Source organism: Cyprinus carpio, chromosome B18, assembly GCF_018340385.1.
Source record: "Cyprinus carpio isolate SPL01 chromosome B18, ASM1834038v1, whole genome shotgun sequence".
Classification (NCBI taxonomy): domain Eukaryota; kingdom Metazoa; phylum Chordata; class Actinopteri; order Cypriniformes; family Cyprinidae; genus Cyprinus; species Cyprinus carpio.
Genome location: NC_056614.1, coordinates 5,583,164 through 5,655,252, shown reverse-complemented (window position 1 = coordinate 5,655,252; position 72,089 = coordinate 5,583,164). Strand labels below are relative to the sequence as shown.

The window sequence follows — 72,089 nt, the reverse complement described above, 5'->3', positions numbered from 1 at the left end:
TCGAGGAGATCAGTCAGATAAAAATCTCTCGGCTAAACAGACACTGGAGGACCAACCCTCAGCCAGGGCAACCTGCACTTCCTGTTTCCACTCTATTAGTCTAACATACAGTACACCTCCATATTTTCCAGTGGTGTGTGGTGAGGCTCTTCTCTGCTTTAGGCTTTTCTAATAATGTAAATTCAGGCTCAATTAGATGTTGGGTTTCAACATCCAATATCAACGTGAAAAAAATAAAAATAAATAAATAAAATACGTTTTGTACTTCTAGTCAAAGTGGTTGGTAAAAAGTGCCTCACTCATAGGTCTTATATATATATATATATATATATATATATATATATATATATATATATATATATATATATATATATATATATATATATATATATATATATATTTAAATTCAGACATGACTGAAAGTGGTGACATCAAAGTGGCTAAGATGTTTAATTTGCAAATAGTCTGCACGTTTCCATTGGTTTGTTCATATAAGCCAGTTTTCAAAGCGGTTGGCACTGGTTTCTCTCACATGAATTTTCACCTAATTTTGAGCTTTGAATATGTTGAAATTATTCAACTGCTAGAAAGCATGTGACAGTAAAAAAGGAGATGATGTATTTCAATCAACACTATATATGCAAAGTGTGATTTATCAACAATTACAAAACTTTATCATAACATCTACTACCTATGCAGATTTATACTGTATGTGGCTATATATATGTAAATATGTTCATTTTGCACAAGTGGTTCACTTTTTTTTCTTCTTTCAGCAGAACCACTTCACTTGAAATACTTGAAATTGATAAGAAAATATAATATTTTAATAATTTAATGTCACATTCACATATTCACAGGTTTATAACTTCAAGTAATCATCATGTGACATGCAATTAACAGATTAAATATGTATTTTTTTTACTAAGTGTATTATTTTGATTGTTTTTATTTAAAATAATTCATATATTACACATCTCTTCCATCTTTATTTGACCTTCTAACTCTAGCAATCTCTATTCTAATTATATTCTTAAAAAAAGCCTTTTAGACTTGCTTATACTCAGACCCGATTTATACTAACTTCTAGTTTTCTTAAAAAAAAAAAACAACATCTAACACTAGCTTCTCTAATTTGTTTTCTTTGTATTTATTATACAATTAACAAAAGCAAAAAAGCCTCCAACACTATAGTGTGCTCTATTCTATACAGGTCCTTCTCAAAAAATTAGCATATTGTGAAAAAGTTCATTATTTTCCATAATGTAATGATAAAAATTAAACTTTCATATATTTTAGATTCATTGCACACCAACTGAAATATTTCAGGTCTTTTATTGTTTTAAAAACTGATGATTTTGGCATGCAGCTCATGAAAACCCAAAATTCCTATCTCAAAAAATTAGCATATCATGAAAAGGTTCTCTAAACGAGCTATTAACCTAATCATCTGAATCAACTAATTAACTCTAAACACCTGCAAAAGATTCCTGAGGCTTTTAAAAACTCCCAGCCAGGTTCATTACTCAAAACCGCAATCATGGGTAAGACTGCCGACCTGACACCCTCAAGCGAGAGGGTAAGACACAGAAAGAAATTTCTGAACGAATAGGCCGTTCCCAGAGTGCTGTATCAAGGCACCTCAGTGGGAAGTCTGTGGGAAGGAAAAAGTGTGGCAAAAAACGCTGCACAACGAGAAGAGGTGACCGGACCCTGAGGAAGATTGTGGAGAAGGACCGATTCCAGACCTTGGGGGACCTGCGGAAGCAGTGGACTGAGTCTGGAGTAGAAACATCCAGAGCCACCATGCACAGGCGTGTGCTTTTGAACCAGAAACAGCGGCAGAAGCGCCTGACCTGGGCTACAGACGAAGCAGCACTGGACTGTTGCTCAGTGGTCCAAAGTACTTTTTCGGATGAAAGCAAATTTTGCATGTCATTCGGAAATCAAGGTGCCAGAGTCTGGAGGAAGACTGGGGAGAAGGAAATGCCAAAATGCCTGAAGTCCAGTGTCAAGTACCCACAGTCAGTGATGGTCTGGGGTGCCATGTCAGCTGACCCTGGTGTTGGTCCCACTGTGTTTTATCAAGGGCAGGGTCAATGCAGCTAGCTATCAGGAGATTTTGGAGCACTTCATGCTTCCATCTGCTGAAAAGCTTTATGGAGATGAAGATTTTAGTTTTTCAGCACGACCTGGCACCTGCTCACAGTGCCAAAACCACTGGTAAATGGTTTACTGACCATGGTATTACTGTGCTCAATTGGCCTGCCAACTCTCCTGACCTGAACCCCATAGAGAATCTGTGGGATATTGTGAAGAGAAAGTTGAGAGACGCAAGACCCAACACTCTGGATGAAACTTAAGGCCGCTATCGAAGCATCCTGGGCCTCCATAACACCTCAGCAGTGCCACATGCCTGATTGCCTCCATGCCACGCCGCATTGAAGCAGTCATTTCTGCAAAAGGATTCCTGACCAAGTATTGAGTGCATAACTGAACATAATTATCTGAAGGTTGACTTTTTTTTGTATTAAAAACACTTTTCTTTTATTGGTCGGATGAAATATGCTAATTTTTTGAGATAGGAATTTTGGGTTTTCATGAGCTGCATGCCAAAATCATCAGTTTTAAAACAATAAAAGACCTGAAATATTTCAAGTTGGTGTGCAACTGAATCTAAAATATATGAAAGGTTTTAATTTTTATCATTACATTATGGAAAAATAATGAACTTTTTTCACAATATGCTAATTTTTTTGAGATGGACCTGTATAGAATAGAGCACACTATAGTGTTGGAGGCTTTTTGCTTTTGTTAATTGTATAATAAATACAAAGAAAACAAATTAGAGAAGCTAGTGTTAGATGTTGTTTTTTTTGCTGTATAGGGCTGCATGTACACTGGGCTTACAATACTAATATTTACGTCTTAAATTCTTTACTTTTAAACACTCAAATCTTTAGGATTTTATTTTTCTGGTGAAATGCTGTAATCTTCTGTTCATGGACATTGTGTGAATGTGTAAATAAAGTGTAAATTTATCACACTGTCATGCTACTGCTGTTAGGGAGACAGGCACAACGAAGATTATAACAACAAATCCTTTTAATGGTAATCCACATGAAGAAGAGGATTTAATACACTGGGTAACATAAACAATACCAGACAAAGGAAGGCAGAACAGACTACACATTAAGGCCTATGTCCACACGAAGCCAGAGCTTTCCCTATCTGATCTTTTATTTTCCTCGTCTCAAGAAATATCTGCGTCCACACAAAACCACAAAAAAATGATGTAGTATATATAGCGGACCAGTATGTGGTGCTGTAATTCTGCCACAGAGATACACTATCAATGGAGAAGAAGAGCACTAACCACACAAACAAAGCCCTCAGCACACAAACAAACAAAAAAAAAATTAAAAAACTTATTAAAATGTTATAATGAAAGAAAATAAAAATACAATTGTTCAGTGTTTGTTCATGTTTTTGTTTCTGTAACATGATGTAGCTGTGTCTGACTAGGGGCGTGACATCATCATTTCAGAAAATATACATATTCGCTGTCCACACGAAAACAAAAGGCAGCGTTTTCAAATTTATCCACTCTGGGACCCGGTTTAAAAAAATATCGGTTTCACTCTCCCCAAACGCCGGATACGTGTGGGCGAAACGCGTATGCGTATACAGCAAAACGTGTCTCCATGTGGACGGGGCCTAAATATGGGAGCAAATGAAGATAATTAATGACACACACCTGAACTAAATGACACAATCAAACATGAGGACAACTAGGTCACAAAGAGTACATGAGGGATGATAACAGAACAAAACTCCACTGGGGTGTTTAATTTTGCATCTGGGTTAATTATTGGCTTTTCAACAGGCAAACCCTCTGCAGTTCTCCTATTTGCCCCCAGAACATTTAAATTATTAGATATCACATAATTAATAGTATAAACATATTGAATAAACATGTTAAGCAAATTATGACAGCCCAACATTTTGAAAGGTCTGTGGCTATCTTGTGTAATTATGGTATGGATGGTTACCAACTAGTAGTCCAAATTGTGATATTTTAAACGTGTGACATTTTTTAACATTGGCATCAGCCTCAGTATCTCACAACCAACAAACACTGTTCAAAACACACACACACACACACACACACACACACACAACACACACACCACACCACACACATATATACATTATATACATATATATATATATATATACATACATTAACACACTTGCATTTGGAGGAATCAGACAGTGAAAAAGCTGTTTTAGACTTGATCTGCATATTTTCTGCTCTTTAAGAAAACAAACCACTCAAATGAACCTGGTTGTTAGGGAGGGTACTTGCGTGCAGAACTCCACTTCTAAATACATCAGTCAGACACCATGAATGATTCATTAATGGTTTGAACCTTATTTCTTCCCACTGTGTTGTCTCTTGACCTGCTAGCTGAAAGCTGAGCTCCCGCTTTGTCTAGGTCTCTATTTCCAGAGAGAATATTGGCATTTTAAATGGACTAATCACACACGAGGTGTGTGTATGGCAGCTGTGAGCTGTAGAGATTCGTGCAAATTATTATCAGGACACTCAGAATCCTGCAATTTGATGCATATCAAACCTCGAGTCTTGATCTGGGAGTTTTGACCTGTTGCCTCCCACAACTGTTCAGTTTGTCAGCTGTGCCTCTAAAAAATACACATTCGCTCTCAAAGTGATATACAGATCTTTAAAAACATTTTATTTCAAATGAACTGAGACAAGGATAATATATATATATATATACACACACACACACACGCACCACACACATACACATATTATATATTATATATATATATATATATATAATAATATTATATATATATATTATATATATATATATATATATATATATATATAAGGGGTGCCCGATAAATATCGGCTGATAATTAATGCGCATCTTGCATTTCACATAGAGCAGCTGTTACTACACAGATACATAGTCAAACTACAAACCGAACAAATCCAAGCTCAACTAAGGGAAGTCGTGGCCTAATGGTTAGAGAGTCGGACTCCCAATCGAAGGGTTGTGAGTTCGAGTCTCGGGCCGGCAGGAATTGTGGGTGGGGGGAGTGCATGTACATTTCTCTCTCCACCATATTAGACTTAGGTGCCCTTGAGCAAGGCATCGAACCCCAACTGCTCCCCGGGCGCCGCAGCATAAAATGGCTGCCCACTGCTCCTGGTGTGTGTTCACAGTGTGTGTGTGTGTTCACTGCTCTGTGGTGTGTGCACTTCGGATGGGTTAAATGCAGAGCACGAATTCTGAGTATGGGTTCACCATACTGGCTGAATGTCACGTCACTTTCACTTTATTTTTTTTTTTTTTTAACAACGGCTCTGTGTAGTAACAGCTGCTCTATGTGCAGTCACGCACCTGATGGAATTTACCTCTGATTAGAGAACTGGCTTTACTGACGAGATGCGCATAATTATCGGCCGATATTTATCGTGCACCCCTAATATATATTTTCTATTCTAATATGCTCACAATTTAATTGAAAAATATGCATAGATGTGTACCCACTATTCATGATTAGAAAACATATTACAGATCGATACAGCAGGTAACTAACTAATAAATTATATAATTTCACAAAACTGTAAATTATAACTCAGACATACAGCATTATTATGCTACTGCTGATCTCAATTTTGTGTTTTGTTGAGAAAAGATTACCATGATGTTCATATATGAAACACAATGATGGTGATGTGCAAGCTGATTCATGAAGGTCACAGACAACTGTGTTATACAAAGTCTAATTTAAACATGGAAATAAAGAAACGTTTAGGATTCTTAAGTTAAAAAAAAAAATGCTTCAGAAATACTGAAGAATCTGCTCTGTATGTTACGTTCTTTGTACATTTCCCATTTTGAAAAACCAACAAAAACACAAATACCATCTCGATCAAATCAAACCAAACCAAAAACAACAACAATTCCAGAGAAGTTGGGACATTTTGTAAAATGCAATAAAATCAAGAAACTGTGCATTGTTCATTCTCTTTACCATTTATTTAATTAACAAACGTACAAAGAAAAAATGTCCAAAGTTTTCACTGACCAATGTAAGTGTATTTTGTAAATATGAACAAATTTTGGTTTTGATGGCTGCAAAGCACTCCAAAGAAATTGTGACAGAGGCACGTGTCATATCAATGGTCCGTTTAATTACAATGTTTAATTGTTTAGAAATTTAGGATACTAATTGTTTAAGTTCTGCAAGCAAAATTTTTGTCCAATCTCACTTGATACAAGACTTCAGATGCTCAGCAGTCTGTGATTGTTGTTGTCCAATTCTCTTTTTCATGATGAGCCATACATTTTCAATAGGAGACAGGCCAGTCTAGGACATTAAGTCTGTCGCTACAAAACCACGCTGTTGTAGCACATGCAGAATGAGACCTGCCATTGTCTTGATATAATTACCATGGGCTTCCCATGAAAGACATCATCTTGATGGCAGTATATATGTCTCTGTACATTCCCAGTATTTAGCTCCATGTGGTACCTTTGCACATATGCCAGTCACCCAAGCTGTTTGATCTGCTGAACCCCCATACCATGACAGACGCTTGCTTTTGCTTCTGTCGCTAATGAAATCTGGATGGTTCCTTTGGTCTATAGGACTGAGAACTCAAAATCCATTTTCCCAGAAACAAGTTGAAATGTGGACTTATCTGAGTACAGCACACCTTTTCACTGTCTTTTTGACTATCTGAGATGAGCTCTGGCCCAGAGAACTCAGCAGCATTGCTACATAGAATTGATGTACAGCTTTCTCCTATAGTACCAGGTATTCAAAATCGTACTTCTTTATTCAGAAGCACACCTTAGCCCACTTAACTACTACTTAACACAACAAAAAAATTATATATAACACATCAGCATTACATTTTCCACATGCAATGCCATCTGAGGGGTCAAAAGGGCATTTCTTTGTACTTTTGTCAATTATATAAAAGCTAAAGAGAATGAACAAATTATAGATTATTGATTTTATTGCATTTTCCAAAATGTCCCAACTTCTCTGGAATTGGTGTTGTAAAAAGGAGTATTTACGAACACTTCTCTATGAAGCAGAAGTCTGTTACTTAAGGTCTAATTTGAAAGTGAAAATCAAGAAAATTTTAGGAAATATAATTTAGAATTATAAAAAATAAAAAATATATGTAATGAAAACTGTGTCAGAAATATTTAAGATTCTGCTGTATATGTTATTCATCAAATAATCACATTTGTGGTTGACCATGTTATGATGGGATAACATGGCTCACCAAGATTCAACTGAAGTTTCAAAAGTAAAATTTTAATGGACTTTTAAAAATGGTTATATATGAATATATAAATGCAATTGTATGTTTTAAAACAATATATGCATGCACGTATTCATATATATAATGTATAAAATTAAGGATGGATCTGGTATGGCACATAATTTACACACATATGAATATGTACTGTAAATTGATATAAACCACACATTTGTTGTACATTTACATGCAAAAAAAAAAAAATAATTAAAATAAAAAATAAAAAAAACCTCCAAAAACAATTACCATTTGAGCTCTTGTAATATTTACTATAGCTTTCAAGCAATGTAGTTTTTGTGAATGACCCCATATGGAGCAGAAATCTGTTACTCAAAGTTGGATTAAAATGGACAAAAATAGAGAAACTTTGGTGATTTTATGAAAACTACATAAGAAATATTTAAGATTCTGCTGTATTTATATGTTATTAATCAAATAAGAAAATCTTTGCTTGATCATATTATGCTAGGACAACATATCACTAAGTTTCAACTTATTATTATTATTTTTTTCATTAATGATTTATGAACTTGCTTATATATAATACTTATATATGGCTATATAAATCCAATTAGTATTCATACAATTATATGTATGGATGTATGCAAATATAATATAAAAATCTGAGAGTGGTTTTGCTGTATAAAAAAAACTGAATAACTTTTAAATTAAAAATGGCATAACAAAAAGATTACAGACCCCTGATTTACTCAAGTATGAATATGTATGGTAAATAAATTTAAACTACACATTCATTGTACATTTTCATCTAAAAACCTCTGAAAACCTAACTACCCTTTGAGTTATTTTAATATTCACTAGCTTTCAATCAAACCATATAACAAGGAATGACGTATTTATGAACGATCCCCTATGGAGCAGAAATCTATGCCTCTCAGTGCCTTTGTTTCGGTCTGATCTGATCTCTGGCCACTGATTTGCAGGTTAAATCCCCTGCGGTCTGGCTGCAGCCAGCTTGAAATGTGTCCTAAGTGCTGCCACATGCTTCTCTGGTCAGCAGCCCTAATTTATCCTGACAGCATGTACAAGCTCAGACTGAACCTTAGATAAAGTCCACACAACCCAAGGAGCAACTTTAATTGAAGGAGATGACACGGTCGCTTTCCACTGCCTTGTCACTTGGTAGCGTATATCGGGGCCATTTATCAAAAAACTGTTTACATGGATAAACTCTCACCTGGAGCTGCAGAGTTGCGATTGTGTCTTCTGATACGTCTCAGAGCAAAACTACTTTCGGTTTCTTGTCGAGTTCTTGGCATGCTGGCTTTTTGGATAAGGCAGGTTTGCGATAGTTTCCGTTTCTATGAGAAGTTTCACAGCAACAGCAGATCGTTTAGCGCCTTTATAAATGGAAGCAAAAACAGGTGCGAGTTTAGTAACCGAAAGGCCTAATTATCCATTTTCATTACCATGTGCAAACAGAAGCTAGCATGAAGATTGCAGAGAAAGGCTGTCTCTTTCATAGGCATAGTCACCTGTTTGTCTGATTGTAGCTATTATGAGTGCAGTCTGCTGTTCAAATTTGATTTCTCATCACCTGCGGTGCAGGGGCGGCTTGTCGGCTATGCATTAGTCCCATCAGAAGCGGCCTTATCACAGAGCCTTGGGCATTCTGGGAAAAAGGTGATATGACAGCCCGTGGGAACCATACAATGCGGTGTGGAAAATCATCTGTGTGACATCCCAGGGGGGGCCTGTATTTACCACGCCTGCTGGGCAGAAACAAATTGCTAACTTTTTTTCTTAAGGTTCCCAACAGACTTTACTGCCGTGCCAGCGATGCCGGAGAAAATGAAATGGGTACAGAGGAACGCTGAGTATCTCCAGTGCCGCAGGTGCTAACAAAACCGCGCAGGTGGTGTGGACACCTGGATTACAGCGCTCCCTCTCCTCCACGCTGAAGGACGAAGAGGCGTACGAGTGGGCATGTAATCACAGTCGTGATGTGAAGCTCCGTGGCAATTGCGTTCTCCTACAAAGGATGAACTATCTTCTGACCTCAAAATGGAGGAAGTCGTTCACTTTGATGTCTACTGATCTATTTTCTCTTTGTTCTTTGCCTTAGGGTTGTGCGTTGCGCTGGGTATTGCACTCTACAATAAGGCAACTGTTTGAACTGCAGATGACGGATTTATAAAACTTAAAAATATAACTATCACAAGGGTCAATGACAAATAAGGGTTTCCATTACAAAGGATAAATCTGTAACCTTCTTTTTAAATCTTCTTTTAAAACATGCCAACTTTGTAGAAATGTACTTGTCGTGGTCATTATGGTTTCATATGCTTTTGAAAGGTTCACACCATTTACCAACATTATATTACTATATTTTCTTTTTTTTTCTGCATGTTGCCCAAAAAAGTTTTTTTTTTTTACTTTTTGTGTGTCATCTTCTGCCACAGTGGGAAAAAAATTAAATAACAAAATAAAAATAATCATGTCACTGCTTAAAAATGTCATACAGTAGCTTAAACAAAATGGTATGCACTGCTAATATTGATACTGCAATTTCTTTGTGAAAACCGGTTAAAATAATTGCAGACATCGCACTTCAGACTTCAAAAATCCATATTCTCCTTGATGTAACTCAGACAGGAGTGTCAGTTCATATGAACCCTCATCAATTAATCTGTAGCGACTGCAGTCTGTCATCCGAGAGGATGTATGCTAGAATCCACTCCCAAGGGTGCTTGAGTAACCTCTCTCAACCTTTTCAAAGGACTAAATAAGTCATTGGCAGACCCAGCATGAAGACGAAGGTAAATTAGGTTTTGGGACAAGGGTACACTGCAGATTTCATTAGAATCCCAGAAGTAACCTGATACACCTGTTCCTGCCGCTCGACGGGAGACGTCGGCAACATGACCACAAGATTAATCAAGATTGACAAGCAGTGTCTTGGCCAAGGTGATGATTTCCCAGGCAGCAAAGCCCTGACATGACTAATCTATATTGAGCCAATGAGATTTATGACAGGGGATCCTGGGATAAGGCAGCATCGAACTGAACAAAAGGTGCGATCATTAAGTCTCACACTAAATCACTGGCAAATGTACAATCATGTGATCAGACCAGTGTGAGGGAATGTTTTATTAACATTAGTGGACAAAACCATGACATATGATTCATGTGATTGGCTATCAACTTCGCAAAACAACTCCTCATATAAACATTTTATTCATTTTAGTTTTTTTAGGATTATTTCATATTTTAATACATTTTTACAATGTAATTTATTCCTGTGATGGCAAAGCTGAATTTTCAGCATAATTTCTCCAGTCTTCAGTGTCACATGATCCTTCAGAAATAATACTTTCATGCTGATTTGGTGCTTACAAATCATTTCTCATTGCTATCAATATTGAAAACTATTTTTGCTGCTTAATTTTTTTGTGAAAAATGTGATGCACCACCATGTTGGGGTAAGTAAAATAAATAAATAAATAAATTAAAAAAAGAGAGAGAGAGAGAGATTCAAATAAAAAAATGTTGCCACTTGTAGTTAGTTCTGCAGGCCAAGAAAAAAATTAAAATAAAAGTTTGCACACATCAAGCACAGCTAAATTCAGAATAGCTCAAGCCAAACCTCTATCATAATGAATCCCAGGTGGGTTTAAACTATGAATAACAGGTATTAACATTTCAGAGCGCTGCCGAATATACAGAGATGGGCTGTGAAACCTTCAGAGTGCTTTTCTGAGACCTGCCACTTCTAAACATTCCTCCGTGCACAATTTGAGCTCAAAGCACCTTTGTGCAAAGAGAGAGTGACAGGTTGACTTTAACTCTGCACTGCCGGACCATGCCTGAGGAGCTGACAGCATTTCAGCGCTAAACAAACTACAAAGTAATCACTCACAAGAATAAACAAAGATGGTCACTGCTAAACTAACCCTGCCCACACAAACTCATATATTTAAAAGCATTCATATATTTAAAAGTACTTACAGTTAAGTTCAGGATGAAATACAATACTGTGCAGTATAATCTGCAAACTATCTTTGTAAAAATGGTATCATGCATTATGCATCTATACATTTTTCAAGCATTGTTGTTATATGACCTCATTACAATTTTAAGTTTAATGAGGGATGTTGAAGTCGTGCTGTATTTTAATCCTTTTTTTATTTTATTTTATTTAATTTTATTTTTTTTGGAAAAGGATATAATAAGAAAACATCTCACTGCATTTTGGCATATAATTCACATACTCTTTATGGTCATCTGGGTATTCAAAGCATGCAAAAAAAAATGCATGCAAGCACACATACTGTAGTATAGAAGTGTTGTAGCATTTACATTAAAAACACAAAAGACAGGAAGTAAATTAAAAGACCTTACATAAGACAAGCACATTATCAAATAAAGAAATTTAATTTATATTTCTTTTAAAATATCTGTTGCAAAAAATGTAACTTTAAATGACCAAAATACCCCGGACAACATGCTCATCAAAACTGTATCCATTAAATACTTTTCTTACTTCTATATTCTCATCAATATTTGTCTTATTTCCAGCCTGGATATCTAACAATTTTTAAAAAGTAAAAAATATTGTCTTATTTTCAGATAAAACAAGTCAAAATTATTTTTATTTTTTTTGCTTGAAACAAGCAAAATAATCTGCCAATGGAATAAGCAAAATAATCTTGTTTTCTGTTTGAAATAAGATTATTTTTCTTACCCCATTGGCAGATTTTGCTTGTTCTAAGCAAAAACTCACTTAATTTTGACTCAAGTACGAAGTAAGAGAAGCATTTTTGCAGTGCCATTAGGCCTAGCAAGTTATTGGTTTAGCTGAAAAGCAGTAATATTTAGTACCAGAAAAAAATACCACAAAAAAAAATGCAAAAAAATGTTAAAGCCAAAAAAATTAACCCCAAAACCTAAAATTCCAGAGTGCAGTCACTGGTCTTTAACAGAAAACAAAAAAGCCATTTCTGACTCAGTATTCACAATGCAGCCATAACATACGGAAACCTGTAGGCCTATGCTATTCTAAACATAACCGTAGAAAATGTACAGACATATTCATGGCTGATGTAAGGCTCCTGTCATTCCTTTTGCATTATATGATTATGCATTTTACCTTGGATCCTGGATCCTAGACCAGAATAATTAATTACCAAAATATGTCTGCTAAGAGTCTATAATTATACTGACGCATGTTAAATGAACCACGGACAAAAGAAAATAAACCCAGGGCCTGAAAAAATCGTAAACACGTTAAGCGTGACAGTCTTCGAAATGACAGCTAAAAATGATGTACGCTGCTGTAAACGGCTCTCTCATGTCTGTAAGTCTCAAACGCCACCCCCTCACAAGGATCAATATGAGGAAGGAACCACAGGGAACAAATGAAATAGCGAGCAGCGGGAGAGAAGCTTCAGTTGCCGTGGTGATCGATACATGTATCAGTGGCTTTGAATTGTGGGCAGACATCAAAGGGAAGGCTCTGTGGGGTGCTCCTTGTCCCGGCAAAGCAAGCGGCTGAAGTTCAATCCCCTGCAAGCCAGGAGAACGTATGAGAAACAGCGGCCCTGCCTCTTGTCTTCAAAATGACGCTGTGTATGTGAGCTTTGCTTCATTTGATGTAGCGTTCGTGCATTTCTTTGTGTCTGTATGTGCCCTTGCAAGTGGAGCGGTGGGATATCGCAGAGACAAGGGCAAGTTTTTGAGTTGCCTCGTACTTTATTTGTCTCAGATCTGTGGAAATCTAAAATCTTATTGCTCCGTTGATCATGAAAATCAATACTGCGAAACAGTATAAACTAGATAGCCAATAAAAATGCTCACATCATTTCAAAGTATGCTCTTATATTAAAGCAAAAATGCAAGTGAAGTCAAAAATGCTAAATATTTATATGACATTTATTTAAATAAGGAAAGAAATTTGGATGCAAACACAGGATAAACACAAATGATTTTGTTGTATTTTTATTGTCCTTTCTGGAGCCTGATATCCATCTTACTTAAGCTAAATTGACGGCCTCCATGTTAATCCACTTTATTTTAGCTGCAAAACAACTTGTTATGCTACTTCATATTGCAAGAATTTCTTATATTATTTTAATGTGTCATTGAAATTATTATAACTATCTGTCTTTTTTATTATGTTTAGCGGCTAATGAATTGGAAGTCTCACACATTCACAGAAAATAGCTTACTTCTCCACTGCAAAATTAAGTGGATAGGCCTATGTGCTAGAGTGATTATTAAAAAAGTAATGAGTGATGACAAAATGTTAAATTTTTAGGTGAATAGCATTCTGTTAATACCTACATAGGTCTTAAAGGCAATAGGTCTTACACACACTGTCATTTAAAAACAACAACAACAACAAAAAATAAATAAATAAAAAAATAAAAAGAAAAAAAAAAAAGATCACAGTAAGTTGCTAACCATAGGGAAAAATCACCAGTCTGTCTCAGCATGAAGTCTTTTATTAAACAATAAATTTAAAGCCATAATGAACCTTTACTTTACAGCTCTGAGTGCCTCTGTCCAACCAAGGTACCTTTTTGTACTGTTTATGTTAGCAATTATCTCGGCCTGGAAGCCACACTTTATAAGTTGCCAGGGCCTACCCTCCTGATAGCACTTACTCAGAGCAGAATCACAAAGCACATTAAAATGCATTTGGTTTAATCAGGTTTCATTGCATATGCAAATTTGGTTGCTGATGGTGTTTTTATTTTTATTTATTTTTTTATTTTTTTATGATAGCAGAAATTTTAAGGAATACTTCCCCACCACAATAAAATTATATCCTTCCTCACCTTTACCCGGCTCCAACTCTGCTTGTGTAGTGTTTCCAGAAATGCCAGATACGTTGGATCAAACAGGAGATACATATTGTTTGATATCTTCAAAATATGCTAAATAAGGCAATTAATCCCTGACAATCACTCAGGATGCAAACTTCACACATGGTCTCACTTTGTTCAAAATAAATGAATGAATGAATGAATGAATAAATAAATAAATAAAATGCAACAACAACAACAACAACAACAAGAACAACAATAATAATAATAATACAATTACAAATTAAAATACATAACAATAAATAATAGTTGAACTTTTTTTTTTGTGATAGATTATATGAACTTTCATTGCCCATGAAAAATATTTTAATATGTTCAAACAAGTTTTGTAGGGTAAGAAATGTGTTTAATAAGGGCTCAATGAAAAGATGCTAAATTAAAGAGCCACTGAATTAACAGAAATAAAGAAGAGATTCCTCCCTAAGATCAGCTAAAGGGGTGATGGATGCTATGTGTTAAGTGTTTATTTAATATGTGAAATAATACACAAACTTGTTGGTGTTTAAATAATATTAATAAATATTATCATAAATTTGGAACTAAATAAATTATTACTTGACAACATTGCATGTACAGTCAATTTTTATTTCTCATGATAGCACAACAAAATCTTGAAGAACTTTGTGTTTAATTGGATTGCATTGCATATGCAAATTCAGTTGTTGTTTGAAAGTCCTAACAGCGTTGGTGTTTTTAGATGGCCGCACACAGAAAATTACATTGATGAGTGCTTCCTGTCCATCTCCTGTTGAGCCGATCAAACAACGTCCCATTTGGAACTGTCATAAAACTCAGTTTTATAGTGAAGCATCTCTGAATAATTCATTTGTCAACAATATATGCATGGAAATGCTCAAGCACCCTCATAACTTATTTAAATGGTAGCATCCATCAGCCACACAGAGGGAAAAAAAAGGTCTACAATGTTAATAAACAACAACAATAATAATAATAATAATAATAATAATAATACAATCTTATAATGTTGGTATAATGAGATAATGAGAAAAAAACAAACAAACAAACAATTATCTCCTACTTTGAAATCTATATGTCTCATTATGACATTATGACTTTCTATAATGTTTTTGTTTTTTTATTTTTTTTATTTGGTTGTTTTCATAATTTGTTTGATATACAAGTTTAATTTCAAAGATGTAAATTATACACCATCAATAGCAGTTCACATCTGCTTTGCTTTTATGCCAACTATGAACCGTACTGAAATTCACACAAACTGTACCCAAGACCATCTTTTCACTTTCAAATTAAACAAAGGAACTGAACGTACAGTAGGGTGCAAGCGCCCCTTAAACCACCTGTCAATGATTTCAGCAATGCTATAGACAACAATAAAACCTCCTTCATAGCTATGGCTTCTCCCTCAAGGCACATTTTTCTTTCCTTCGTTCCTCACCCTCCATGATTACGCTCCTCTCACACATCCCTGATTTACAGCAGCACTCCCTCCTGTCAGCCTGCTACTGCAGCTACACCCAAATCACAGAGTCTGATTTACTACAGCGGCTGCAAAGAGACTGCAAGAACAAAATGCTTTTAGGAGCACAAAAATAGCAAGTCCAGACAAAGATTGCATTTGCAAATAGCATTAATTGCCTGCTAACAACTTTGTAAAATGGGGTTTATGGAGAAGTTGTTAGCTGTTGCTGCCAATGAAGTGGTCTAGTGCTGCCTTCAAGACAAGTGCATGTGGGAAGCTCAAGTCTTTGAGTTGGACATTCATTATTAGCCTACGATATGTCACAAATCTAAGTTGGAAACACAACACAGATCCTGAGTAAAACAAAATAATTATATTGTGAATGGTAAACCCAATAATGTGCATCTAAATTCAAAAAGATTTAAACAAAAATAATAATTAAAAATATGTCACATATTTATACGATATCTCAACTACAGGTATTTGTTACATAAAGCAAACTGTGAAAGTTGAATGATTACATTTACACTATTTACAGACTTGCTCTCCTCACTAATCTCTATTGTTTATGGATATGTTAAATGACTGCATCTGTATTATAGATCACTGTTTCAAATTGGCACACCCCTTCTAATGTCTCAACTCGGCAGCTCGTGTGTCTTCCAGATTTCCAAGTTTCACTTGTAAATACAACTTGACTTTGTTATTCATGTGCTAAGAACTCGTAGTTGGGATATTTCTGACTCTACTTCAAGGGCACACAGCTCAATGTCTCCTTCTATGAAGATATTTAAGTATTGCTCAGTCTAAAGGGACATTCACAATGACAGAAATTTTCAGATATACATCAACTGGAAGTCATTCATTTTCAAATAGTTTTCAGGGTTTCAGGGGGTGCTGGCGATTTTTCTTTATACTGTATTAAAGGGTTAGTTCACCCAAAAATAAAAATTAGACCATGTTTTACTCACCCTCAAAGCATTCTAGGTGTATGTGACTTCAGTACCGTTTCTAAGCATAGGCAAGCTAGGCAGTTGCCTAGGGCGCCACCAACTGGAGGGGGCGCCAATGAGAGCAGATTTGTTTAGCAAGAATTTGTGGCAGCTGAGAAATCATGTTTCCAAAAGGTGTGCATTTTTTGGCCCAATGCATTGTTAAAGGATCGGGCTTGTCAAGTAATACTTCCATAAAAAAAAAAAAATAAAAAAAAAAAATAACATCCAGTTTAAAAATATTGGTAAAATTTGCTAATTCACACGATCAATGCATCCTTTATTAAACCGCTTTGTCAAAGTTAACGCATCCTTACAGAAGTGTCAAAATGCTGTATCAATTAATTTGCTTCCAACAGTACTTAATGGGAGCAGCATCATACACATAAATTGCAGAGCGTTGCATTATTTAAAGGGGAAGTTCACACGTCAGTGAGTAACAAAGGAAGTAGCTGTATTCTGATTAGTTTTATGCTACTGATCAGGATTTTATATGTACAGTAGTTTGGGCTAACAAAGGGTTTTATAGGTTTGACTGAAATAATAATGCAATAACTGACACTTTAAATCAATGTTTCAAACAACAACAAAACAATTAAACAAAAAACAGATAAAGACAAAAAGTAGCCACTGATAATATCTAAAAATATATCCAAATCCAAATGTCATAAAATTAATTTACTCTATGTGTGATGACAATTTCTTGTCATCACATATACAGTAAATTGTTACATAGGGATCATTACATAGGGTTAACACAGGCATCTAGTGGCAACACAATGGTGTTACAGATAAATGTACAACATTTTTATCTTAACAGTCAATTTACAAATAATGTGTTCAAATTTGTGGAACATATAGAGCACTGAGTTACCACAAATTAGTGTCATTACTATGATAACCAATTTGAAAGTGACAATAAAATAAATTCTGTCGCAAATAATGCCGCAAAATTGTTGGACATTTTAAGCACAGCCCTGCTAAAACAGAGGAACTACATACTGTAAGCAACAGCAATCGGACAACAAAGAGAGAAAAACATACACAATATTTCAAAAAGATGGAACAAATCACCACATAATATCATCACACACGTCTCTTACGGAATGAAGAGGCTGTTAAGGCTACTTTAGCCCAACAGAAACACAAGTTAGTCATGCTGACTGCTGCTGAATGGGAAAAACTGCACAAGTTGCAGACGCTTCTTGAACCATGCAAGTAAGTCTGCCACACACCCATCCCGTTTGTGGTTCCAACTATATTTGTTACATAGCTAAAATGTCTTAGAGCTCTTACTGAGCAAGACAAACATGCTTGTTACAAGAAAAAAGCCTTTAAAAATCCATAAAATGAACTCGTTGTTAAGGATGTTAAAATGTTAAGGATTTTAAAATCACCTTTTATATTCATGTTAAATATGCTTATCTTAGCCTAAAACAAATGAGAATTATTTATTGACCTTATTATCTTCCACCTCAGGTATGTGACTGAACTCCTTGGGGGTGAAACTTATGTCTCATGTTCTGTAGTGCTGCCTTCATTCTGGCACCTTAACCATGTAATGAGGGTCTCTGATGAAGATCCAGCATATGTGGCAAGGTTCAAGACTGCCTTCAAGAAAGACCTTGCTGAACGCCAAACTGACATGAACAATGAATGCCTGAAACTTTCATCAGCTCTTGACCCACGTTTTAAGGACTTGAAGTGCCTAGCAAGAGGAGAGAGAGAACAGGTGTGGTCCAGCCTTGAGAAAATACTGCAAGAGGCAGGACCCAGCACACATACTCCACAACCCAGTGAAGAACATGAGCTAGCTAAGAAAAGGAGAATCCTTCTACTGGGTTCAGACTCAGAATCAGAGGAACAAAATCATGTTAGCAATGCGCTACAAAACTACAGAGCTCAGCCCACTATTGAGATGGATAAATGTCCTTTAGAGTGGTGGTCAGTTAATGCAGAGGCCCAAGTTAAACTGTCTTCCTTAGCTCGCAAATATTTGGCCACGCCTGCAACCACTGTACCATGCGAAAGACTTTTCTCACTGGCAGGCAACATTGTGCAAAAGAAGAGGGCATCTTTAAACTCAGAAAACATAAAAAAAAAACAAATTATTAACAACTAAAAAAAGAAATACCATTGTCGCCTAAGTGATAGGCTTGTGTTTAATAATAATAAAAAAAAAATGTTATGGCCATTCAATGGTCACGAAATAGAAACACAAAGGATTTTCGATATAACCCAAGAGGAGACTTGTTTTCCAGGATTTTCGATATAACCCAAGAGGAGACTTGTTTTCCTTTGGTATAGAACACTTTGCTTCATTTGCTCCTGTAAACAAACTTTGCATATCTCACATACATCCTAACAAACCATCCCGGAACGGCTTGCATGTATTACAGTCAGTGGAAGTGAGAAAAAAGTATTTATAACATTTTAAGACGTTTTGTTCAACAGTCCAAAAGTAGTCAAATCAAGCAGGCACAATTTATTATGAATGTGCATGTTTGATTTGACTACTTTTGGACTGTTGAACAAAACGTCTCGAGGTTACGTATGTATCCATGGTGAAATGCTGCGTTGAATGCTTTGGGAATGCCCCCAGAGAGACCCCGTACTAAAGCATGTGTGAAAACAGTCCAATAAAGGACTGAGACGTCACTAGCAGGGTCATGTGAGCAACCAGTAAGCATTAAGGTGCATCCGGCAAACGCACATGTCAGCTTCTCCGGAAGCGAACGCTTGCAGGGATGCAGGGAGTATGAGTACGACAAGGAGCCCCCAGCGACGGGCCTTGAGACAGGAACCAAGGTTTCTTCCACATGTCTAAGGCACATAAGCATCGCTGCGTGACCTTGATCGTGCAAAGCGGGTTCCCCCTCGGGGAAAACCCCTTGTTTCTGAGCCACCACTGCAAGGGTCTAATGTACAACAGGCCAAAAGGTATCACGTTGGACACAGCTGCCATCAGTCCCAACAGTCTCTGAAACTGTTTGACAGTGAGTGACTGGCCTTCTCTCACTCCCCTCACGGCTGTGAGAATCGGTTCGATACGAGCAGGAGACAACTGTGCCTGTATCGTTGTCGAATCCCACACCCAGATAAGTGGTTCTCTGTAGCGGAGAAAGCTCACTTTTCTTGGCGTTTAGCCATAACCCCAGATCTTTCATATGAGGCCGCCATCACGATGCCAATCCAGCATTTGCCCTGACTGAGCTAATATCAACCAATTGTCGATGTAATTCAGTATGCTGATGCCCTGGAGTCGCAGTGGAGCCAGGGCAGCATCTGCACACTTCATGAAAGTGCAGGGTGAGAGTGACAGGCTGAATGGAAGAACCCAATACTTGTATGCTTCGCACCCGAAAGCAAATCTCAGGAACTTCCTGTGTTGAGGAAGGATGGATACATGGAAGTATACATCTTTGAGATCTAATGTGACCAACCAGTCCTCTGGCCTGATTTGAGAAACAATCTGTTTGATAGTCAGCATCTTCAGCGCGGTTCAGTAGATGCAGATCTATGATTGGATGCAACCCCCCATCCTTTTTCGGAATGATGAAGTAATGGCTGTAGAACCCTGGTTCTCTCTTGAGAGGAGGAACACGCTCTATGGCCTCCTTCCTCAAGAGAGTTTCTACTTCTTGTTCCAATACTAGAGCCTGCTCGGGGCCCACTAATGTAGGACTAACCCTGTTGAAGCAAGGTGGATGAGAACCGAACTGGATTCTGTAACCTCTCTCTTTCTTCCTCTTAGAGATAATAACGGTCAGCAGATTTGTTTTCGGCTTCGAGCACACTGTCCGAGAGCACCGCCCCTCCACCTGGTCTTTCTTTTGGGGGGGCTCTGTTTCTGGGTCTGGTGACATAAGGAGCTGGAAGGCTGGGACTACTCCCGCTCAGCAGTCCCAAAGACCTTGGAACGGTGAGGGAGGAAGTGCTAGAATGCTGCGGCCTGCATCTTCACCTCCTAAAACCTCTCGCAACAGTGTCTACTGCACCGCCAAAGGCTAGAAGGCCAGAAGGCTATAGCAGGGCATCCAGCAGCAAGAATCTGTTCTTGTCTTGTAATTCGGACAGATTTAACCACAGGTGTCACTCCATAGCCACGAGAGCTGCCATGGAACAGCTGATGGCTCTGGCCGTTTCCTTGGTGGACCAACACAGTTCAGCAAACTGCATCCTATCATCCAGGTCTTTTAGCAGATCGGCCTGGTACGACTGCAACATCGCCATAGTGTGCGGACATGCACTGGCCTGACCTGCCGCCATATAAGCTTTCCCAACCAGGCTGGATGTCATTTTTACTGGTCTGGTGGGAAGCTTCGGGGCCTTTAGGGATGATGCTGAGGACGGGGAGAGATAGCTCGTGAGCGTCTGCTCCAATGAGTCAATGAGTAATATTGTTTTTCAATGAGTCTGTTGGATTTATGCTGTGTTCCAAAATAAACACTATACACCAAATCCAAAATATTGCATATTACATAATTTGACTCACACACGCTTCAGTATATCCCTACTTTTATATATAGACTGTGAAGGAGCCAAAGTTTTGCAGAGATCTAATTTATGTAAATATGCAATGACAATGCAATGACTACTAATGTGAGTGTAGACAGCTAAACTCCACCTACAGTTGGATACAGCAGTCGACTAGAAGCACCTAGCAACCAACATTATAGTGACCTCCAGAGATTTATGTCAGCGTGAATAGTTTCAGAGCTAGACATAGCAAATCTGAACCCCAAGAATGTAATTTTAACCTGTAACAGTGTGAGCAGAGCAACAAATATAGTTGTTAAATTTAGATATGTTATGTTCTGGCAGTCCCAGGAAGTCACAAGAAATCTGGGAGCTCAACCAAGAGAGTCCAAAAAGGAGTAATTTTCTCAGTCACTTTCCATTCAAATGCAATTAATTCTAAATAATTATTTAAAAAATAATATTGCGATACAAAAATATTTGGTACACTACTTCCATTTTGAATTAGTTTTAAAAATGTTATTTATTCTTAACATTGTTCGTTAGCATGGCTGCCTAGAGCTGTGTCTTCTAAACAGGTATTGGGTTACTTTCTGGCACATGGACATGCAATTTGCATTTTATAATTGCTTGTGTTTTGTCTTGTCATTCTGTTTCAAATTATTATACACAAACTTTCAGTTTGTGAAGTAAACCCAAACGAACATTACAGTATTTTTCAACTTGGGTACACACTTTGATGTATACACAATGCAATTGCATGAGTAAACCCAAACGAACATTACAGTATTTTTCAACTTGGGTACACACTTTGATGTATACACAATGCAATTGCTCATGCTAATGTGGCAGAAACATACATCAAACTGGTAACACATTCTTGCTTCCACAGAATTGTCAGATCTGGTGCACTTTTCAACACATTCTTAGTGCTCTAGCACATTTCTTATTATGAGCACAGAATATTTTCTCTCTTTATACACAGGGACATATCTCATATTTTATCTTTTTTATTTATTTATTATTATTATTTAAATATGTCAAATAAGACAAATAACATTTTATGTATGTAATCCCATTTTATTAACCTATGTTTTTGCTACTGACCTTCAATGATCCAGTTCAACCATACTAATAAGCAAAAATGACACATTTGTTTAATTTTTGTTATTGCTGAATAGTGTTGAACTTTCTTCTGCATCATATTCTTCCTGCAATTTGTTTGAGCTGCACCCTCTTCTGTACAGACATGAATTTACATGTCCTTCAGTCTGAGGCGTATTCATTTAACTTTTGGTGTGAAAGGGCTTTTACATTTGTAAAAGAACAACTTTTTTTATATTAAAAACAAACAAGCAAGCCCTGCCCAGATTTTAAAAGTAACTCAAAATTAATGCATTACTTTCCATAAAAAGTAATTAAGTAACGGAATTAGTCTGAAAGCAGAAAGTCGTTTACACCTAGAATGGTTTGAGGGTGAGTTTTTCTCATTGTGCTTACGATTTTGACATTGTGATATTTGGCAATTAAAACACTATATATTTTTAATGATAACTGGTATATTATTTTTGTAAAATGTGTTAATCCAACTGAAAAAAATACAGTGATATCCAGTTACAGAGCAGTGCCATAAAAACGTGGCACTGACATTTTCTTTGTTATTTTTGCCACTGCTCAATTACTGATTAGTTTCATATCTTTTGCTCAGACTCATGTCAGTACAAATGACATTTCATTTTACGAAATGGAAATGCAATATTTGCAAAAAAGGCCTAATAGGCTAATGTGGTTCCTTTTATGATCATCTTATTGATGTTTCTGCTTCAACCCTTCCCCTTTTAAGTATCTGTACCAAATGAAATCAAACAAACCAGTGTTTCCTGTATTAAGCCCTGTACCAATTATGAGACTTGATCAATAACACCCTCCCTCTAGATACCACTCAGACACAGGGCCGGAAAACCTTCTGTGGCCACTCTTGGTGGAGTGCTCTCCATAGTGAAACCCTAATGAGATACATCGCCATGACATCTAAATCAATATCCATGTTAAATATAAATATGTACATAGTTTGGTAGCTCACGCTTGCTGGAGTCTGGTGGAAAACTGCAAATAAATCAATGACTCTGCCCGTAATGTAATATAACACCCCTCTTTCTCTCCGTCTGTTCTGGGATCTAAGAGTAGTGCAGCACAAATTTAATTTCTTTGCAGGCAAATTCATATCTGATATCTAATTATAGTTTAGATATGATACGGATAATACATTTGTATCTACATATGGAAATAAAGATCTGATATAGATCTGTCATTTCCACTTAGAGGTCAATACAGGCACTTTAATGTCTTTTATTTTTTTTTTTTCATTTTATTTTTTTCTTCTCGTTTTTACTTACCTTTTCCAAGGTCTCAGAAACATTTAAAATTGCCCAGAAAGGTCTCAAAAACTTTTATTTAATTTTACATTTATTTTTGCTACTTTTCAAATGCATTTTATGTGAATACTTATCTTAAAGGAATAATTCATCCAAAAATTAACATTTGCAGACAATATAAATAAACTCACCCACAGGCTAGCCAAGATGGGTAGTAGTATGATGTAGTAGTAGATGGGTTTGTTTCTTTACATCACTTGCTCACCAATGGACCCTCTGCAGTGAATGGGAGCCATCAGAATGTTTTTTATTATTATTATTATTATTTTTTTTTTTTGTTAACTGACGGTACCCATCGGCTGCAGAAGAATAATTGTTGAGCAAATTATATCATGCAAATCTCTCCAAATCTGTTGTGAAGAAGTTACAAACTCATCTACATTTTGGATTGCCTTTATGTATGGGGGGTGGGGGGTCTGGTGTGCCCGCCTGTAAAGGGGGCACAAACGCAGACCTCCCTGGTAGTTGTTGTAAGAGACCACCGCTGTGTTGTCAGTGAGCACCAACACATAGCGATCTCTTGCGGAAGTGTTTCAATACTACAAAACATGGCCAGCATCTCCAGGCAGTTGATGTGCCAAGTGAGATTGGCTACCAGCACTGGGCTCTGAGACAAGAACCAAGGTTTCCTCCACATGTCTAAGGCACGAAGGCATTGCCGCGTGACCTTGAGCATGCAGAGTTGGTTTCCCCTCGGGGAGAACCGCTTGGTCTTGAGCCACCACTGTAGGAGTCTCATGTACAGCAGGCTAAAAAGGTATCACGTTGGAAACAGCTGCCATCAGACCCAGCAATTTTTTAAACTGCTTGACAGTGAGTGACCGGCCTTCTCACACTCTTGCGACTGCAGTGAGGATTGACTCAATCCAAGCAGGAGACAGACATGGCCGGCCTTCAGAAGGTGCTATAGGCGTCAGGACGTTTTAGCTGAAGACTATCCAGTGGAAGAGAGGTAAACACCAGGCTTTCACACGAGAATTTATCCCAAGAGCCACCAGGCTTTCACATGAGAATTTATCCCAAGAGCTTGCTATATAGAGAGGGAGGGAGGAGAAAGGGGAGGCCCATCTCCAGTCCCTGATGAATAATATAACACACACACACGCACACACACACAATCATCCAAAATATCTTAAATTGTGTTCCAAAGACGAACGAAACTTTTACGGGTTTGGAACGACATGGGGGTAAGTGATTAATGACAAAAAAATTATTTTGGGGTGTAGTATCCCTTTCGGTAATGTCGGTAATAATTTCACCACCACCACCAACGCATCTGACTTAATATTCTAGTTTCCATGACTTAAAATGTATTATATAAAACAACGTGGCAATTGGTTAATTAATAATACAATAATACAATAATACAAAATAAACAATTAACATTATTACAAATGCCTGCAAAGGGCACCAAAGGCCTGATAATTGCTGTTATTGCACTTACATCCTTGTTTAATATTGACCAAACATTCAAATATCCACTTAATTTAAAATTTTTGGCCACCTTTTTTGGATAGAAATGCTACAGCCTCTTTAATTTCTCCAACAAAAACATGTGGACATCACAACCCTTACCAAAATTGACCATGGTTATCGTAGTAAAACAGACTACACATAATAAATCGCGTGCATCCCCACCCCTTATTTACAGAGGGCAGGGAGAACGAGTGACCCAAAAGCAGTCTGCTCATATGCAAACAATATCAATCTCCTTGGCGAAAGATAGCTACAACGATCAAGCTCTCACTCAAAGTGGGGAGAGGCCGCAGCGCCGAACCCCAAAAGAGAGAGCGCTATTTCTAGGGAGTGCAGGCGGAGAAAGGGCCTGTCTCCAACCCATCCGCCAAATCCATGTGCGATCCCCGTGACCTCAATCACCGCGTTTAACCAGAGCGTTTTCTATCCCTCATTTGCATGTCAGATAAATGATATCATTCCACCATAAGGGTCTGTTAACCTTGCTGAAGTATTTGAAACTATCAAAAGCCATTTGTGTAAATGCATCATTCTCAAACTGTAACACATTCTAAAAGTATAAAGTTATTCAGTTTCAGACTGAAATGGCTAAATTCATAATATCAGTCTGACTACGTTTATCTCTGTTGTTGTTATAGCCATATTTAGATCATACAGATAGCCCACTGTCCATCACATCCAGCATGACTTGAGGTGAGTCCAGGATCAATACCACAGGCGATGAGGATAAGGAGCCCTCAACAGCCTTAATATGAATGAATCCATACTGCAGCACTTTTCCATACAGCACCAATACTGGATTTAGCTGTTCTTGCTCTGCAAACTCATTGTTGTATTGATTGTGAATATCTAAATGTCCCATCTGTGTTGATCCTCTGCCTCTGGAGAGGGATATTAATGAGACACTCCAGATATCTCATGCATCATCACAATCCAGACTGCCGCTGACTGGAGCATGTGTAGGTAGATATTTTGCACTTCATAAATGCTGCAACCTGGAGTGGATACATAATTCTAATAAATATTCTGTATAATAACTTGGCATACTGTAGCTATCACAAAACAAACATCAAAAATCTCAGTGTTAGCTACTGCTAAAGCGGTGTAAAATTATTTTCTTGAACCTTGACCTTGTCAGAACAGTTTACAAGACTGTGTATACAGGGGCAGGTTTATATTGCATAGGTAAGTAATGTACAGTAGACTAGCATGGAAAAACTGAATTCAGATAATGGCACAACAGTCTCTGTGAATTACTGTATATATTAAAATAGTGTTTTGTTTTTTTGTTTTTGTGACTCAAATTAACCCTCGCATGTTTTGGTCATTTTGAAGAAATTGCTAGACAATGTTATTACACTAAAACATATTGACTTTATACTTTATTTTAAGGTGTCTTATTTTACATCGGTTACATATACTTACACTTATAATAACAATTAATTATGCATAATTACATGCAAGTAACCCTAAAACAAACCCTATTCCTAACCCCAACCGTATACAGTATATAGTTAATTAATATTACACAGTACTTAAATGTATAATTATTATATTGTAACTGTGACACCTTAAAATAAAATGTAAACCTACATTTTTAGGATTTTTGTCCCACCTTGTTACACTTTTGGGTTTCAAGGTCAAAAATATACCCATGCAAATATTTTTTGTAAATCTCTCATTATGCTTTATTATTATCAAATCTTGGATTCAATCTTCTTGTCAACTTGTTGCCCCAACCCCCCCAACACCCACCCACACACACACACACACTCTAAAAATAAGATTTACATGCAATTTTTTTTTATTATTATTATTATATATATTTTTTTAAGCTAGTCATTTTTAAACACCAACTTTGGTAAAGAATGTGAATTTTCACCCAATTTGGTAACTGATTGGAGCTTATGCACCTCGGTTTTCATTTGCTTTAATTATTTCTTAGTACTGAATAAAAATATTCAAATATTTAATGCTGATATCTTTCTTTGCTGAATCTGCCATGTTCTCAGTGTGCATTATGACATTGGTCTTATATACATGTGTTGCCATAAAGTTTGACTAAAATTAAATATTTTAGAAGGCAGCATAATTTGAGACTGCCTTCACATCATGAACGATGCCTCAAAGACGTGCAGGGCAGCTTAGAGGGTTTTGAGTCACAGAAAATTTTGGAGACTGTAAAGCCTCCTTGATTTAGCCTAGATGTATGATTTTCAAGGATAAGTGAAAATTTGAAAATAAATTGCCCACTTAACAATGTATTCACGAAATCAAACACTATTTTTGTTGTATATGAATGCTATTATTGAGATGTGATGTAAGATATGTGGAGGAGGTTTGATTTTTCCACATTTAGACATACAATAACCAAACAACACCTCAATTCGCACACTGAACTGCTCATAGCATGGAGGTGTTTGACTACAAAATGAAGAGCTACTGCGTGGGGTGACCTGGCACCATCAATGACTGTTATTTAACGTATGCTTCTCATTAAGAAAACATTGTTTTATATTTGTGGAGGAGGATTTTGGGGGAAATCAATTAGTTTTCACACTGAAAAAGCTGCATGAAGAATCATCAAATAAATCTGCTTTAGTTTTTCTTCTATTTACTTTAAGAGTAAAGCATTACAGTACAATTTTAACTTGAAAAAAGGACTTTTATCAGCACCTGAATTTGCATATGGAATACAAACCATTTAAAACACTTCTTTTGTGAAAATCTAGATAAAACTAATAAATTTGCTTAGAAAATTCCACTGTGAGTTTCCTCTGTCTTGTAACTGAAGATTGTGTCCACATTGTGAAACCAATGAAAATGTTCTTCTTGTGTCAGATTATAAGGAAGTACACTGGTTTCTAAAAACGTTGCTGGGAATAGTGAATACAATCTCTTCCAGCTGTGGCTCGGACCATTTTAAATTAAGCTAACCTCTGGTCTCGCTCTCCTGCCTTTAACTGTTGGCACACACAGGTTTTTTTCACCTCTCTGTGGCCCAATCAGAATGTAAGAAATTACATCTTGGAAGCACAGAACAGTATGTACCAAGTTCAAGTGTCCTTCACAAAACTGCAGCCATGTTTTAAGTCTTTGCAGTTAAATGTAGCTTGAAATTGGCATGTACTTTTTTTTTTTTTTCAGTGGGAAGAAGTGTTTGTCTACAAGCAACAGTAAAAACAGCCATTCCGAAACATTTGGTTGCTTTAACCTGAAATTGTATATGTACTTTAATCCAAAATTAAGTTTCAGTGCAAACAATGCTGTGAACTAATAACAAATTAATAAATGTGGATAAAATGTTAACAAATAGCTAAAAAGTGATGATACAACTGTAGATTATTACTCCATTTTAAACCTCAGAAGAAGTCCCCGTAAAATGTAAACTTTTTGTGACTTTTTGTGGAATTTATATATGTTAACCTTAATCTATATGCAACAGTGCTCCAAAACAATGACACATTTCATATTTACAAGAAATATGAATTTAAAATGAATTCAAAATGTACAGTCTCATACTACCAACACGATATGAGTCCAAGTGTTTTGGTAACATCAGTCTGCACTTTAGCTTCAGATTTTTCCCCCCAATCAAAATCTCTAGAATCTGAAGCACCCTGCCCCTACATTAAAAAAAAAAAAAAAAAAAAAAGACAAATAACTAAAGCTGCAACTAAAAATGGTCACTTCCTTATATACTTACTTTTGTTTTTTTAAACTTGAAACCTGCAACACTATAGACTAGAGGATAGTGCACTACTCATACAGTGTTAATATTTCTAACATTTATTTTAAGAAAAATTAAGTCTGGTCTACAACTGTGGCTCTCAGTGCAGTTTGTAACAAAACCAAAGGGTCTTTTATATTACTTAAAGGTATAGTTCACCCCAAAATGAAAATTCTCTCATCATTAACTCATGTCATTCCAAATATGTGTGACTTTCTTGCTTCTGTGAAACGCTAGAGATTATATTTTGAGGAAGGTTGGTAACAAAACAGTTTAGGTACCTGTTGACTTCCATTGTATATAACTAAATTTCTTATAATATATTCTTTTACATTTCACAAAAGAAAGAAAGTCATACAGGTTTGGAATGACATAAAGGTGAGTAAATGACAGAATTCATCATTTTGAGAGAAAAAAAAAAAGTAGATTTAGGAAAAAAAAAAATCTCTGAAAAATGTCTTTGATAATGGGCACAGAACACAGTCCCCTCTATTTTAACTAAGCCAATTCACATCGCCGCTGGTGCATAATCCATCAATTTACACATTTGCCCACCTTATATCCACAAAAGAAAGACTTCCCTGTTGTATGTATGTTCTGCAAGCTAAATCGGATGAGGCCTCCATCTATTATTGAGGGCTAAGGTGTCAATTTCCTCTCATTTTGTACATAATCTCACAGGTTATTACTTTGCTGTGGGACTTTCAGATGAAGCATTATTTCTGCAGTAAGGCCACTGGAGAGGTGTGGTACTCCACATGGACAGCAAGTCAATAGGAAGCCATTAGCACTCAGAGGGAAGCTACTGTATGAGGACATTATAGTGATGACATTTCACATATAATCCTTTCCTGTCACTTCCTGATTATTTGTATGCAGCTTTCTAACTCTAAAAGCAAAGGTCACTTACAGGGAGTTGTTAAAAGCTTTTTACACTATTATTCCTTTCACTGAGGCTCTGTGCAATCATCCATTTCATTTCTATACTTCATTACTAAATATATATATATCAAATAAAGGCCTAAAATGTGGTGCATATTTCAATATTTTTGCCTTTTATGCAAATATGTTTAACCCCATTAATAAATTGTATGGAATGCAATTTTGTGATGCATCTTCAATATTCCACTTGGAATTACATGAACAAATGTTTCATGCTATGTAACCTCATTAGTATTCATACAGTACAATACAGTGTTTCTAATATACATACAGTATATTTTACAGTATATTTAGATAGAAGTGCAATATTGTGTTGATCTAAAACATATAAACAACTATGAACTATAGAGATGCACAAAGATGCTTTGAATGCAGTGCTGTTTTATTTTCTATTCAAACATACAAAATGTATGTGGATACCTTACGTACAAATTCTTAAAGGAATAGTCAAAATTGTCAGAAAATTTACTCACACTTGGGCCATTTGTTTCTTAATCGGAAGAGATTTGGAAAAATGTTGCATTATATTACCTGCTCATCAATGGATCCTCTGCACTTAATGGGTGCCGTCAGAATGAGACTCCAAACAGCTGATAAAAACATCACAATAATCTACAAATAATCCACATCGCATTATTCAGACATTTTTAAATGCAAACCTTTTCTTCAAATGTGAGTGCTCAATCCATAATAGTGCTTTTGCCAGTAGAAAAGTAAATTCATCTGAATCAGGAGTGACATATGCATAGATAAAGCACCATTTACAAGCAAACAAGGGATGTTTTTATCTGAAAGAAGCAATATTATGGGTTACGGACTGACTTTGGGATTAAAATTCCCTGATGGACTTGTCTTTTACAAACATGAAATTTTCACTTCACAATATGTTCATGGATGGACTGGAGTTGTGTGGATTAAGCTGTTTGGTCTCTCATTCTGATGGCACCCATTTACTGGTTCCACTGATGAGCAAATTATGTAATTTAAAATTTCTCCTAATCTATTCTGTTGAATAAACACAGTCATCTATATCTTGAATAGCCTGTGAGTGCATAAATTTTATTAATTTTTTAAGCTAATTAATTTTTTTTGGTTGAACCATTCCTTCAAAAGTAATTAGTGCAATATACATTACATAATGTGTATTTGCTAAAAACATAGTAATTAGATCACAGTGGTTTAACAATACCAGTGAGTTTAATGAATCGAACTGAGACCTTTTTCTTTCATCCATTACAATGAAAAAAAAAAACCTGTAATTTTGCCACCACAAGTGACTTTCCACAAATTTGCTATGTCGATTAAACATACATGACCACTGACAATTGAAACATCAAACCCATAAAAACAACAATTGTTTATTTTGTGCATATTTGAAGCAGAGACCAAACTCCAGCTAAACACAAGAGACTATCATGACAGCATGCAAATTACATTTCAAACCGTTGTTTCTTTTTCATCTGACAGGCAAGAAACCTGAGTTAGAAACAGGCAATAATTCATCCATCCCAAAGGACTGTAATTGCATTGGCCGTGCATCGGAAATATTGAGGTAATCCATAAGAATATCATTTATAGAGATAAGGCATGCACATGAAAGGCTGTTGGGAACATGGATGAGACGAAAGGAAATGATATGCCCTCGAAGATATCTTATTTTTACACAGACAGCACAGTAATGTACTATGATTAACCAAGCTAGTAAAAAATCTGCTCAAGATTGTACTTTAATAACAAAGCCTATCTTAGGGGCTTGTTTGCACTTCAATGTTAGTGTTTTACATTTGTATATCTGAGAGGTCTGTTGTGTGGGCAATATATGTATTTATTTGTCATGTATATGCATACCAAGAATTTAAGAACGGGAAAAAAAGCCCAAGGAGATTTGGAGCAATTGCATCTGGCCGTCAGAGTATAGCTCAAGGCTGCGCTGTGATTCAAGAGTCGAGGTTTCAGACATTCAAGGTCTTTATATTGTGGATGAGAGCACATTTGAAAGAATATTTTACACAAATTCTCTGCTGTTTTGCAGCTTAACAGAAATGTACGTGGCATACAGTGTCAGATTGAATTTCTTTTACAAATAGGCGTTATATTTCTTATAGAATTGACTTCTGCCACTTTGTGAACCTCTACTAGCTTCAATAATAGAATAATAATAGAATAAAAGTATTTCCTTTGTGCAGATGAAGAATGCTTGATTGTATTAAATGTGCACTTGTAGTGTTTTTCATATTAAAAACAAACTACAGTATATACTTGCAGATACCAAATTTGCATACCAACTTTATCATTACAAACGTGATCATAAATATATGTCAATATATGGCATAGACGTTTCAATAGCAATGACATTATAGCATTCAATAAATTATTGTCAACAATTTGACAGTACACTGTATGCATATTTCAAAGATAATAGAGATAATTCTGAAATTACAGCTAAAAAAAATGTGCTTAAGTCCTACTTAAGTGACTCAAAAAAGCACTCCACTAACTAAGTTCAAGTAACTGCATATAAAATTTAAAAGACATGCAACAAGCTATAGCATCTGAAAACATAACATTCAATTTGCACTTAAGTATATCATTTTAAAGTATACTGTATCATTTTCATAATATTATTAATATATATATATATATATATATATATATATATATATATATATATATATATATATATATATATATGCTAAAGTTGGCCTGTTTTTATGTTCAAAAACCAAATGCAGGTAGATTAATTTAAATAATAATGATAATAATAATAATAATAATAATAATAAATATAGTACATTTGTATAAAATTACAGTAGTTTATTTATGATTGCAAAGCAAGGTAGCAATTGGAACAAAGGTATCGCACACATCTTTTCGAAATTTGAATTACCGAATAAGTTAAATTATTACCATAATTACTAAATGACACCTCTGAGATTTTTACTTTGAGCTATAAATGTAAATTAATTAATTAGTTAATTAATTAATTTGGATCCTGCTAAATACTGAAGAACTAAGAGAACACTATCAAAAATAAAAATATGTATAAATATAACCTTCAACTGTAAAGATGATGCAATTTTGTGTACATGATGCCAGTCAAGTCAAATAAGTTCAAACTTCTATAAAATTAGTCAAACTGTATATTTGGCATGACTTGGTAGAATGAATTTCAAATATACTTGGATTGCATATTAATAGCAATATACAAATCAATGTATGTGTTGGACTATCAACTATTTTTTTTCTACAGAATCCACAAAACAATTTAAACCTGCATCATGGCCAACAGTACATTATCCTTTGCTTATAACACGGCTTATACAAATTCAAACATTAGCTGACTGTCTAAAAAGCAGCTCCAGGTTTGAGGTGTTTACAGACTCTATAAATCAACAGCTGTTGAGCGTCCAACCAATCAATCAATCAGATCCACACAGCTGCATGTTAGGAATCAATAGTAAAGACTACCACCTGCACAGAGCAGACCAAATCATCTGTGAGTGTGAGTATGTGCATGTGTGAGAGTGTGTATATCAAGAGACAGTGAGCAGGAGGAAGATGAAAGAAAGAGAATTAGAACAATAACAAAAGGTATATTAGTGACTAGTGATGTGTGTGACAGCCATATGTGTTTTAGAACCGATATTTCAAGAAGGAAGTGTTAATCTTCAAGTTCGTGAAGTGATAAAGTAAATACTTAATATTTCCCAAGACTGAAAAGAAGTGTGCTTAATTGTATTGGATGTGAACTTGCAATCATTATTAACATGCATGTTACTAGCATATCGTCTGTTTGTACTTATAAAGTGCATATTAATGCATTATGCATAACCATATTCTAGATCCCTTAAACAGATCCAAAACATAAACAGCAGTAGTTAGGAGTTTGTTTAGGGAAAACTCTTTAAATATGTTCCTTAATCTTAAAAAAAAAAAAAAAAAAAAAAAAAAAACTTGCACTATGAAATGGTGTTATGGTATCATTAAAATATAATTGGTTTAACCTCTTTAACTGTCACCCGTCCCCTCTGTGGGACGCCTTCTTTTACTTCACTATATTACAATTAAATCCTAATCTAATCATGACAAACTATATATCGTTGGAAAGGTCTAAGACTCCTAAATAGATATTTTACCAATGTTTTCTGTTGAAAATGATGTAGGAAAATTAATTTATGACAAGAGTGCACCCTCAAAAATCTATATCATAACAGGAGTTCTGACCTTTGTCAAAAAGTCTTCTTCATTGCCTTTTTCTCTATCACATTTTAACATTTAACATTTGGAACAAGATAGAAAAAAAGTCAGAATTCTGTGATACAAAGACACAGTTACCTTTTTTAATTGCACAGCGGAAATGGACTTTCATAGTTGCATCCATTAATGGCAGCACTGACAGTCAATATAACAGTTTCACTGTTAGCAACTGAGGTAATCCTAAATCACAGACACAGCTTTTGTGTTTAAATTATGCATACTGGCATTACTAGGCCTGATGCTGTGGGCTGTACATGCTATAGTCTAGTCTTGACTCTCTTCTCGTGTCCTCTTGGGAGTCCTCTACAGCCCAATGCCACTCTCAAGAGCACGTGAAGAGCAGATGCCGCCCACAGCATGTATAATGACCCCCATCAAAGTCATCAATAACCGTAATGGCCAAACAGACAGTTACGTTACATTTACCAGAATGAAGAATGAGGCTTTTGTGGCCCTGGACAGCCTTTTACACACTCAGTTTAACTTCCTGTTTATGTCTGCTCTTGTGGCCAGAGCTGCATTTTCTTAGAAGTGTCTTAGATGTTGTGCATGTTGACACTTGTGGGATCCGGCACTGATGGACAGCTTGCAGACTGATTATGCACAAACATCTCCACTTAATTATATATTAATATCAAAATAAAAGTTTTATTTAATTGTAACTATGTGCACACCACCCTCACAATGTCAGTCTGTAGCAATAAGAGTAGATATATTTAACATCGGTGCTGCCAGAGGTAACTGTAATGAAAGGCTTTTAAAATATAAAGCTAATCCATCACATACATTCCATAATTGCACATCAGACCTCATTAGCCAACCACTTAATTTATCGTCAGAGGTTTCCAAGGATACTGAAACAAGCTTCACACTAGACAAATAACAAGTTCCTGGCAAAGATTTTCTAGAATACCACTAGTTAATTTTTTTTTTTTTTTTTTCTGAAATAATGAGGACATTCCATAGACTTTTTTCACTTTCATAATAAGTTAATCATATTTCTACCCCATGCCTTAAACCTAAGACTCTTGGGTTAGTTAAAAAATCTTTCTCAATTTTTTTTAAACTTTAAGAGATGATTTAAAGTAATTTTCCTCTTTCCTCTTAGCTGGTCCTCGTTATATAACTGATTTCAGATTTTACTCTTCTGATAAATAATAGCACTTACTTATTTACTCACTTACTACCTTATATACATTTTTTATTGAATATGTTTTGCTAGATTTTTTATTTGTACTTAATGTAAAGCTAGCAAATCCATAATCACAGTTTATTTGTCTGTTTGTCTGTTCGTTCATTCATTCATTCATTCATTCATTCATTCATTCATTCATTCATTCATTCACATAAACTTTTTTTCATCACACACAATGTTACTATTTTACTGGCCAGCTTTCTTTACTGTAAGAAAAAGAATAGAGAGTGCTAGAGTTAGAGGGCAATTTTATTTCTACATTATCTTTGTTGTTGATGTTTGGCATGTTTTTTTTTTGTATAGCTATGCCAATCGATACATGCAAATACACAGGACTTTCCTCGGATCAAGCTGAGATATTAGTCTAGTAAGTTCTCTTAAAAGTTGACAAATGACCACATCACTAGCTTAACCTTATTTGAAAGGCACAGTTTCGACAGCAGTTTTGACCGTCTGTCCTCTTTGGGCTGCCTTGGAGTATTTGCGTATATGTGGGCCCGTATGTCCACAGTATCTATTTATCTGTGTGTAGTTTTGAAGGGGTCATTCAGAAGTGGGAGCAGGTGAGCAGCTCGTGGGCCGGCAGCAGGGCCTCTGGAGAAGTCGTGTGAGATCGGTCTTAACTCTGCCTGCTCAGGGTGATGGATAGAACCCAACTCAACTCTCACACCAACATCCACACCTGCTGCCCCGGCAGTGCTTATTGGGCACATTAATCAATTTAATGAGAGATGGAAAGGTTCAGGACTTCAATAAACACCCAGTTGAATCCCCTTCAATACATGTCCCATAAACTGAGTTTGGGCGCAGACACCACTGGGGCAAATTAGATCACTTTCTCTTTTGTCAAGAGAACGCTGTCGTTCATTCGATTGTTGTCTTGCACCCTGGGCCCAACTGCATCTAGTGTTTAAGTCAGCATGATATCACAATCAAATACTTTTTATGGCTTTAATGCTTTTGTGCACTTTATTTAAAAAATAAAAAAAAAGATTAAAATCTTGTACCTGTCAACTGTTTTGATTTGGTTCTCAAAAAATATTCTTCTTATTAAACAATTATATACTACTATTTAAAAGTTTGTGTTAAAGGGTTAGTTCACCCAAAAAATGAAAATTAGCCTGTGTTTTACTCATCCCTCAAGCCACCCTCGAGCTACCTTCCTGGGTGTATACGAATTTCTTCTTTCAGACAAATCCAATCAGAGTTACAGTATATTAAAAACTGTCCTGGCTCTTCCAAGCGTTATTATTGCAGTGGGTGGGTGTTTCTCTTTAACAGTTCAAAACACAGCGATTCCATGCATTTTTGTAAGAAAAATATCCATATTTCAAATGTAATAAACAATTTTCTCTCACTTCTGTTATCTGTCATACACGGAAGCCGTTCTGGCGGATGACTTGGGATGTATACGTCACATGCGCACCTCTGATATATGCTAGTCTCATGAGTTTGTTTACAGGAGCAAAAGTCTCCTCTTGGTTTATATTGAAATCCTCCAACATTTTTCTTTACAAATCCTCGGGTTGTACTTCTAATTCATGACCGGCGTTTTGTTTTGTTCTCTCGCCGCATTCGTCACTAATCACTCAACGCTTCCGTGTATGACAGATGGCAGAAGTGATAGAAAAGTGTTTATTATGTTTGAAATATGGATATTTTACATAAACACATGGATTTGCTACAGTAGGCCTTTATTCACCCAACCAAGGCGTGGTTGAGTCTTAACATTTAGAAACAATAGGTGCATTTGACTTGAAGCACGGCTGCGGACGGCAGTCAACGAGAGAAGTCACTTGCTGTCGGGGGACACATCAAACCTGACACTTTCTGCATTCTGTTAGTGACACTCATGCGGTGTTTGCATACTCTATCACAGATAAAGTGAATTAAATGCAATATTTGTCAAATATGCAAACGTTTCAGAAACCTAATAGGTGACTTCATGCAGTGCTGCGCAGACCGATCGGTGGGTGACTTGAACCAGTGCGTGGCAGTTAGAAATATTGTCCGACTTGAAGCAGCGTCGACGCCACGTCACTGTCACGTGTGGCATCAAAGTACCACGATAGTGTTTCGAGAACAGCCGACTGACTCAGCTGGAACAGCTATTTCAGAGCGACTGCAGGAGCAAGGAAAATGACACAGCAGTTTTACGATTGGCCAAATTCACCCCATGACAACAATGGCGTGTGTTTCTAACATCTTCAATTCCAATACTGCTCACAAATCTGTGTTTTTAGAACAGTAAAAAGCAGCTACTCTTGCCGATTGGTCTGTGCAATGCTGCATATCTCTTTGGGTTTGAGACTTTAATCTTCATGACTTTATGGATCTTATCTATGAACGAACAGCTTGTAACACTCCAAAGAGATAGGAAAACATGAAATCGCGTCATATGACCCCTTTAAACCTTTTTTCTACAGAAGTAGGTACTAGGTACTGTAGGTAGTTTTACGCAAGTAGAAAAATTAAACGAGTACTTTTAATGGAGTAATATTTCATCAGGTACAGGATTTGTGTAATTCATCCAGCACTGCTTGTCACAGATGCCTCTCTCTATCAAAACACACCATATTTTTAAGACCAAGCATCACTTCACGGTTAACTGACACCGCAATGCTTCTTCAGTCTAAAGGATCCAATTCTGCTTGATGTCAAAGCCTCACTTAACAAGTGACTCAAAACAAACATTCGTTTTTCTGCAGTTTTTGACGTCTCGTCCTCGGTTTGTTTTTGTTTGTCTGCATTTGTGTCTGAGAAGGAGTTATGAAGACAAACTAGGGAGAGGTGAGAGTGATGGACAGAGTGTTTTGAGAAAGAGAGAGCAGGAGAAAGAGATAGAGGTTGAGACCGATAGCAGGGTGCCATAGGTAATCAATACCACAGCGGTGACCTAAGTGTTTGCTCTCTCGTTTATCTCATTTGAAGCTGCAGGTTGGGACCATCTGACCGCGTAAACAAGAGCACACCTTCAAAATTTAACCCTGCTGTAGAAGGTCCTTTTGGCCTAATCTAAAAGTTAAACTAATTTAAAACATACTGTTTTCAAAATTAATTGGTTATTAATATACATTTTATATTTCATATTTTAATGACAGACTTTTTAGTTGGTTAGTATGTTTCAGCTGGTAGATTTTACTGTAGATTTACTGTAGATTATATGGTAGAATTTTATTTTTTTTATATTATTAATAAATATTAACATTCTATAAAAAACATCAAAAATCTTTTTTTTTAAAACCAATAAATTCTAATTTATAAATGTGAAAGTTTGTAAAAAAACATATATATATATATATATATATATATATATATATATATATATATATATATATATATATATATATATATATATTATAAGTTAAACAAGCTTTCACATTTATAAATTATAATTTATAGGTAAAATAATAATAATAATAATAATACTAATAATAATAATAATAATAATAATAATAATTGTTTAACAGATTTTTTAGAGAATGTAAATATTATTAATTAAAAACATTTCTTTTTACCATATAATCTACAGGAAATGAATGGACTTTGAGAAATCCCCCTTTTTATAAATAAGAGCAAATCTTGCTTCATGTGGGTCAGGTATACTTCTGGGGAAGCAGTTGTCATTGAATGGGAATCCTAACAAATACTGCTCTTTTCTTAGTGCAGAGATGCTACATAATGAACAGCCATCATAGCCACCGCATTTTTGCTCCGGAACATTTTATGTGCTCCGATCTTTTCAGATGGAAGCACCGCTCTTGGCCCGTGGCACTTGCTATTTCCTCTTTTCTGTTTCATTGTGTGCTATGGAACTATCTTTGTGGGCTGCAGTCACTTTTTGCAAGTTTCCAACTTGAGATGACTTTGAAATAAGTTGATTTTGGAATAAAATAACCTACAGCTGAGCCCAGAAGGGCTCGATACCTCACAGCACTGGAGTGCAATCCTCTTTATCTACAGCAACTCAAGAGTTCCTATTTTAAAACACATCTAAATTCAAGGAAACCGTTGCAAGGTGAAACACAGCTCATTTGAATTGTGGATGCATCACTTTCAATATGCCTCTCCAGGTCTGGTTTAGCTGTAGTTTGTGGAAAGATCAGCAAACCAGGAAACCATTTGTGTCGGCCTGATAAAGTGTCACAGGCACTTATGCTGAGGGTGGCTGATGTAGGCTGTGTACTCGCTCATTACCGTGGCAGATGCCCTTGGACCACAGGTTGTTGAAATTAAGCATGGCATCCCATAGAACTAAAATCTATCATCCATTTTTCTCTTCTGTAGTTTTTTGTGCTATCTGAGGTGAACCCAAACCTGCGGACTCCCATCCAGTAGATCCCGCTCTGCACAGGCGAAGGTGCAACAGGTAATTGAAGCAGCATCCATGCTGTGGTTGCTCAGTGAATACGTTTCTCTTCATTGCAGGAGACTCTGAGAGTAATGGAACATGGTGCAGTCACGGCCCCATGGTGCCACAATGGAGGGGGGTCTTCAACTTGGAATAGAAAATATGGGCCTTCTGTTACTAAAGAAAGAGAGTGACCTTATTGAGCTACTGCTCCTTGTTGGTGTCTTCATCAGCAGCTACTTTTTAAGGAGGCACCCTAATATAAATGGCACCAACCATGCTGAAACATCCATCTTAGAAATCCTAGACTAGTTTATGCTGGTTTTGGTTCATAGCTGAGTAAGCCTATACTGACCAGAATTACCAAAGCTTTGTGTATCAAAGTCTTATTTGGTTACACTTTATTTTAAGGTGTACTTGTTGCAGTGCAATTATATATTTAAGTACTGAGTAATATTATTATTATTATTTTTTTTTTTTTTTTGCTAAAGCAAATACTTCTTTGAAAACTATATTGTCTTCTAAAAATATATACACAAACATACAATAATTAGCCACATACACGCCAACATACACACAAATGCGAAAAATGTAAAACACTACTCTTGTGTGACTTTTGCTTGTTCAGACTGCAGTGGAGCACAGGAGTTTGCCATAGCACTTGCACATACTGTACATCCATGCACAAAAACACTGAATATACAGTATGTATGACTGATGAAGTTTACAGTTATGCAACTGAACTGAATCAATACTGAACTGACTTGAGCTGTAGAATGACACTATTGACTTGTTAAAGCTGTTTTACAGCAGAATGTGAATTTGATACTATTGTGAAGCTGCTGTGAAACAACCTATATTGTATAAAGCACTTTAGAAATAGATAGATAGATAGATAGATAGATAGATAGATAGATAGATAGATAGATTGATTCAGTATATATATTCGTTTCAAATGATGTGTGTAATGTAGAAACCTGTTTAGAGTTATGCAAAAAAGTATATTTTACAATATCAAACAGAGTTTAAAGCATGCAATGTGCTTGTAGTCTTGCAGATTTGGTCCAAACATTGTGGTATATGAGTGAATGGTTCCAGTAAGTGGGCCCCAAGAATCACTTTTAGTGTCTAAGCAATTAAAAAAAAAAACACCTGTAATTACTTACATGCACTTACTATATGGTTAGGGTTATGATAATGGTTTTACTTAAGGTTACTTGCATGTAATTATGCACAATTTAGGCCTATTGTTAATATAGTAAGTACATGTAACGTGTAACAAGGGCACGTTAAAATAAAGTGTTGCCTATTATTTCATTCAAAAATCTAAATTCTGTAATCAATTACTCACGTTCATGTCATTCCAAACCAAGACTTTCATTCAGCTTCTTTAGCACATATTATGGTATTTGTAATGCAGCCTGAAAGATTTCTGTCCCTCCACTGAAAGTCCATTCTACCAAAAATGTGAAAAATGTGATGCTTCAAAGTTAGTGGTCTCCTATCAGTTTTACCATCAGTTCAAGCCCGAAAGGGGTGACAGACGTGTGACAGACACAGTCATGATGCTCGTATGTGTTTGCAGTACACAAGCCACGGATGGTTAAGACAGCTGACTCCACTGTGTGACCCTGTCTCTCTCTCACACACACGCGTGAGCACACACGACTTGCAAAACTCTGCATTTGAACAGTCAACAGCAAATACTTAAACTAATAACAAAACTTACTTACACTAGCTGATTCAGAAGCGCCAGATTGTTGCAGCAAAGTCAGAATCACCTCCTCTCCTAGGTTCACAAAACCGTTGTCCAATGAGTTGCTGTTCTGTTGTCAGTAATCTTAAAGATTCCTAAATTCATCTACTTTCGGAAGGCCAAATAAAGTGATTTTGCTTTTGCCTAGATACACACAGCATCTCCCTGACATGGCTGCTTCAACACTAACTGCGGTTACTGAAACCACGCCTTCTTTCTTTTACGTGAACATTTGGGCGGCATTATGCAATTTTTTCCACATAGTGACATAGAAATGTGGGGGCGTGTTAGAACAAGCCGTTTTAGGGGGGCGTGGCAAAGTCCTAACTTTGATGAAGAATATCTCTTTTGATTTGAGACTTCAGTCTTTGCAACTTTACAGATCTTCTTCAAGAGCTTGTAACACTCCAAAAAGAAAGGAAAAATTTAAATTGCCTCATATGACCCTTTAATCAAATCTCACTGGTTCTGGTGAAAGCTCAAACATGCTTGTGTAACACGTGAGAACAACCCTTACAAAAAAATAAAAAATAAAAATGGAATATGCTTTAATATATACATGTATCATGTATTACTATATACTGAGATGTCACAGTTCATATTTTCCTCATAACTGTGTACATGTATTACACATATATATTCATATAGTATGCATATGTTCAAATATATTTATACACACAAAGTATTGTCACAAGTTCACCAGCTACTGTCATCATGCCTGTTACAAGACCAGTCACCTCAGCACACTACATTTCCCAGAATCCTCCCTGGCTCACACCTGCTCACAGTCCACACTCACTGCACCTGTCTGCCTTTAGCTTCATCGGTGGGTCTTTATAAGCCAGCATCAAGCGCTGACACATTTTTTTTGGTCTCCTCTTTGCTGACTGAAAGTTGCACTTACCCTTTGTTCTCATCTCAGCTCACTTACCTGGACTCTATGCAGGTTTGCTGTCTTAATAGCATTCTTCCATAGCTTTGTGGATTCTCCCTAAAGAGGAATGGCACATTTCTATCACTCAAGTCTACAGCTGAGTTCCAGATCTGTTCAAGATGCTCTCCTGCTGTCCTGCACTGCTGATCACCTGTTAATAACCTGTTTAATAAAGAACATTGTAGTACGTACTTTACTGGAGTCTCTACCTGACTCACCTGCCTGTGGACTTGCCTGCATTCCTGCAAAAGAGAGAACAATACTTGTACCAGCCTAAGTTAAGTGAACTCTCATTTGCTAGAATGTTTGCTTACCTGTTGTCACCAAATCTTTTTCACTTTGCTTTAAACTGTCAATAAAAGACCACAAACTTACCTGTCTGTCTCCCAGAGGCCCTCTTCTGTATCGTGACATTTATTTTATCACACATTTATACATTGAAGTGTATTATTGAATATAAAATTACATGCATTACATTGTATAAGCAAGCATATTTTTTTCAGTAAATGAAAAGCATTCCATATGTATTCAATATTGCAATATTAATGTAAATATATTTTCATTGGGAAACCTCGTTAGTTCTCAGGTCAAGGAAACATGTAGCTACTCCATGTTTATATGTAAATAAAGTTAAAACTAAAATCTGTTCATATAAAGAAATTGTATCACTTTAGGAGACTTGCACTGTCTTTATGAACTTTTTGAAATACAATTTTGATGAAATGGACTTTCAATGGAGGGGCATAAATCTGTCAATCTTATTAAATATACCTTTATTTGTGTTTGAAGATTAATGAAAGTCTTGGGTTTAAAATGCTATGAGAGTCATTTAATTTTTGTTTCATATGACCCTTATATCTCTGACATTAAGCACACAACAAACTTGATCAACACATTAGCATGTTTCTAAGCTCATGACATTATATTGTAATTTCCTTTTTCCTTGACTTAGAAAATATCATAGATGTCACTGTTGGTTTATTGTCATTTCTGTTCTGTGTAACAAACAACATAATGTTTGTCATGAAACAACAGTACAGATGCTTAACAGCAGAATAAATGCAGGTTCACAATAATGCAGGTAATAGATACTGCATGTGGACTCCAGTGTACATGTCAGCACATATGTCCATGAATTATTTTTATCATTGCAAATAAAATACAAATGTACCTGAATGAAATGCTTCTATCAAATATAAAAAGATTCCATTATTCTGGCTTAAACAAAACACCATAAGACCGATTGAATTCCACAAAACACGTCTGGGACACAAACACATTTGATGATCTCTTATCACAGAGGCTAAAAAGACTGCATGCGTATATTCGGCTCTTTGAGGTTATTATGTGGGGGGAAAAATAAAAATAAATCACTCCCTCAATCTCTGTTCACTTCATAGCTGGTGTGATTGTGAGAACAGAGAGCTTAGAAATGCATTTAAGTCTCTGTCAGCTCTTAAAATGTCTGTTTTTATGTTTGTACGCACTGGATGTGTGAATTCTTGTTTGTAACCATGCTTAGCATAAATCAAGTTAAGTTTTAATTGCCTCCATATTTTCGAGCCCCTACATTTATTCTCTTACAGAAAGCAAAAAAAAAATCCTGTCAAATTCAACTTTTCTCAAGTTTAAGTGTTAGAGCAGAAGAGTTTACTCACAGTAGCCATCTGGATGCTGGTGTGCCCTTCTGTGCTAGCCACTGAAAAACTACCCTCCAGAAGCAGACACCAGACATGATACACCCACAAAACACCCTGCAGATTCCAAACCAGACACAATCTCAGCATACATAAAACTGACAGCTCTTCGCTCTCGTCAGAAGGATTTGACACATGAAAAGTCTTTAGAAATATGAAGGATAACACTATACTATTCTTGAACTCTTGCATTGCAAGACTGTGATTCACTATAACTGCCCACTAGTGGATAAGTAGAGTATAGCATCAGTTTTATTTTGTTTAGAAAGCCATGTACCTTTCTTCTTTAATCAAACAATACGCAAAAGGTACTTAAAATTATAGAAAGTCTCGGTAAGCTCCATCAGCTATTTAAAGGATAGTCTATATGAATCTATCATACTTTTGCAGTAAAATTTTAAATATTTTTAAAAACAATATTTGTCAAAATTTGTGCATTAGCTTTTATCAGTATACATTCAGTTTCACAGACCTTTTATCACTTATTATGTTGTTAATATTAATTAATCAACGACTTTTTTTTTTTTTTTACTATTTTTATTAAAATGTGGAATACTTGAAAGCTACATGCCATTATCATATGTAAATATTTACAGTACATTAATATTTAACAATAGTTCGGTCAATAGAATATGAATTGTTTGCTGTAGTATCAAATGTAGATTTTTTTTTTTTTTTTTTATAATGACAGAAGCTATGGTTACCACCATGGTAAAGTGTTAATAAGATTATTGTATTATGGTCAAAAAAAAAAAAAAAAAAAAAAAAAAAACATTGCATGCTAAAACCAAAGGCCAATTCTTATCCAACTGAATTTATAACTGAAAATAGTCTTGAAACTTGTTGAACATATTTATTCAAGTTAATTTAGGAATGCTTACATTTCTCTGGCTGAAAAAAAAAAAAAAAAAAAATATATATATATATATATATATATATATATATATATATATATATATATATATATATATATATATACATGCATACAGTACACTCACCAGCCACTTTAATAGGTACACGTGTTCAATTGTTTGGTAACACAAATTGCGATCAGCCGATCACATGCAAGCAACTCAATGCATTTAGTTGTCTAGATGTGGTGAAGACGACTTGCTGAAGTTCAAACCGAGCATCAGAATAGGGAAGAAAGGGGATTTAAGTGACTTTGAATGTGGAATGGTTGTTGGTGCCAGACGTGCTGGTCTGAGTATTTCAAAAACTGCTGATCTACTGGGATTTTCACACACAATCTCTAGGGTTTATAGAGAATGGTCTGAGAAAGAGAAAATATCCTGTGAGTGACAGTTGTGTGGACAAAAATGCCTTGTTGACATCAGAGGAGAATTGGAAGACTGGTTAGAGATGATAGAAAGGCAACAGTAACTCAAAAAACCACTCGTTACAACCAAGATATGCAGAATACCTGAATATCTCTGAATGCACAACACGTCAAACCCTGAAGTAGATGGGCTACAGCAGCAGAAGACCACACTGGGTGCCGCTCCTGTCAGCTAATAACAGGAAACTGAGGCTACAATTTACACAGGCTCACCAAAATTAGACAATAGAAGACTGGAAAAACATTGCCTGGTCTGATGAGTCTTGATTTCTGCTGCAACATTCAGACGGTAGGGTCAGAATTTGGCATAAAGAACATGAAAGCATGGCTCCATCCTGCCTTGGTTCAGGCTGGTGGTGTAATGGTGTGGGGGATATTTTCTTGGCACACTTTGGGGGCCTTAGTACCAATTGAGCATCTTTTAAACGCCACAGCCCACCTGAGTATTGTTGCTGACCGTGTCCATCCCTTTATGACTACAGTGTACCCATCTTCTGATGGCTACTTCCAGCAGGATAATGCACCATGTCACAAAGCTCAATCATCTCAGACCGGTTTCTTGAACATGACAATGAGTTCACTTTACTCAAATGGCCTCCACAGTCACCAGATCTCAATCCAATAGAGCAGCTTTGGGATGTGGTGGAACGGGAGATTCCCATCATGGATGTGCAGCCGACAAATCTGCAGTAACTGCGTGATGCTATCATGTCAATATGGACCAACATCTCTGAGAAATGTTTTCAACACCTTGTTGAATCTATCCCACAAAGAATTAAGGCAGTTCTGAAGGCAAAAGGGGGTCCAACCCGGCACAAGCAAGGTGTACCTAATAAAGTGTCCAGTGTGTGTGTGTGTGTGTGTGTATATATGTATGTATATATATATATATATATATATATATATATATATATATATATATATATATATATATATATATATATATGTATGTATATATATATATATTTGAAATAATTTTTTTTGCCGGTGTCTGTTTCTATAAAGTGGGGCAATTCCAACTTTGCAAGGACAGTCTGGTGCTTCTGAGTTTTGACCAGTGTAGAGTAGCTCTTTTTGTTTGTTGTTTCTCCAATCACATATGCAGACATGGTTTTATGTTTACACAGCTCAATACACAACGCAACGTGTAAAAAGACAGTATAAATCATTATAATCAGTAATTATGTCCCCATTGGATGCAACAAATGCCTCGTTTATAATTGGTTTTATTGTTTTTGTCACTTCGCGCTGGGACACAGAGCATCACAGTATGGTAAGGGTTGTAACATTTCCATCACACGCTTGAGGAATTAGGCCAATCACACCACAAGAACACATTTCATTACACCAAATACACATAATAATGTTCTTTTTAGCAACATCATATTACCCCTTTAAAAGACTTGTCTGCCTCTTCTGTTGTCCATAAATCAGAATCGGTTGATCTTCAGAGTTTATTAGATAACTTCGACAAGCAAAGGGTGCTTTTTTTTTTAGATTAGAGAAACAGCGAAATCATCTACATCTACAAAGCCCCTTTCACACTGCGATTCTGGAAAACACACGGGTAATGTGTCCCGGCAATTGTTCCCGGGTCGCTAGATTTTGCACTTTCACACTGCCAGGGATTACCCGGAATATGTGTGTGCGTTCATACACCACCCGTAAAGTGATATCAGGTAGTGACGTGTAATGTACGAGTCGAAAACGCTAGGCACGTTAACTTTCACTGAAGCTGGCGAACAATCTCAGCTTCAGCACGGAAAGTGAGGAACTAACTGATCTCTGCTTCGTTACAGTTTGCACATATCTGTTTTGTCGCGAACGTTGATCTGCCTTCAAAACACACCCTTTACGGCATTAGTTCTGGCTTTTGTTCACACAGGGCTCGTTCCGGGACTGAACCCGGCAATGTTAAAGCCCCTTTCACACTGCGATTCCGGCAAATACACGGGTAATGTGTCCCGGCATTTGTACCCGGGTCGCTAGATTTTGCACTTTCACACTGCCAGTGATTACCCGGAATATGTGCGTGCGTTCACACACAACCCGTAAAGGTCCCGTAAAGACACGTGATATCAGGGTGTGACGTGTAATGTACGAGTCAAAAACACTAGGCACGTTAACTTTCAATGAAGCTGGCGAACGATCTCAGCTTCAGCGCGGAAAGTAAGGAACTAACTGATCTCTGCTTCGTTACAGTTTGCACATATTTTTTCATCGCGAATGTTGATCTGCCTTCAAAACACGCTAAAAGAGTCGCGCGATAACGTGCGTCATCACTACAACACGGCATTAGTTCTGGCTTTTGTTCACACAGCGCTCGTTCCGGGACTGAACCCGGCAATGTTACTAGGTCCCCGACCCGGGATCAATCCCGGAATCAATCCCGGGACGTGTTTGCTTTCACACAGAAGTCGACCCGGCAATGTTCCGGCAATTTGCCAGGTCCAATGTGCAGTGTGAAAGGGGCTTTACTAGGTCCCCGACCCGGGTGCAATCCCGGAATCAATCCCGGGACGTGTTTGCGTTCACACAGAAGGCGACCCAGCAATGTTCCGTCAATTTTCTCTTCAATATTTATTTAGAAAGCTTTAAAAAGGGTGTTCTCCTACCCTCTATGACTGAGGATGCTAAAAATTTGATCCCTAAATCTAAAAGAAGACCACTCTCAGTTGGAAAACTGGTGACCTGTAAGTCTTCTAAATAATGAACAAAAAATATTAGCCAGGGTTTTTGCTAAGAAAATTACATGTGTCCTAGATAATATAATAGATGAATGTCAATCAGGCTTTATAACAGACAAACTTATTTCAAACAATATTAGACTTGTTTTTGATATTTTAGATTACTCAGATCTGATCCCAGATGACAGTTTTCTGCTTTTTCTTGATTTTTATAAAGCTTTTGATTCAGCTGAATTTCCTTTTATTCTTAAATCCTTGAGTATTTTTGGTTTTGGCCCTAATTTTATTAATGCAATTCAAACTTGGCTTTTTCGACAAAAAAACAAAACATCTTATCTAATAAAGTTGTTGAAGTCTCTGTCAAAATTATCCATAATTGCTATCCAGTAAATTACAAACTTGTTAAATTTTACAATAGTATTTCCCCAATTGCTCCTTTGTCTTCAGTCTGAAGAAATAATCAAGCATTTATCTTAGGACTGTGTTTATTGTAAAGTGTCCTGGGTTGACTTTTCCAAGTTTTCTGGGTTGACTTTTCCAAAAAAAAAAAAAAAAAAAAAAAAAAAAAAAATCTTTATATCCAAACTTCTGTATAACCCCCAAAATGTTGAATTTAGACCCTTCTCACTGTAAATGTATTATTAATTTCTTGCCATTTCTTGCTACATTTGACATTCATAAATGTACATTTTCAAAGAAAACTCCTTCCTTTTTTCATTTTCAAGAAAGACTTTGATGTGTTTGTAAATTCTTTAAGAAACTCTAATAATTCTATTGCATAAGACTCTTTCATGGTGTCAGTCTTATAAGCTAACATAGTATGCTTTGGATTCATGTATGTAACCCTCATTATCTTTTGTTCTTATTCTGTCTTTGTAATTGTATGTGTTGTTCTTTTACTGCATTATATAAAAAAAAAATAAACACTGTGCAATGATCATGCTGTATCGGAGGCTGTCTTTGGTCGCAAGACCATAACAACGGCCATATCTGAAACTCTCTGTACGACATAAGAGCACCGATTAGGAGCCACGATCACAGAAATCACCATGATTGTTTCACAATGCCAATCTTTCGTCTGTTACAGCCGAAAATCATGCAGTGTGTTTCTGGCTTAAGGGATCAAAAAGGAGGCAAAGCAAAGCTGGGTCTGTAGGAGTAGCTTTCTTTATCTGGAGACATAATATACAGATTCAGTCGCCCACATATTTGCTTCTTTCAAACGTAATTAGGTTTGATATCATAACACTATAACTGTAATGGTGTCTGTGAATTAAGGGTTTATGAGTATAAATTACCACAGAAAGTGGGAACATTATTCAGTATGTTTGCAACACAGGCTCATATACATGCACCTACCTACATTTTTACAAAACTTCAAAAACATACTTGTAGGCCTACATACAATTTACTGCAGTTTCCAGCTGAAATGAACACTAGTCACAGTAAAACACCTGTAAGAGACATTTTGGTCTTTACTTTGAATGGTTATGTACAGGTATGTCCAGTAGGGGTCACTCTTCGTTGATTGTTCACAAAATATATGTGGGAACCTTCCTTCAGGTAACAGGTGTTGCTGGAGGGAAGGTGCACACAGTTTTTGACCACTACGCTAGGCTGTTTGTATCATGCTATGCAAGTCATTGTAAAGATAAAAGACTGGTGGATTTACTGACTGTTTGTTTGGATTCTTGCCTATATGGAAATGAAGACCAGTAACAGTAAAATAAATCTACAACAATGAGCAATTTTAACATCTTGTGTGAACATTCCAGTTAATAGTAATCCAAGCGTGCCCGTCCATTACAAGCACCATCCAGCATCCCTCAGCTGCTTAAAGTATTAGACTTGGCCACTTACAATGCCAACAACTTTTATTCCTCTCCACACAAATTATGACTACAAGAATAATGAAGACTTATTGTCTCGCAGTTCCTTGCGCAATACTGTGTTTGTCATCGTTATGATGTGTTAGATGGATTCAATGTGTTAGACGGATTCATGCTGTTAGATTAACATCTGTTTTGGATCAATCTGAACATACTTTTAGTGCCACTCACTGGACATTCCACTTCGAAATCGCTGTAAAACATACAAGAAGCAATGTTACGTAATTTTGCACCCATGTCGCCAAAGGCATTTTTTTTTATTATTTTTTTTTTCCAATTGGCTGCATTTAGTTTCTTGCTGTGTGGTACACAGGGCCATTCTCTCCGAACATTAGTTTTATTGGAAAGAGAATTTTAAAAGTCTGCAATTGTATATCACAAGAGACTTCAGGCTAATATCAATTATTCAGGCTTTGACATCTAATGCAAGAAACATCAAGGCACTTTTTGAATCTTGAGTATAGGAAATGCTTTAATAAGAGACATGGTTAGTGCTCACAGTTTGTCATCAGAGGCAATACAGTCACTTCCTCACTGCAAAAAAAAAAAAAAAATGCAGATTAGATTTAGGTGTTACCCTTACAAAAAAGAAGTTTATACAAGTGTGCTATTAGTATACTTCTTTTAAACTAAAAATAGGAAAGTGTGCTTTTAGTTTACTTTGTATGTACTTCTCAGAAATGGGCTTTATGTACTCCTCAGAAATATACTTAAAATGACATTTAAGTATACTTGACTTACAAAAAGTATAAATATATTTGAACTATACTTGTGCTCCTAGAATCCATGTTTTCATTGCTATATGGTAGAGGGCGCTAGTACACATATTCTGTACAGAACCCCCCCCCCCCCCCCCCCCCCCCCCCAAAAAAAAAAAACAAAACAAAAAAAACACAAGTGAAGAAGAAACAACAGATACTAACTCATGTAATCTAACATGTTCATCTGACATGAAACAGCATCAAAACTGTAATGTTATGGAATAAAATGTTGACCGATGAAGAGGTAATAATTATAGTCAAGCTTTGGGGTGTTGATCAACTCCATCTACATTTTGATTATCATTCTGAATCCAATTCATAGTTTTTTTTTTTTTTTGTTTTTTTTTCAGCTTTTTGTTCAAAATGTTATTTCTTTATTTTAATGAAACTTTATGAAAAAAAAAAAAAAAGAATGCATGAAGCTTGAATAAATTGTTTTTGGTTACAAGCAGATACCCTGTTCTTTCTTTGGATGTTTTGTATGTTCAGATATTCATACAGAGCCCTGCACATGACATGCAAGAAAAAATAAATAAACTGTGTGCACGATTTACTAATTCGTTCCCTCAATGTACTAAAACGTGCACATGATTACTATTGCGTTCCCTCGATTTACTATTGCATTCCCTCGATTTGCTAAATCGTCCGCACGATTTAGCAAATTGAGGGAACGAATTAGTAAATCGTGCGCACAATTTATAAATCGAGTGTTAGTAAATCAGTAAATCGAGGGAACGCAATAGTAATCATGTGCACGTTTTAGTACATTGAGGGAACAAATTAGTAAATCGTGCGCACAATTTATAAATTGAGTGAACAAAATAGTAAATCGAGGGAACGCAATAGTAATCATGTGCATGTTTTAATACATTGAGTATACCTGCAGTATAAAACTACTTAACTAGTAGTTTACTGAGACTATACAGGTCCTTCTCAAAAAATTAGCATATTGTGAAAAAGTTCATTATTTTCCATAATGTAATGATAAAAATTAAACTTTCATATATTTTAGATTCATTGCACACCAACTGAAATATTTCAGGTCTTTTATTGTTTTAATACTGATGATTTTGGCATACAGCTCATGAAAACCCAAAAATCCTGTCTCAAAAAATTAGCATATTTCATCTGACCAATAAAAGAAAAGTGTTTTTAATACAAAAAAAGTCAACCTTCAAATAATTATGTTCAGTTATGCGGTCAAATACTTGGTCGGGAATCCTTTTGCAGAAATGACTGCTTCAATGCGGCGTGGCATGGAGGCAATCAGCCTGTGGCACTGCTGAGGTGTTATGGAGGCCCAGGATGCTTCGATAGCGGCCTTAAGCTCATCCAGAGTGTTGGGTCTTGCGTCTCTCAACTTTCTCTTCACAATATCCCACAGATTCTCTATGGGGTTCAGGTCAGGAGAGTTGGCAGGCCAACTGAGCACAGTAATACCATGGTCAGTAAACCATTTACCAGTGGTATTGGCACTCTGAGCAGGTGCCAGGTCGTGCTGAAAAACTAAATCTTCATCTCCATAAAGCTTTTCAGCAGATGGAAGCATGAAGTGCTCCAAAATCTCCTGATAGCTAGCTGCATTGACCCTGCCCTTGATAAAACACAGTGGACCAAACACCAGCAGCTGACATGGCACCCCAGACCATCACTGACTGTGGGTACTTGACACTGGACTTCAGGCATTTTGGCATTTCCTTCTCCCCAGTCTTCCTCCAGACTCTGGCACCTTGATTTCCGAATGACATGCAAAATTTGCTTTCATCCGAAAAAAAAGTACTTTGGACCACTGAGCAACAGTCCAGTGCTGCTTCTCTGTAGCCCAGGTCTGGCGCTTCTGCCGCTGTTTCTGGTTCAAAAGCACACGCCTGTGCACGGTGGCTCTGGATGTTTCTACTCCAGACTCAGTCCACTGCTTCCGCAGGTCCCCCAAGGTCTGGAATCGGTCCTTCTCCACAATCTTCCTCAGGGTCCGGTCACCTCTTCTCGTTGTGCAGCGTTTTTTTGCCACACTTTTTCCTTCCCACAGACTTCCCACTGAGGTGCCTTGATACAGCACTCTGGGAACAGCCTATTCATTCAGAAATTTCTTTCTGTGACTTACCCTCTCGCTTGAGGGTGTCAATGATGGCCTTCTGGGTTAACCTCTTACCCATGATTGCGGTTTTGAGTAATGAACCAGGCTGGGAGTTTTTAAAAGCCTCAGGAATCTTTTGCAGGTGTTTAGAGTTAATTAGTTGATTCAGATGATTAGGTTAATAGCTCGTTTAGAGAACCTTTTCATGATATGCTAATTTTTTGAGATAGGAATTTTGGGTTTTCATGAGCTGTAATGCCAAAATCATCAGTATTAAAACAATAAAAGACCTGAAATATTTCAGTTGGTGTGCAATGAATCTAAAATATATGAAAGTTTAATTTTTATCATTACATTATGGAAAATAATGAACTTTTTCACAATATGCTAATTTTTTGAGAAGGACCTGTACTAGAAAGTGGACCAATTTAGTCCCAAGAAGTATTGAAACAGTACACTTACAAGTATACTACTAGAACACTGATATTTGTATACTTGCTACATAAAGTATACTTAAAAAATTTACTTGAACTTTACTTGAGTATACTTAATAAAATGAACTTGAAGTATACTACTTTTTGGTAAGGGTAGGTATGGTGGATATTTTTAGCCTGTTTAAAGGTAAAGTTCATTCATTACATTACATGTTTATACTGTACTTTCTTGCAACAGTATGCCTTTGCTGTGTGGAGAAGAGCAATGTGAACATCCTACAAAAAAAAAAAATATATATATATATATATATTTTTTTTTTTCACAGACTATAGAAAATCCAACAGGTTTGAAATTTGTAAATGACTAGGGCATCCATATGTCTGATATTATTGCATGAAAAGGCTACATGGCATGTGAAAAGCTGACTATGGATGCACAAGCGAATTTGGCTCCAAGCTCTTTACAGGTTGGTGTCTCTTCATGAAGTGATGTCATTCTTTTCAAATTTAATGCGTTCGGGTCCGCAAACCAAGGTAGGATGCAAAGAGAGTAAACAGATGAAGCCTTCCACACCTTTCAAAACACACAAACACTATAATTCATTCCAAACAAGAAAAGATTACCAAGGTGCACTGCTGCGACTGGCATAAAGCCGAAGGTGAAATATGGAGCAAGGATAAATGGGGTGTGTTAAATAGACCATGTTTCCATCAGTCGGCCAAAGTGAACCACATGTGCCATCTCCCAGAAGTCTGTTCAGTTCTCTTATCAGGAACAGCCCTCTTATCTCGTACCTCCATAACAGCAAACACACTCACACAAGAACAAATGTACACACAGACACACACACTGTTCTTACACCAGCGCCAATGCTGAATTATCTTCATCAGTTTGTAGCTAGCATTTGGCTGCCTTTTGGTCAATCAGTGATATAAAAATTCATCTCATTGGCAGACTGAAAGCAAAGAAGCCATGCAAGATTTAATTGTAAAATTGTATATACTAATTTTGGAAGTTACGAAAGGCCTGCCTTTAAATTGTAGTTATCCACATAAGCATGATTATCCACCATTAAAATTATGATTTTAAAGGTCAGAAAGTATACCATATGAGTGCACCCAAGGAGTTTTAATAAACCTGAAGAAAGTGGGAATATTGCCATTAATCTCAAATGGCAGTTGCTAGTTAATCAGTCCTGAAAGTACAAAACTTGGATGTTCCCTGACTGCTTTGAAATAATTACTGTAATATAATGGATTTCTTGCGATACGTACTGTATGTTGTTTCCCATGAATTTGTATTCCCGACAGCTTATTTTCAGGAAGATGCAACATTTACCAGAAGTTGCAACAAACCAGCCAAACCTTGACCTCCTGAGTGCATCATTGTCAAAGCATTAAAGTTATTTCAAATATGCAATTTCTGTCAGACTCATCTTTCACTGAGCTATGACAGAGAGCTTTGACATTCAGTGTAGCCTGACCTTAATGAGTTGATGTTTTTCTATTTGATGCGCTGACCTGCGGTCACCTCTACTTCTTGTAGCTGTTGGTATTCTAATGTGTTATTTGTCTGTCAGGTTGTAAAAACAGCTTCACTATAATGCCTCATTTTCAAATTCCCTCATTTTGTCCTGCTTAAAACTTTGTTCATTAATGTAGCAAAATTAGACAAAGTTTCATGCCCCGGGGTAACATATAAAATCCCTTTCCTAATTAAGTAGTATTAGCAGTAAAGAAATCATTGCAAGGTGGCTTTAATTACTTTTTGACATTAATAGCATGAGACTGAATGCAGATTTGTTGTTGATGGGCTAAATTTATAAGATCATAAACACCTGCATGCATGGGGGCTTTTTCTTCTTCAGGCTGAAAAAAACTGAGAAGCTCATCGACTGAAAATTTCATTGATAAGGCATCAGCAGTTTTCATTTTATTGACTGGCTTCACTTCAGAGCCGACATCTGATTAATTTGTTTTTATACTCCAAGGATGCTAATAAGGTCATTGTTGTTTTGAAGACAGCTGGTTTTTGGACGTAATTTTTAAAAGACATTGGAATGACAAGAGTCAACAAAGCCAATTTCTGAAGTCAAAAATCCTGCATAAATTATCAGAAACCAAGGTGGTTAAATAAATAAAATCAGAAAGAAAGAAAAAAAATGCTTAACACATAAAACATTATGTTCTTTAAACACTAATACTTAACACAATCAATATCTCAAGGCTAATTACTCAAACCAGTAATGCTCCACCATCTACATTACAGGGCTGTACTGACATCTAGTGGATTGTATGTGTAATACGATTATTTTTGGGTGTTTTTAATTCAGCAACATATTCATTGGAAGAATGAATAACTGCAAAGGCATTGATTGTCTTGTTCTTTAAATGCATATATTTATTGATACATATAGCCTCCTGTTATAAATTCACTCATATTTACTCACCAGTCCAAAACTCCTTGTTAATAAACAGCTATTATCCTAATTTTTAAGTGGTATTTCAATGATATTGATCATTCTTGACAATCAGTTAGCACAATATACAAATAATAGTAATTGTGTGTGATGTAATGTAACCTTGTTTCTCATAGGCTTAGTCTGACATGCCTGTTGGTCTATTTATAACAGCTGAACAGAGGAGATATATTTACATCCACACAGACCCATTTAAACAAACACAAGTTATGCTAACATCGCCAGGGCAGGCAAGGGTAAGTGAGACTGACCTGTATTTATGCTCAAGACCTTTAACAATAACAAAGACGTCTAGAATTGTGTGTTACTGGTCTCTCTCAGTGAAGAATACTAATTGTGCACGTGTTTTGTCATAATAATGGGTAAACCTGTTTACTGTTCGAAATTCAAAGATTCTCTGTGTTTGAAGGTGCATGTTTATTATAAACGGTTTTCTTAGAAGTTCTGCTATTTTTATGGTCAAAAAGCTCATCTAAGCAAAACGATGTTTGTTTTATTGTCTGATTTGTAAATATTTATTCAGTGTAGTCTGAGAATTGTCTCATTATGTGGTTTTATGTTGTGTCTATTCCAGCAAGACAAGTCAATAATCGTCTAGACAATAGCAACACTGGAACATTTCCGAGACTTGTTTCCTTTCAGTGTCTATTCCCTTGTCTCATTACAGAGTCTATTTTCAAACTCAAGAAATACCAACAGTGATGGTAAGCTTCGCGTTTCAAAGTTGTCATGTATTTCTTGCTTTCAAACAAGCAAGTGTTATGTATCAAACTGTAAATTCAATAATGGTTATCTTGTGGGCAACACATACATGTATTGGATTGTCACCTCCAGGGAAAGAATAGGACTACCAGCTCTGGTCTTCATCCACACTGTGAAAAATGTCATAACCAGAACTGCAAGGTTCCTGTAGACATCCCGACTTCATGCATCTTCATTTCCTGCCACCTGAAATGCGGAGCTGCTTTCCACCTTTGTAAAGTGGAAGAGCATGGTCTTCTCTGCCCTAAGGAAATTGTACCCTGCCTTAACTCTGGTTATGGCTGTCCCATGACAATGACTCGTCAAAGACTTGCCCAGCACCTAGAAGTGTGTCCTGCCAGTGTCATCACATGTACGCTGGAATGGAACCGATGGCCTGTGAACGAGACTGATACCACCTTCTACAGGAACGCCCTCCAAGATCCGAACTGCGCGAGTCAGTTGGATCTTGCTATGGCCCTTAGGGATCAGAAGCTTCTGTTTAGCTCAATTCAGATGAAGACACTCTTCCCTGAGTTGATAGAGAAGATGGAAGAACCTGAAGTTCCACTGGATGGTGCTGTAGGAGGTGTTGATCCAGAGCGCTGCGAGTCTCAGAACATAAACCCGGAAGAGATGCTGGAGATTAGTCTTAATGGGGAAGAGGTACAAGAACTAACACAAGAAGAAAGGTTGGCCCTGGCTAAGAGTAAAGATGTGGCCTGCTTGGAGAACTACGGGATGTGGGAGAGAATGTTTGCAAAGGAGAAGGAAGGATGCAAGCAAACTGTGAAGAATTTAGAAGATAAAAGTTGTCAGACTAAGGACAAGGAAGACCCCAAAGTGACTCCTCAGAATTCAAATGATGCAGAGATTGCCAGGACAGGTTTAGCCCCTTGGCAAGATGGTGTTCTTGATAGACTACGTAAAGAGGTTAACGTGGCAGAGTATAATATGTATCTGGTGCACAATGGATGTATGCTTATCAACTTTGGCCAGCTAGCTGCTTGCACACCTAAAGAGAAAGATTTTGTTTATGGAAATTTAGAGCCTATTGAAGTTCAAACCATACGCTCTTTCAACGTGCCGATCAGCTTCAGAGCCAAGCGTAGTCACCTCAAGGATCCCTCACAAATGGTTAAGAAGACAGACCAAAATGTGGACACATCTGATTTAGGCATTGCCATTGAAGAGCTCCCAAAGGCGAATGAAGTAGAGACCACACTGCTGTGCTGTCTAGAAAGAGAACTAAAAGGTCATCAGATTTCTGAGACTGTTGGAACCGACGGGTTGTATGTTGACTTTGGCACCCAGACCTATGATTTCCATTCTGCTCCATTCAAAAGTGATGCATCTTTGGCCGATGTTGTCGCGGACCAGCCTCAAAACCTACATGTGCAGATTCAGACCGAATGTGTGACTAGAAGACACAATAAATCCTGCTCAGCCTTTACTTACCTGTGCTGTCATGCCTTCAGGCGTGATGAATACCCCTGGCACTTTAGGAACGTGCATGGAGACATACAGTCATGTCTTACTGGCTGGTTTTTACAGCGGTGCCCGCTGGCTTACCTTGGTTGCACCTTTAGCCAGAAGCAATTTCGACCATCTAAATATCGGGCTACCATAAGCTATGATACAGATCTTAGCACTTTCATCTTACAACCAAAGGTGGCAGCGTCACTCTACAAAGGAGTAAAAACCGTTAGCAGTGAACGCAAACGAGCAAGAAATCTAGATTCTCTGAGCAGACTTCCTTTTGAGATCTTACAACACATAGTGAGTTTTCTGGATAGTATGTCTTTGGGTCGTCTCTCTCAGGTTTCCCAGCTAATGAGGGAAGTGTGCAGCACTGTTGTTCAGCAGAAGGGCATGGTGTCCCTCAAATGGGAGAAAAAGACATATTCTCATGGTGGATTTACCTGGAGGGCCCGAAAAAAGGTAAATGCTTTACTTATATGAACCTGTTTACTGTAATTTTTTTATTTATTATTTTTTTTTTTTCATGTGGAACACTATAGAAAGCATTTTTAAAGAATCTTTAAAGTTTTTTTTTTTTTTTTTTTTTTTTGCCCCATACAATTCCAATTCACAGTGAGTACAACTGTTAAGTTGCTAAAAACACAATAAACCCAGCAAACACAAGACAATCGTTGGAAACCAATTGGAATGTTCTTTTTTTGAAGTATTTTCAGGTTTTACTGTTATATTCACAAAACATTTGAGTGCATTCTTGTTAGCTGGGAAGGCACCATAAAATAAGTCCACGATTCATGTACTGTATTCCAACTTTCACAAGGCTTTCTTGTGAAAGCCTTATTAGAGCTTGAGGAACAGCCATATTGTTATCGATATTGTTTAACATTGTACAGTGTAATTCATTTCATTATTTATAATTAGACTCCCATGAGTCTAAAAATCATGTGCACAGTCACAGTTGCATCCGGAAAAATCTTCAATGCTTTCCAGCCCATCTAATTTTATTTCAGGAGCATTAGCTGTGTCGGAGGGCACGGTAAACATCCTAAGTACGTTGGTGCTCTGTTAACTGTTCTCAGAGGTATGTGGGTCAGACAGCAGCAGAGGACATACATGGGTCACTTTATCCTCACTGGCTCCATGTCAGTCAGCTACACACTGTTGAAAATTTTCTGTTGGATGACATGTGGTCACTTTCTTTCTTTGGCCATTGTTTGGGAAGTAGATCTTAGCATTTAACTAGTAGGGGGTGTAACCTGCATTGAGGAATGCCAACATGAATAGTGGTCTGGAGTAGTGATCACCATAGGGATAGTAAATCTATAAATTAATTGGACTGACTTTAAAGGCGCATATATATTTAAACCTTATAATTTCAATAAGAAATAATATTACTTAATTTGTACAATACTTTTTTTTTTTGTTTGTTTTGTAAAATTTTATATATTGTCTGAAGTGTATATACCACTTGTGGTGTTTTTTTTTTTTGTTTTTTTTTTTTGCAATAACATAAGTGATGTATTGGACTTTTCTCATTTCCATGTAGGCATGGGAGTTTAGCAGTCTGTTCTCTCCAGTGGATAAATGGGTCTTTGAAGACATGCCTCCCATGGCAGAGCACCTGAAGGTCTGTCCTTTCTACCACAAAGAGATCAGAAGTGAACCTGTGGCGTTACCCAGCATGACAGATGTCCAGGAGAGAAGAGGAAAGTTCCAGACTCTTGTCAATAGTGTCTTCATTTCTGACAAGACACATGAAGAATAAAAGACAAGCTTGTAGCACAAGCTGTCGACATATCAAATAAAAGCATGCTGCAAGCAGTGACCTCATTACATATCTTCTAGTAGAATTAATGCTTTAGTCAGTGTCAACTTTGAACGGATTTTCTTTTTTGGGTAAACTGTTCTAACTATTGGCAGGTCTTTGCTGACCTCTAGTGGCTGAAAAATACACCGTTATATACGCATGCTTCAAAAATAAACTTAAAGGGGTAGTTCGTCCAAAAATAAAAATAGTCGTCATTTATTCATGTTCATGTTGCTCCAAACCTGTATACATTTATTTCATCTGCTGGACACAAAAGAAAATATTTTGAAGAATGATAGTAACCGGTAGCCATTGACTTTTTCTGTACTGTAGAAGTCAGTGGCTTAATGCAACCTGAGGGTAAATGATGACAGAATTTTCCTTTTTGGGTGAACTATTACTTAATAATATATATTTATATTTAGTAAGATGCCATAGACTAAGTGCGAAAATGCTTCTATTTTGCATTTAATACTTGGTTCATTACAAATTTTACTGTCATCATAACAATTTGATTTATATGTTTATAAAACAAAACAATGTCTTTTTTTTGTCCTTGGATTATTGACAGCAACACTCAACTGTATAAAATCTTCAGTTGTTCTATAGCATGATTTTAAAATCTGTACAAATCATCACATGATCAATGCACACATTTACCTAATCAGTGACCTATATCTTAAATATTTCTCAAATTTATGTCTTTACATTTTTTTTTCCCATTATAAAAGGTTAGTTCCATCATAAAGTTCCATCAAAAAGATTATTTATCTCTTCTATATATATATTCATCCATTATCCTCATATCCCCCAAAGTCCCCTCACTTATAAAAACCAGGGAAGTACAAAGCTAATAAATGTATGCCTTTGTTACAATACAATGTATATAATTACCATCCATATTTTCCATCTCTATAGCATGTCTGACATTTCTGGGTTGCGTAGTTTATTGATGACCTCTGACAGCATGCGGTTGCATAGGGCAGTGGAGGGGTTCAAGATCACAGCCTGCTGCCGAACAAACTCACTGCCTAGAGCTGCTGCCTTCTCAAAGTCCACCCAAACCTCCTCATCATGACCCAACAACCTTAGAAGGAGCCCACGCTGGACCAGAGCCTTGCAAGCTGATCGCCCAACACTGCCTCTGAGAGTTCAGTGAGATTACCCAAAAAAGTAACTAAACACTTCACACTTGTTTAAACCCATACAATTTTATTGTAGAAATCTATAAATGTTGTAGAAACTTAATTTTCTGTAAAGTTGCTTTGTAACGATTTGTATCGTAAAAAGCGCTATACAAATAAACTTGAATTGAATTGAATAATTTCTATTCATTTTTAAATAACAGGCTCATTGGGACCTAGATAGATAGATAGATAGATAGATAGATAGATATACAGTACATAGGCTTATACAAGTCTTTAAATATAAAGTCTATTTGTAACCTTATGAAAATTAACCATATATTTTAATGTATTGTAATGACCCGGAAGTCAGCACTGGCAGCCAGGTGCATTATGGGTATTTGTTTAACGTTCAAAAAGAGCAGACATGGCATCCAACATTGTTATCTGGTCTTGTGTCTTACAGTCATACACTTTCCATCCCCATGCTGAAATGTCTGATTCAGGAAATGGAGTATGGTGGAAGGAACTCTAATGTTATCCTTTCATGCTCAGCAAACCATTCCCCAGCAATGCTGGTTATGTGTAAGCTGACATTATTCCACATAATTATATCATTTGAAAAATCTAACTAAATCTCTTATGTGTATTAGGTCTCTGTATAGGCCTACTCCAGAATGCCATCTGTCCAAAATGTTTCCCAAGATGCTCGGACAGAATCCAGCATCCTTGCAACCCAGAGGAAAGGTGGTTTGGAAAATGAATGGATTACATGGTGTGATTGTTAATTAATAAAATGTGACATTGGGACCTTAGTTTATGTGAACTTATTACAGATTTAAAATTCCATATCCACAGAAATGTTATAGAAGATAATTTGAAGAATGTTGGTAGCCAAACAATTGACGTAAGCCATTGACTTCCCTACTACAAAAAAACGTAACCCTAACAAATAAAATAAAAAAAATAAATGGTTACCGTTTAATGGTTTGTTACCGACATTCCTCAAACTACCTTCTTTTGTGTTCAACAGAAGAAATAAACTCTTACAAGCTTGGAACAACATGAGGGTGATTAAACAACATAACTTTAATTTTTGGGTGAACTATCTCTTTAAGCACTGCCCACTTTAAATGAACTAGTTGGCTGGAAATGCATGTGTTTACTCACAGAGCCACATGAGGGCACCATACACCAATCAATTTTTAGTCAGCACTGAGTACCATTATGAGTTGGTTTTCCACAAGTTACACTGAGTTTAAGGAAATAAATACATAAATACACACAGCAGTGTTTTAAACAAAATTATCTAAGAGTCCCTCCCTTCTGTCCTTTCATACCTTCTGTTCATGAACAAATTGCAGAGTTATACAAAGCATGCTTCAGTTTAGTCATCAGATTTCATTTTATTTATTTATTTTTTAAATAAATTATTCTGCTTATGTAAATGCATTTTGCAGAAGGCCAGAGTTTCCGAGCCATTTGCTGCATCCCACAAATAACTAATATAAAATAGCTGAGGTAATGTCAAGCACAAAATACAATGCTCAGCAAAACAGCCATATGAATCTGTGTGCTTTTGTGTTACATCCATTAAATCATCATGACCTCTTCTGTATTTATACTCTCCATACAGCTGTACAGTCATAAGTCAGCGATTAACACCAACCAAATTTAGTACTTACACTGAGGCCCACACTATGTGATTTCTCAAGTGTAGTTCAGTGAAGCATTTGAGCTCAGCATTTACATGCTCCCTGTATTTATACCCCTGTTCTGTTTGAGAGGCATGGCAGGGGGATCGTCGGATCAGATCACTCCCTGACCACCTTGTGAAAAAACACAGATGATGACAAATGAACATGGAACAGAAATCACGTCCCCTTGCCCCTCTACATCTGATCTGCCCAGCATCTGCACATCACTCGCGCATAAATTAGCATGCATTTACATAGCAAAGCCTGGTCAATTCAATCTCTTATTCAAAGTAGACCAGCTTCTCTTTATTAGAAGCAGAGACTGTTACAAACGCGACATGCCTCAGTTTTTAACCATGGAACATTGAAGTGTACAAGAGATTTCACTTTCATGACTATGTTTCTTAATACACTTTAAAAGTACATTCCATAAATCAACATTTATCTTTTGACAAGATTTGAAAAAATAAACTAATTTTGATGTGTTGTAAAATACTTCCTTATAGTGTAAACTGTGCTATTCAATATTACATTTAAAGTAAACATATTTTAAATGTACTGAATTGTCATTTTATTAGTACAAATGTATAAATACAAACATATTTAAATGACATATAGGTTTAATTAGATATTCATTTGAACTATAATACATCTTCATTTTTTTTTTGCAATCAACATTAAATTAAGTGTCTAAAAATGTAACATTCCGTTAGCATTTCAGTATTACTTCAAGTGTATTTTTCCATAATTACTTGTTTCAAAGGTAATTATTTTCTAAAGGATATGTTCTTAAAACAAGAGTATATGGTTGAGGTCATTTGTTTATATATATATATATATATATATATATATATATATATATATATATATATAAAATCATGCGCTTAATCACGGTTATATATAGTAGTGCTGGGCAATAAAAAAAATTTTTTTAACCATGATTAAGTGCATGATTTTCTGCGATGAGCAAAGACGGTTAATTACATTGTTATGCACAAAAAGCAATAATTAATTCAATAGTATTGTTCACTTTTTTTCAATTAAAAGTACTGCTTTATGAACAAAAGTGTAATACCATTTGGTTTGCAAACACAATAAACAAATAAGTATTAATTTTACATAGTAGCAGTTAAAATATTTACTGTAAATCTCAACATTAATGTAATCAAATTACCTAAATATAAAACCAAAGCTATTTGCCACTGCCAGGGCATTAACGTTTTTATAGAAAATATTTTATAGTTTGTTATAGAAAAAACAAGTCCAGAGCCTCGATCATAACATAACACACGTGATCCTCTACCAGCCCGCACTCACCCATCAAGTGTTGTCCCGTGCTGCGCTATGATGCATTGGGTCCCACGATCGTGCAGGTCTCTACTCAAAAGGTGCCTGTTATAATGTTATGATCGAGGCTCCAGACTTGTTTTTCAATAATAAACTATAAAATATTATAATATATATATATAATATATATAATATACATATAATATGTGTGTGTTACCGTCTGAAATTTTGAATGCTATAATTGGTTTGCTTGTAATAATAATGATAAATTGCTCCATATGTAATACCCCAAATGATGTCACATGCTGTGTGTCGAATAAACGGGAACTATTTTTTTCCTGCAGTAATGGTGGAAATGTTCAATCACTTTTTGATGTCAGAGGCTTTAAAGATATACGCCTATGAAATGTCCACTGGAGTAAATAGTGTGATAACTAGCTCCATTCCCCCTACTATATGCATAAGCTACATATAAAATAAGTAAAGATGTCAGTTTTTAATCTCCTGCATTTCTCAGCCCAGCATGACAAACTGAAAATAAAAAAGAGGTCCTGCTAAGGACAATGACGTTTCATTTATACATTAATGCAATATTAGCGGCACCAAACATGCATCGCAGCTGGTGGCACGATTCAATCGTATTATGGCTGAAAGTAATTACATGAAAGAGAGTGAGATTCACAGTGTACACAAGGAGAAATGTGTAACTGAAAACATCCATGACTCAAATAGATGGTATTAAAATTGAATATAAAATGAGGATGCAAATACAAAACCAATGTAATACTTTAACTTTATTACATCTGCTCAGAGCCACATGAGGGAGCTCTGGATTAGAGCACCCAGCTGTTTCTCTACCTCACATTAGGATGCAAAAAGTAAAAAAAAAAAAAAAAAAATACATTTTTTACTTTATATACAATTACACTTATTCACTCACCGGCCACTTTATCAAGTGGACCTTGCTAGGATTGGACCACCTTTAGCCTTCAGGGCTGCTTAAATTCTTCAAGGCATATATTCAGCAAGGGGCTGGAAGTATTCCTATGAGATTTTAGTCCACATTGACATTGATGCTTCAGATCTGTCGACTGCGAATGATGTGAATCTCCCGTTCCACCCACATCCCCAAGGTGCTCTGTTGGATTGAGATCTGGTTACTGTGGAGGCCAAGTGAGTATAGTGAACTCATTTTCATGTTCAAAAAAAAAAATTAAAAAAAAAAGAATGAGATGATCTGGCATCAACAAGGCATTTTCACCCACATAACTGAACAGGTGTAACCTTGCAATGTGCAGTTTATGAGAGGAGTTGATAAACAATGGACTACTGCCACAAAATCACAGCCATCTCAACACCTCACACCTTAGCATTCAAGAGAAAGCTTGTGTTTGTGTGTTGAATTCATGGTCTGTGTGTATATGTGTTCTGTTTTGCACTTTGTCCCATGTGGTACAGTGTGAATGCGAACATTAGCAAAATGCTATTACTGCAAATGTCACTGCATCAGCGCCACTTTTCCCGATTATGTCAATACCAGCTGACATCTGTGCGTTCACAGACAATAAAACCAAGCCAGAAGAGATTGAACAAGGCTGCAGGACAAGAGGGAAATTAAGAAGGAATAAAGGAAAGTTGACCTTAGAGACAGGAGCTAGCTTTGGCGTTCATTCAAACTGAATATTTCCCATTTATTTTTAACTGGGGACTGAGGAAAACACATATCTCATTAAAACCAGTATGGATTCACACATGCTGAGAGTCTAAATTGTCATATGGAAAGTGGGGTGAGAACACAGCTGTCTCTGTCTGACGTGTTGGGAGAGCTGCTGTGGAAGCACTTTATTAAAAGCATCACATACTGTATGTGGGGGTCAGTAATTTCTTTTTAAAGAAATATATACTTTTATTAAGCAAGAATGCATTAAATTTATCATCATCAACAACAACAAAAAAATAACAGTAAATACTTATGTTTTTAAATAAATGCTGTTCTTTTCACAGAAAAAAAAAGAAATGTAAAATGAAATATAATGAAGCATAAAATTATTTCTGAAAGATCATGTGACACTGAAGACTAGAGTAATGATGCTGAAAATTCAGCTTTGCCATCAACACTATAAATGAATTTTTTTAAATAAAATTAATTAGAAAAGAGGTATTTTTAAGGGAAACATTTCAAAATATAAAGGTCTTTTTTTTTTTTTTTTACTGTATTGGTGTGAGCACATACGTATATGCATCATAAAATCTTAAAATCTATAAAATCTTAGTGACACATTTTATACTTAGACTGTTTCTTTTTTCTTTTTTTTTAATTAATGTACTCTATGTATATGTATCAGGTTATTACAATATGCAAGGGATAGTCGTACACTGAACCCATTGGCCCCAACTTTCTTTTTTTTCTTTCTTTATCCCCCATTTAATTTCTATTAATTTAATTCAGTTTTATTTAGTGCTAATATAATTAACAATATGTTAGTTAATTAATTAATCTATTCACAACAAAAGAGGAATAATATATAACGAAAACCCTTGAATATCTTGGCAGCAGTGTGTTTTTCACACACAGAGAGCATGTTAATGTGCATGTGGATGATGACAGTTGAAGTTGTATAAGAAGTAAAATATTCACAGTGTTACAAGTACATGCGGTTTACCCTTTTAAAAATTGTAATTTATAAGAGCATACAACAGATTACTGTATTATAAGGTTTTATGAATGGATTTTAATACATGAAGAATATTTATAATGCATAAAGTCTTTGAGAAAAGTCCTACCCCAGTGTTTCATCACGCTTGTCATTAATCATTCATGCATCACCCCTTATGTACAGTGTGAATCTCTCATATTAAAAAAAAGATTGCACTTCACACGTTAACAGGTTTCTCTTCAACTCCCTCACTTTTTCTTAGTTCAGAGAGCCTCTGTTCCTTGTTATTTTCTGTTACTTAAGTAACGTCATGGTGTGGATATCATTTTAATCCTGAGGGGCTCATGCTGTGTATTGACTCTGTGTGAGAATCTGACATCAAAGCCTTTACTAGCTAATCCATGCCTGCCCCATGGAGTTGAACAGAGGTTTGGAAGTGTGGATACCTGGGTGGCAGAGCTGTAGATACTAGCGCGGTGCAGAGGGGTGGCCGTCACTTGGCTGTGCAGGGGCATTCTGAGCTGGATTAGAGCGGCGTAATCCGCTCAACGAAGACGCGGTGAGAAATATATACACACCAATGCACATGTGTACAGGGGTTAAGCCGATAAACAGAAAACACTGGCTCTGTTCCAAACACTAGACACTTAAAAATAAGGTTTCACTTAGAACTAAATCATAACAGCTGATGCCATATAAGAAGAACCTTTTAGAAGTAAGTTTAAAAAGTAGTTCACCCAAAAAAGCTAATTTTGTCAATTTTGTCAACCTGTAAGAGTTCCTTTCTTTAGTTAAACTTAAAAGAAAACATTTTAAAGATGCTGGTAATCAAACAGTTCATGGTCCCCATTGACTTCCATAGTATTTCTTGGAAGTCAGTGTGGACCAACAACTGTTTGGTTCTTCAAAATTATTCAGAATATCTTCTTTTGTGTTCAACATAAGAAAGAAACTCATACAAGTTTGGAACGATGTGAGAGTGAGTAAATGATGACAAAATTTTCATTTGAGGGTGAACTATTCCTTTAAGTGCACAAAGAATAATGGGTACATTGCACGTCTGACTTTATAGACAAAAAAAAAGACAATTTTAATTAGATGGAACTACTTTGTGGAGGTATTTTTCACAAATTTGTTTATTGTTTTTATTCATATTTTATTTTATTTTATTAATAATATTGCCATCCACTGTTGGTTCTTAGAATGGTAAGGAAAAGTTACAGTTATATTTTCACTTGAGCTTGGTACGGCACAGCAATATTACGAACCATTCTTAGCTCATAATTCTCAGCACATTTGGTAAACCATTCTGAACTGTGATGGTAGAATGTGTCTTGTGATGTTATAATATAGCTTCATATTTTAATGTTGTATCAGTGTGCTGCCTTTGTATTTTCGACTAAATGTATTGCCGCTATACAACCATATCACACTGCTACTTGTGTGATATTGCATTTATTGTGTTAATAAACAATAAACAACAGTGGAGTGTCTTTAAAAACCCTCTTTTGTGCAGACAACTTCCTTCGGCCACAGATTCAAATCTCAGTTTGAAAGTTTAACAGTCCTTGCATCCATTACTAATTCAAAAACGTCACTTTAGATCTAGTAACGAAGGAACGCTGAGTTGCTTCATTGAAAGTTATTGAATTACAGTTCACTGTATCATGTGGAGTAGAGTAATATGAAAGAGAGATGGACTGAACAATTGCAATTACCTGCATTTGATAAAGAATAAAAAAAAGAACACAGGACTAGGTGTTTAAACCTGGAGTAGAGTAATATGAGAGAGAGATGGACTGAACGAGTGTAATTACCTGCATTTGATACAGAATTTAAAAAAAAAATAATAACACAGTCTCGTGCCAAAAAGTGGTGAGCACCCTTTTCAGATTTACCTTATTGCTAAGAATGGTAGACAATCAGCTGACTGGGATTCTCAGAATTGTATAGGAGATAAATCTTGATCCAGGCACAATTTTGGTTCGATAGTGCACAGGCCACATAATGAGTAGTATTTATTTAAAATATTATTTAATTATATATATAATATATAAATAAAATAATAATATAAACAACAACATAAGTTTTCATAAGATGTTCTGAAACAAATAGTAGATTAATGAGACCAAAGACTGCCCATTAGATTTACCCAAAACGAATTACAGTGCATCCGAAAGTGCATTACTTATCTGAGGATAGCTGTGTTCTAGCTCAGCAGCTTTTTCTCCTTACCGGGATTTAAGTAGCTATCTTTGAGTTCATCTAGAGGCTTTCTAGTTTAGTCTCTTCAGTGGTCTTGTGTATCCAGGCTTATATGGCTCACATAGCATAGCTATCTGAATAGAGTTGTGCTCTTAACTTGGGTGGGATGCTCCCCTTGATCTAATCGGGTTCCCCAATTTCTGCCAAGTTGTGTGACCGGCCATGGTCCAGTGGTATGGCCAACTTGGTCTGTTGCTTTCTTGGTGCTCCACCACCAGGTAGACAGGCATGTGCCTCGGCATGGGGTGGTTGGATTTCGTTCCCCAATGTGCCCCCTAGTGGGCGCAGCGTGGAATTCCCTAGAAGGGGAACGTCTCAGGTTACGCATGTGTAATCTGCGTCCCCTTGCTGCGTCCCCTTGCCATGCCCCTCGGCCTGAGTGTTTATGTCTCCTACAGACAGCTAAGTGGATGATGTATTCAGCAGGTGCCTTTTTATACTTCTGCCCCCCCCCCCCCGCCTATAAAATCATGGGCCAGGAGGACCAATAGATTGCCATTGATTCACACGTGCTTCAGACACCGGTCATTTAGGCTGCATTCCCCAACACACAGCGTCTTTTAGGCATCTAGATGTGGTGAAGTTGACTTGCTGAAGTTCAAACCGAGCATCAGAATGGGGAAGAAAGGGGATTTAAGTGACTTTGAATGTGGAATGGTTGTTGGTGCCAGACGGGTTGGTCTGAATATTTCAAAAACTGCTGATCTACTGGGATTTTAATGCTCAACCATTTCTAGGGTTAACAGAGAATGTTCCGAAAAAGAGAAAATATCCAGTGAGTGGCAGTTGTGTGGACGAAAATGCCTTGTTGACGTCAGAGGTCAGAGGAGAATAGACAGACTGGTTAGAGATGATAGAAAGACAACAGTAACTCAGATAACCACTCATTACAACCAAGGTATGCAGAATACCATCTCTGAATGCACAACACATCGAACCCTGAAGCAGATGGGCTACAGCAGCAAAAGACAACACCAGGTGCCGCTCCTGTCAGCTAATAACAGGAAACGGAGGCTACAATTTGCACAGGCTCACTAAAATTGGACAATAGAAAACTTGAAAAAGTTGGTCTGATAAGTCTCGATTTCCGCTGCTACATTCAGACGGTAGGGTCAGAATTTGGTGTAAAGAACATAAAAGCATGGATCCATAGTTGACACCTACTCGCATTCAAAGATGGCGGCTTGTTTATAGACGTGTGTTTGTTGCAGTTTTTTCTTATTTGTTTTATTCCTAAACAAACAGCCCAACAATTATTTCTTATTGTGTTATTTAAGATCAAGTTCAGTGCATCTTATTATTTTAATATTTTAAACATGAGACTATTTATACAAACATCTTATTTATACTGCGCCCTGTTACTGGGAATTTTCGCGACTGGTGCGTTTGATAAGGAGGACTGCCTCAGATACAATGCCGAGAACAGCCGTGAGGAAGCGGCTGTCTGGACGGATGCGACGGGTCTTTTCGGCGAAAACGAGAGGAGAAATTGGGAGGCAGTGACGCTCGGGCTGTGGACACAGAGGCCGGCTCGGTTTACTGGGACGGCTGCGGGTTTGCTTAAGGACCAGGCGCATGACACTCATCTTCTTTGGAGAGAACTTGTTTCTGAACTGCAGGCCTCCTCACGATTGACTTCGCGAGGTCTACGGTGCCTGTGGTCACAAGGAAACGGGAGTCTTTCACCCTACGTGTCGTCGGCTGTTCGGAAAGAGTCTTCAGTCAACGTAGAAAGGAAAACATTGTTAGTTTTCCTCCTGCTTTTATTATCAGGAAACGTCCACCCAAATCCAGGTCCTGAGGTAATCCAACTTCAAACACCCGATGAATGTAAATCTGCAAAAGGATTGAGGTTTGTGCATCTGAATGTGCGGAGTTTGGTCAATAAAATTGACTTCTTACGAATATGGGCGGATGTGACTGATGCAGATGTATTGGTTTTTACAGAGACATGGTTAAAAGCATCAGTTATAAATGATATGATAAAAATTGATGAATATAATATTTTTAGGTGTGATCGCAATAAAAAGGGGGGAGGAGTCGCAATTTATATAAAAAGTAATTTAAATTGTTCCTGGCATACAGTCGATCAGCAAACCAAATGGTTTTGATCTAATTGCCCTAAGATTAACTGTATCGGTAGGATCTGATATTATAGTTGCTGGATGCTATCGTCCGCCTTCTTCATCTTCGAGTGAAATATGTACTTTACTTGCGGAGTCTTTCTCTGAATGGAACAAACATGAACTTATAATACTTGGCGACTTTAATTGGGACTGGCTTTAGCCATCGTCAGACCCATTTAAAGAGATTTGTGATTCTCTCTGCCTAGTTCAACTGATTACTTCAGTAACTCGAGTCAATCAAAAGGACCTGGGTAAATCAACTCTATTGGACTTAATTTTAACAAATGCATCCCATATGTTTACTGCAGTTGGTGTTTTTTGGTAATGACATAAGTGATCATTGTGCTGTTGCATGTGTGAGAAACTGTAAGACTTCAAAGATGCCTCCACGTTTTTATTTACAAAAGAATATTTAAACATTTTAATGAACAGGCTTTTATGCATGATTTATATAATATTGATTTAGGTGTTATTTCATATATGCCAGATATCAACCTAGCTTGGGATTATTTTAAAAAGTTTTTTCTAACAATATGTGACAAGCATGCTCCACTTAAACGTTTAAGGATAAGTGGCAAAGACAACCCCTGGTTTAATGATACTCTCTCTACACTTATCAGACAGAGAAATGCTGCTTGGGCGAAGGCAAAAAAAATCAAATGATCTATTAGATTGGAGTTCTTATAGAGCATTAAGAAATTCATGTACTAATTCAATAAAATGTGCAAAACGTGATTATTATCTCTCTATGGTAAATGAAAATTTAAATAATCCTACTAAATTCTGGAAGCTAGTAAAATCTACTTCAGGAACGAGTTTATCAACTAAAATTCCAGATCACTTAATTGTTAATCAAAATATTGTTAGAGGTAGAGCGAATATTGCTGAATCTTTTAATATTTTTTTTACTGCAGGCTCAAGTTATGAGTCTGATTTAGGTGTCTCTACAGAATTAGTTGTCTCTGATAAACATTGTCCCAGGCAGGTGTTTAATTTCTCTCCTTTTACAACATCCCAGGTTTATAATGCTTTAGTGAAACTCGATGTCAAAAATCTGCAGGGGTGGATAAAATTGAGCCTTATTTTTTAAAAATAGCTGCTGGTATTTTAGCAGAGCCAATTGCTTCTATTTTTAATTTAAGTTTAATTTCAAATATTATTCCGAGAGCGTGGAAGTCGGCAACAGTTATTCCCTTATTTAAAAGTGGAGATCCTTCAGATCCTAACAACTACCGTCCTATTTCTAGATTACCAGTCTTAGCTAAATTATTTGAATCATTGCTAAACGATCAATTAAAACAATTTTTAACAGATAATAATGTTCTTAA

At 36.4% G+C, this 72,089-nt stretch overlaps 1 protein-coding gene across 2 annotated transcripts; it reads left to right on the top strand.

Annotated features, from left to right (window-relative positions):
• Positions 1-55,713: 55,713 nt before the first annotated feature.
• On the top strand, positions 55,714-60,938 carry LOC109062564 (F-box only protein 40). 2 transcript variants are annotated; one of them, XM_019079654.2, is made up of 4 exons: positions 55,714-55,814; positions 56,246-56,282; positions 56,413-58,260; positions 59,345-60,938. In XM_019079654.2, exons 2-4 carry the CDS (start codon positions 56,280-56,282, stop codon positions 59,561-59,563), a joined length of 2,070 nt encoding a protein of 689 aa, XP_018935199.1. In that variant the 5' UTR covers positions 55,714-55,814; positions 56,246-56,279; the 3' UTR covers positions 59,564-60,938. The 2 variants fall into 2 exon arrangements, with proteins under 2 accessions (XP_018935199.1, XP_042599762.1); XM_042743828.1 differs by having other exon boundaries at positions 55,786-55,814; positions 56,153-56,282.
• The last annotated feature ends 11,151 nt before the right edge of the window (positions 60,939-72,089 follow it).

Bases quoted from the DNA above. Each gene is read 5' to 3' on its own strand.
- LOC109062564 (XM_019079654.2), top strand. The intron at 58,261-59,344 runs GTAAATGCTTTA...ATTTCCATGTAG, and splicing joins CCTGGAGGGCCCGAAAAAAG to GCATGGGAGTTTAGCAGTCT.